The sequence below is a fragment of the Heterodontus francisci genome, chromosome 5 (genome assembly GCF_036365525.1).
Source record: "Heterodontus francisci isolate sHetFra1 chromosome 5, sHetFra1.hap1, whole genome shotgun sequence".
NCBI lineage: Eukaryota > Metazoa > Chordata > Chondrichthyes > Heterodontiformes > Heterodontidae > Heterodontus > Heterodontus francisci.
The window spans coordinates 199,443,005-199,503,952 of NC_090375.1; the positions used below are offsets into that span (position 1 = coordinate 199,443,005).

The 60,948-nt window shown below is 43.5% G+C and overlaps 1 protein-coding gene and 2 gene segments (V, D, J or C); all 3 read left to right on the top strand.

Annotated features, from left to right (window-relative positions):
- Nucleotides 1-13,996: 13,996 nt before the first annotated feature.
- LOC137370328 (immunoglobulin lambda variable 3-21-like) lies at nt 13,997-14,446 on the top strand. The segment is given in 2 exon segments: nt 13,997-14,039; nt 14,130-14,446. Coding segments are annotated over 2 exon segments (360 nt in total).
- A 2,345-nt stretch (nt 14,447-16,791) lies between these two features.
- LOC137370239 (immunoglobulin lambda-1 light chain-like) lies at nt 16,792-59,994 on the top strand. 2 transcript variants are annotated; one of them, XM_068032612.1, is made up of 6 exons: nt 16,792-16,855; nt 17,256-17,544; nt 47,946-47,998; nt 51,044-51,358; nt 52,600-52,665; nt 59,437-59,994. In XM_068032612.1, the coding sequence occupies exons 1-6, from the start codon at nt 16,813-16,815 to the stop codon at nt 59,568-59,570; spliced, it is 900 nt and encodes a 299-aa protein (XP_067888713.1). In that variant the 5' UTR covers nt 16,792-16,812; the 3' UTR covers nt 59,571-59,994. The 2 variants fall into 2 exon arrangements, with proteins under 2 accessions (XP_067888713.1, XP_067888712.1); XM_068032611.1 differs by having other exon boundaries at nt 16,798-16,855; nt 52,573-52,665.
- On the top strand, nt 28,065-28,660 carry LOC137370240 (Ig kappa chain V region 3381-like). The segment is given in 2 exon segments: nt 28,065-28,172; nt 28,259-28,660. Coding segments are annotated over 2 exon segments (429 nt in total).
- Nucleotides 59,995-60,948: the final 954 nt, after the last annotated feature.

Sequence of the window (60,948 nt, forward strand, 5' to 3'; positions counted from 1 at the left end):
GTTTGAGGCAATATCAAGATTATAATTACAGTTCTTTGAGTTCAATGTGGAGTCTTTGGTTGCCGGTAAGACCTGCTGTTCATTGGGGCCCAGTTTAGGCTTCAACTTGTTTCGATGTCAGAGTCTTTTCTCTCTTGAGGTTTACATGTCTTCTGTGGGTCTGGTGATTTGGAAAAAGTAAGACAGAGACAGCCTGGAGAGCAGCTTTCTTGATCCAGTGTAGCCGGATGGCTAACAGCTAAGCATCTGCAAAGCATGAAGGGAAAAATAGCCATCTTTACACAAGGACAAGGACTGTGAAACAGCTGCAGTTGCAGTTTAACGAACCCAGCCTGATGAATAGGCACTGTGTGATAAGATGTGCTCCGAATGAGACTATGAGACTGCTGCGGTTGCAAAGGTTGCTAATCAAGGATAGATAAGAAGAACAAGGCCAATAGATGTATTTTGTCTTGCAACTAGTAGCTAAGCAAATGGATGAATCCAAGACATGGGGGTACGTGACTAAGTACATTTTCGATGCTGGGAGCAACTGGACAAAAAGGGGAGGCTAGGAGCCTCCACAGCGAAGACCTGCAGGAACAAACATCGTGGAAGGGAATCCTGTGTCCGAGACTCAGTGAAGAGAACCCATCGGGGGGGGGAGACTGATCATCTTACCTCGCAACGGGTAGTATTTAAGTCCAAGCCATGAGTCTTGTGATTGTTGTAACAAGTAACAAGTAGTTTAACAAGTGAAATAACGAGTAGCTTAATAAGTGATTTAAGTCTCAATAAAAGTGTTTATATGAAGTATCCCATGTAGGTATCCTTTGTCCACCACATCAGTTGACACCCTAGTTTGAGGGTCAACATTTTGGCATCCCTGGGTGGGCACAGTTAAGTGATCTCCTTAAAGTCACACCGTGTCTGACCCATAGATGTGCAAGACAAACAGTAGAACTGATGGATGCCTGCCCAGATAGCTAGTTGTACGAGGGAATTGTGTGAAAAGGAAATGGAAATTGTTAGGTTAAAAGAGGAACTCGAGTTTGCGCAGAGAGGGGAGGTGAAAGGATTATGTCTCTTCACCTCTTCACACTTCGTCCAAAAACATAGGAAACAAGTTTCTGTGCCTTTTGATTCGGATGTGTGAATGTTGGAAGCTTCCACCAATGAAATGAATGTCCTTGGGATGTGCAGCTTGTGTTCTGTAGAACTGAAAGCCCTTAATTCTTTGTTGTCTGGCTTTAATGTTGAAAGCATGAGTTACTTGTTCTATTTTTACACGTGTATATTTTGTGGGAACCTTGAGTCATGTTTTGGTTGCGAACTAGTTGAACCAGTGTGTGTTCTTTGGCATCGGGACAGGGAATTTGCCTCAGATTTTGGTACATTGAATTCATAACCCATTACAGGAATCAATTTTCTAAGTTGTTTGGAATTGATTGAGTGTGAAAAATGATTGTTGAGTGTGTTCATTTCAATTTAAGATTGTGCAACCAGAAATGGGATATAAAATTGAATTATATTTTAAGTTAAAGTTTTATTGTTATTTTAAAAGTTGGTTTTGCAGCTGTGAAAAGGCAATGAACAATTTTCTAAAAGATAAGCTTCAGCCTTGAAGGTCTGAAGATGTCTGTCAGAAATCCAATTTGAAGTTTAAAACATTGGTTTAATTGGTGTTCCAGTTTAAAATCTGTTCTTTTTTTTGCAGTTTAAATTAAAGACATGTTTTACTGACTGTTTTAAGTAACAAATGTGAGGAATTGGATATTAGTTTAAGGGAGAGAAGGATAAATAAAGGAAATATGGCAAAGATTCTGTCTGTTTAAAGTTTGTTTAAGAAGCTGGTGTCAAATTTTTTGTTATAAGAATGTTAAATAACTGTTTCTTTAATTTTTGGTTTTATTAGTCATTTAAAAAGGCGCCTGAAGAAAGAACAAGAAAAATGATATAATTTACCTATCTTTAAAAAAAGTACATGCTATTCTGTTCTGTGTGTGGTTAGTAAGTATTATAAGTTAATAAGTCTGAGTTAAGTTTATACTATTAAGATTAACTGACCTGCAAAGTTGAGAAAACTGGAAATTTCATTTGTGGCCACAATAAACTTTCAAATTTATTATGTAAATTTTTGGGGGAGTCTTTAATTCCGGACATAAGACCCGCTCGTATAACATCGGCTGTTTTGATTTTTAAATATTTATTGCCGTGAATTGTAATTTGGAATCATCTTGGTTGTATAAACAAAATCCTTGGATTAGAAACCTCTTACAAAAGATGCTAAAAGTTTGGAAGCAATTGGAGTTTAATCTAAAATGCTGTCTTCCTTTGAAGTTGATGCTGTTACTAATGATTTTGTTGCTTTCAAACCCTAAGAATGCCAAAAGAATTGAACAAAAAACAGTTTAAAATGGAGTTTAGTTCTTTTCAATCAAAAAAAAGGTTACTCAAAGTGACCATGTGAGAAGGTTTTGCTCCGCCCTCTTGGAGACAAGCAAAAATAAATTAACCCCGCTGCTGCTATTGTTTTTCCATTTAATTCGCCACACAATTTTTGCATTGCTGAGAGTAAAATTTATATATATTGGACATTATTTAATCTTAAATTTCTAAATTGACAGATATAATTGGACAAATTAACCCATTGTGCGCAGGGGCAGAGCCACAATGGATTCTTTCTGGGGTTTTTTAAAGCAGGTGATGGTAGGTTCCAAGCCCACATGAGAACTGAGGCCACAGCAAGAGATCCAGCAGCTTTGAGAATTTAAGAACTTAATTGCGGACATCAAATATCACAGCATCTTTATCAATGAGACAAAGTACTGGAGAAGGAGAAATAGTTGCAAGCACTTCTGTCTTTAATGAAAAAAATTGCAATATCATCAAGTCTGGGCATAAGAAGTTGGAATCGATAGACACAATTTAACTGATATGAGTGGTTATTTAAAGCACTCAAAGGGAAATTTATCTGACATTTAAGAGGACAATCAAAGTTTTAGAAAAAAAGCCAGTCTAAGTGGTTTACTGTGTTGGACCTTAGCAATAGGAACTGTCTTTTTTATATATATGATCTCCTAAAAAAAAAAAGAACTATTATGTACCTGATGGACAATTTAATCTACCAGGACGAATCCCATGAGTGTCAGGTTTTGACAGCAAAGGCCCTCAAGGGACGTGTTGTGTCAAAATCATTGGGGGGTGTACAAGGGAAGGAGCCAGCAATGTATGGTCGTGTGATGATGAAGAATGTAGAAACCGATCAATATGTGTGAAACCACACAACGATAGGGACTGTTGGCTCTATTGTGTTGGGAAAAATAAAAAAGGACAGTTCCTATTCCAGGTTGTGAGATTAAACGGGCAAGAAGCACCAACTCCCGTGGTTACCCCCACATCCAAATTACCAACGGGTAGGTTTACGACCCAGCAGCCATAAGTGACTGATCTCTCTTGCCCTGCCTTAACTGCAGGACCAGAAAATGGACTTGCAATAATAAAAACTAGTAACATTTTATATGATAATCTACAGCATGAGGTAATATTGAATATCTCAGATATCCAGCTACCTGACTGGTTCCCTGAGAAGCCCCGAGAGTTGAGTTTAGTTTAATTTAGTTTAGAGATACAGCACTGAAATAGGCCCTTCGGCCCACCGAGTCTGTGCCGACCATCAACCACCCATTTATACTAATGCTACACGAATCCCATATTCCTACCACATCCCCACCTGTCCCTATATTTCCCTACCACCTACCTATACTATGGCAATTTATAATGGCCAATTAACCTATCAAGGTTAAACTATTAAAGTTGAACAAGGTATTACTGCAACAATTACTGAGACAAGAGTTCGGTGATGAGGGAATAATGAAGGGAAAAAGACGTAAACGTTGTTTAGTGAATGATGCAGCTACGATCTTTAATACAGGAACTTCAATTGTCAATACTATAGACTTGGAAAATGTGGACCAGAAGTTTAGAACTCTCAGCCAGCTAGTAAAGGATATTTTTAAAAAGGAGCAAAAAGGCCAGAATTGATGTAGTTGGCAGGATCCTGACGAGAAGCTTATTTTGAGCTCGCAGGATCTGAACTAGACACCAAAATACAAAAGGGGAAGTTAACAATTCAGGAAGTCCTCTAGTATAGGTTAGTTAAGGATTCAGGGAATCCTCATGGGCCAGGGGTCCATTTTGGAATTGAGAGGGTACTTAGAGGATAAGTGGCCCTCATGGAGTTTGCAGTTAAGCAGTGCACGGGTCAGGGATCCATAGCAGTGCAGCATGGGGAGACTGCTCGTACTCACCGGGCTAAGAGAGCCCCTAAACTTTTCCTTGTCATATGTTTGTATTCCGGTGCCTGGGAGTTTGACATCATTGGAAAAGGGGTCAATCTTCCCATCCTGAGTTAAATTAGGCACAACAGAATTGACATAGGTGGCAGGATTAATGTCACGGAAGAAATGGATAAAAAGGGGAGTACTGTACTACCACCTCATTAAAGGAATATCAATATGGCATCTGGGCTTATTTGATTACCACCCTTTGCTTTAACCCCCAAATACCAGCCAGAATAGGCCAAGTCGAGCTGGTTGATATACATAAGAGGGAAGAAACTGTGCTTAATGTCACGGAAGAAATTAAACAGAGTTTGGGAAGGTATTTTGAAAAATACGAAACTAACATTAGACTTGTACCGAGGACTTGCAATGGATCAAGAACCAGTTAGCTAAAACCCGCCAGGCATTTGTCAAAGTCATTCAGAAAGCTGAGGGAACCGGGTGAAAGATTGAAATGATTAGAGTAACCAATTGGTGGGATGATATTTTTAATGGGATACCAACATACAGATACATCCCTGGATAAGAATTGTTTCACACATTGTCATTATTGGTATGATTGTGATCTTGATGTATCAAATGTATAATATGATTATGTTTAAATGTTGGAAAGTTGAAATAGAAGGGAATTTGGAAATAGGCTGCTATATGCGAAAACGCAAACAAATGATAGATATAAATAAATGTAACACGGCATGGACTTGAATATCAGCAGTCACGAGGTGGGATATGATCAGGGCTCCTTTATGATCCAATTCACCAATGCTGAACGGATCAAAGGGAGAACTGTAGTCAAGATGGCTAACAGCTAAGCATCTGCAGAGCATGAAGGGAAAAATAGCCATCCTTACACAAGGACATGGACTGTGAAACAGCTGCAGTTGCAGTTTAACGAACCCAGCCTGCTGAATAGGCACTGTGTGATAAGATGTGCTCTGAATGAGACTATGAGACTGCTGCGGTTGCAAAGGTTGCTAAACAAGGATAGATAAGAAGAACAAGGCCAGCAGATGTATTTTGCCTTGCAACTAGTAACGAAGCAAATGGATAACTCCAAGTCATGGGTGTACGTGACTAAGGACATTCTCGATGCTGGGAGCAACTGGATAAAATGGGGAGGCTAGGAGCCTCCATAGCGAAGACCTGCAGGAACAACCAGCGTGGAAGGGAACCCTGAGTCCGAGATTCAGTGAAGAGAACCATCGGGAGGAAGACTGATCACCTCGCCTTGCAACGGGTAGTATTTAAGCCCAAGCCGTGAGTCTTGTGATTTATTGTAACAAGTAACAAGTAGTTTAACAAGTAAAATAACAAGTAGCGTGATAAATGATTTAAGTATCAATAAAAGTTTTTATATGAAGTATCTCTTGTAGGTGTCTTTTGTCCGTCATGTTAGTTGACACCCTAGTTTGAGGGTCAACACCAGCTTCAGTTGCAAAACTCCTGTCTCAATTCAAACTGTCCTGTGTCTCATTCAAAAACCTGGACCAGCCGATTCGTCATGTGACCAGCTGGTTTAACCAGTCCTGTCCTTGTAGATTGCATCATCTTAGCAGTCCCTGGAATGCGCTTCCTTATACCTTCAATGTCTGGTAATCAAAATCCATCTGGGTTAATTGGCCAGGGAGTAGTACTTTGTCTCAAAAAGCACTGTCTCTTAATATGCAAATATCCTCCAGTCAAAGGTCTGGTGACCTCATTAACAAATCCTTTCTTCACTCCAGCAACAGTTTAAAATCAATGTTCATATGACGAAATTAATATGCCTCATTCTTGGCAGGTGGGGCGTCTGCATGACAGTGATGCTGTGAGGCATTTGTTCATATCTCCTTTATTTCTGTCCATAAGTAAAATGTAACCACTTGTGGTTTGGACCCGCGTGTGGAGCTCACCAGGTGGTGAAGACATGGAGGCAAAGAACATCGGGATGAAGAGAGAAGAATTCTGACCGAAGACATCATCATTGAAGTGCATATTCGACTTGTTAAAAATAAAAGACAGCGTAATGGAACTAGGACCCCTACATATACACATGGAGACAGACGAATCAGGACACGTTACTGCTGTGATAGCCTGGGCTGTTAGAACATCAAACAGCCTGTCTACAACCACTCAACACACAGGGACAATGGCCTCTTGAAATATGTGTGAATGGTTTCCTTCTTGCCTTATCAAGATGCAGATATCACATCCATGGGTGGTTTACACTTAAGAACTCCCCCTGCTGAGAGCATGATATGGCCACATGCAGGTGGTCTTGCATAGGCAGGCTAGGATTGATAAGGCACTCAATCCCAATTGGATGACCCAATTCAAAATATTACCTTACATGTCAAGGGACCAGGGTCAGAAAGGGGGAATAAGCCACAGATCACAAGGACATTGTTGCTGCAGCCGGGAAGTATGACTTGGTCAGTCACAGGAATTCATGCAGAAGACATCGTTCAGTGAACCTGACTGCCCAGGAACGAGGTTCTGTATGTGGGTCTGTTAAGCAACTGGTGTTGTAAGTATATACTATTGCTTGGTCAGTTAATAAAGATGTTCCACTTTCGTGTGATTGATACTCAGAATGGGGTCAGGACCTTAGAGGGAAGTGAGACCCCGCTTTTAAGAATCTTACAGCTTCTAAATACTCACCCACCACGAATGTGAAACCAACTAGCCTGAGTGATAGCTAGGTCTGACCTTGCACCCTTTCTTGAATAAAGGTGCCACATTTGCCTCTCTCCATTCCTCTGGTACCTCCACCTTATCTAGGAAAGATAGTAAGATTTTGGCAAGCCCTTTCACTATCTGTACTCCCACTTCCTTGACCAACTTGGGATGCAAGCTATCCGGACCAGGTGATTTATCTACCCTAAGCATAGCCAGCCATTTTAGTACCTCCCCCCTCTCAATTTTTACTCTATACTTTGCCTTTACTCTCTCCGCTTCTATTGATATTTAGTCAGATTCCTCTTCCTTAGTAAACACCAATACAAAGTACTCATTAAGTATTCTAGCCTTGCCCTTTGCCTCCAAGCACTATTACTGATATTAGCTTTTAACTCCAGATATATTGAATTAACTGAATTCAAATTCTCCAGCTTCTGTGGTGGGATTTGAAATCATCTTTCCAGATCATTAGTCCAGAACTCTGCATTGCTATAATCAAAGCAACATACTGTCTATGGTGGAAATATGAAATAAAAATAGAAAGTGCAGGAAACACTCAGCAGGTCTGGCAGCATCTGTAGGGGGAGAAGCAGAGTTAACGTTTCAGGTATGTGACCTTTTGTGAGACTGGAAAAAGTTAGAAATGTGATAAGCTTTGAGCAAGTGAAAGTGGGGAGGGGGAAGAAGATCAAAAGGGAAGGGCAGTGGGCAGGAGAGATTAACAACAGAGATGTCACAGAATAAAAGACAAAGGGACTGCTAATAGTTGTAGTAAAAGACAAAGCATTAGTCCAGAGAGAGTGTTAATGGCTGAATAATGAACAGCTCTGTCCAAAAGCAAAAACATGAAAAACAAGTTTAAGACAGGCACATGGTTAATAAATAAAATAAATAGATAATTAATTTTTAAAGATTAAAATGGCTGTCATGCTCTGAAATTGTTGAATTCAACATTGAGACAATCAGAAGATGAGGAGCTGTTCCTCAAGCTGACGTAGAGATTCATTGGAACACTGCAGCAGGCCAAGGACAGGAATATAGCCATGAGTACAAGGCAGTTAGTTAAAGTTACAAGCAACCAGAAGCTCTGGATCATTCTTGAGGACTGAGTGGAGGTGTTCTGCAAAGCGATCATCCAATCTGGACATTGCCGAAATGATGTAAGACATCAGAAGAGTCTCAGATGTAGGTGGGAAGAGACTGGACAAGGGGCGAAAAGTACTGTTAGCATAGGAAGAAAAAAGATTCATTGGGGCAGGAACAGGTTGAAATGATGTGTCGACTAGGACAGTCCTGTTTGTGGACATTGGGAAGTTGGTAGAAGTGAGCTATTCGAGGTTGCAGGACAATGAGGTGGGTAGATCTCCAGAGGAGATGAGGTCAGTGACAGTCCTGGAGACAGTGGCTTGATGTTTGGTGGTGGGGTCATGGACCAGGGGAGGTAGGAAGAAGTGCCTGAGACTTGGCACTAAGCCTCTGCAAGGTATAAGACGGTACACCAGACAACAACTGCACCACCTTTGTAAGCTGCTTTGATGACAATGTCAGGGTGAGACCCGAGAGAATGGAGTTCAGCAAGTTCAGACGGAGACAGGTTAGAGTGAGTGAGGGGAGCAGAGAAATTAAGACAGCCAATGACACACTAACAGTTCTCAATGAATAGATCAAGAGCAGGTGAGAGGCCAGAGGGAGGGGTCCAAGTAGAGGTAGTGTACAGCAGGTGGGTGAATGGGTCTGCTGGTAGGCAGACGACTCCTGATCAAAGAAGTGAGCCCAGAGGCAAAACCGATGGCAGAAGATCTCAACATTCATGCTGAGCATAAAATTCATTGAGATGAGCATGAGAGGAGGGTGGTGAATTAAAATGACAAGCAACCGGAAGCTCGGGGTTATGCTTGTGGACTGAGTGGAGGTGTTCCACAAAGCAATCACCCAATCTGTGTTTGGTTTCCCCAGTGTAGAGGATACCACATTGAGAGCAGCGAATACAGTATACTAAATTGAAAGAAGCTTGGAGTGGTGCAGTGGTTAGCACCGCAGCCTCACAGCTCCAGGAAACCGGGTTCAGTTCTGGGTGCTGCCTGTGCAGAGTTTGCAAGTTCTCCCTGTGACCACGTGGGTTTCCACCGGGTGCTCCAGTTTCCTCCCACAGCTAAAGACTTGCAGGTTGATCGGTAAATTGGCCATTGTAAATTGCCTCTAGTGTAGGTAGGTGGTAGGAGAATGGTGAGGACATAGTAGGGAATATCGGATTAATGTAGGATTAGTAAAAAATGGTAGTTGTTGGTTGGCACAGACTCGGTGGGCCGAAGGGCCTGTTTCAGTGCTGTGTCTCTAAATGAATAAATAAAAATAAAGTACATGTAAATTGCTGCTTCACCTGAAGGAATGCTTGGGGCCTTGGATGGTCAGGAGAGAGGAGGTGAAAGACAGGTATTACACCACTTGTGATTGCATGAGAAGGTGCCGTGGTAAGGAGATGAGGTATCAGGGTGGTGGAGGAATGGACCAGGGTGTTACGGAGGGAACAGTCCCTTCGTAATGCTAACCGGGGAGTGGAGAGGAAGACGTGTTTGGTGGTGGGAATGACAGAGGATGATCCTCTGGATGTGGAGGCTACTGGGGTGGAAAGTGAGGAAAAGAGGATCCCTGTCGGAGTTCTGGGAGGGAGGTGAAGGGTTAAGGCAAAAATGTGGGAGATGGGGCTGGCACGGTCAAGGGCCCTGTCAACTACAGTTCCTCAGTTGAGGAAAAAGGAAGGCGTATCAAAAGAGCTGTTGTGGAAGCTAAGTTGATAAAGTTTTCCAGTTCAGGGTGAAAAGAGGAAATGACAGCGGCACAGTCATCAATGTACCAGAAATACAGTTGGGAATGGGGCCTGAGTAGGACTGGAGCACGGATTGGTCGACAAACCACACAAAATGACAGCATAACTAGGACCCATGCGGGTAACCACAGCAACACCTTTAATTTGGAGGAAGTGAATGGAGTTGAAGGAGAAGTTGTTCAATGCGAAAACAAGTTCAGTTAGGCTGAGGAGGGTTTGGGGGAATGGGGACTGTTTGGGCCTCTGTTCAAGGAAGAAACTGAGATCTCTTAGAATGTCCTGGTGGAAGATGGAGATGCAGAGTGATTGGACGTCCATAGAGAACAGGAGTCGGTTAGGGCCAGGAAACTGGACATTGTCAAAATGACGAAAGGCGTCAGAAAAGTCATAGATGTAGGTGGGAAGAGACTAGACTAAGGGAGAAAAAATAGAGTCAAGATGTGAAGAAATAAGTTCAGTGGGGTAGGAACAAACTGAAATGATGGGTCTACCAGGACAGTCCTGTTCGTGGATTTTGGGAAGGAGGTAAAAGCGGGCTGTTCAAGTTTCTGGGACTATGAAGTTGGAAGCTGTAGAGGGAAGATCTCCAGAGGAAATGAAGTCAGTGACAGTCCTGGAGGCAATGGCTTAATGTTGGCTGGTGGGGTTGTGGTCCGGCGGAGGTCGGAAGAAGTGTCTGAGAGTTGGTGCTCGGTCTCTGCAAGGTGGAGATCATTATGCCAGACAATAACAGCACTACCCTGTCAACAGGTTTGATCACAATGTCAGGGTGCGATCTGAGAGAAAGGAGTGCAGCAAGTTCAGAGGGAGTCAGGTTAGAGTGAGTGAGGGGAGCAGAGAAATTATGAAGGCCGATGTCACTCCAACAGTTCTCAATGAAAAGTTCAAGAGTGGGGCAAGAAGCTAGAGGAAGGGGTCCAGGTGGAGGTAGAATAGTGGCAGCAGGTTAATAAGTCTGCTGACAGGGGGAGGTCTCCTGGCCAAAAAAGTGTGCCAGAGGCGAAGGTGACAGAAGAAGTGGTCAAGGTCATGCCGAGCACAAAATTCATTGAGGTGGGGGTGTCCTTTGCTCAGTACAGATCATTCAGCAACAGAGAGGGGAAGATCAGAAAGTATTGTGAATAAATAGCAAGGGGTGAGATTAGGAGAATGGATGAGGTCAAAGGGAAGTGAAGGGGAAGAAAGATCTGGAGGGACATTGGTCCCACGAGCTGTTGGTGCTTGCATTCCTTAACACTTGAAAGGAAGAGAAAAAGTTTTTTGTTAATGTGTCGGATACGACGAGCGATGAAATGAAACTGCAGAGGAGGACAGCTTTGAGATGGGGTGAGTCAGTCCTACCTCCCCTGGTGCATGGCACTGAGCGTGGATCTCAGGATGCAGGGAGAACAGGAGTCCGAGGGAGTTTGTATTTCTCGGACGCACCTATAATCCTGGGTAGATTAAAAACATGAAAGTTGGAACTTTAGTTGGAATCCACATGGAATAAGTCAGAACCGGAGACAGTCACTGAGGAATGAGATGTAGCTGTGAAAACAAATTTTGCTACAGAGCTTATCAAACACCAGGAGCGAAATGGAAAGCAATGAAGGTGAATAAGGTAAAAGACAAATTGAAATCCCATCGGAGGTAAGAGCAGAACTTCTTCAAGGTAGGCATTCTTAGAAGAGAAGTGGAAGTGAAATAAACACTAAAATTAAAGCAAAATACTGCGGATGCTGGAAATCTGAAACAAAACCTGAAAGTGCTGGAAATATGCAGCAGGTCTGGCAGCATCTGTGGAGAGAGCAACAGAGTTAAAGTTTCAGGTCTTTTTTCATCATAACTGACTTAGAAATGGCTTTGATCAAGTGAAAGGGGGGAGTGGGAAGAAGAACAAAAGGAGCGGTGTGTGATAGAGGAGAGGACAGGAAAGATTAATGACAGGGATGTCACAGAACAAAAGACAAAGGGAGTGCCAACAGTTGGAGTAAAAGACAAAACATTAGTCGAGAGAGAGTGTTAATGGCAGAATATTGATCAGCCCTGTCCAAAAGGAAAAGTATGAAAAACAAGTTTAAGACTAGCACGTGGACAAAAAAAATAAATTAAATTAAAAGAAAGAAATCTATAAATGATAGGGCTCGTGGTCTGAAAATTACTGAACTCAATATTGAGTCCAGAGGGCTGTAGAGTGCCTAATCAGAAGATGAGGTGATGTTGCTTGAGTTTGCGTTGAGCTTCAGTTGAACACTGCAGCAGGCCCAGGACAGAAATGTGGGCATGACCCGGGTATCCGGAAATCCAGAAATTTCTATCTTGCTGGGGATGTTCACCACAGCTCAGAGTAATCGATCTGCTCGCTTGCTGCAGCGTTTCATGCCCAGAGCAGCAGGATCACAAAATATATTTTAATTCACATAAATGCGGGTTCAGAGTGTCTATGTCTTTGTCGAGTGTAACTATATTCGGAGAGTGAAACGAATTCACTGTTAAGTTTGATCCAGTCCTGGAAAATAGGTTTGCCTCTTCCCCCTGTCTCTGCCCCTCCAATCTGACTGCACACCTCCCAGCCGGTTCAAACAGATGAACTCAGAGCCATTCATTTCCTATTTAAAAGTTAGCAATCCGAAATTGAATTTTCAATTAATAATTTGCGCGAGTGTTAAATCAATAGAAACAAATGAAAAACAACAGAACGAGGTGAGTTATCACACAGAGAGTGACAGGTCTCACATTTTATAATGTAGAGTGACTGTAAACTAGGCGGGTTTTATGTCGAGAGGAAATTCGCGCCGTTGGACTGATTACAGGAGGAGGGGGCGGGGTAGAAGGGACCCCGGTCTTTTACATTTACAACAGTGAGAACAACCGAGTACCAAGCGGATGGGTCACTGCACGATGTTTTGGGTGATAGTGACGCTATTTTTACCCAGTGTGTGCTAATATTTATTTATTTATATGTTATGTTTGTCCAGCATTCTTTATCATCATTTTCAAATCAGATAATTTTGCGCATTTTTTCTAGGTGGGTGTTTTGCCTTGTCTGTAACACAGACTGCAATATCAATAACAAGAAGCCCCAGTAAAAGTGTCAGATTTCAGTGTACGGTAAGCGGAGAGAGCACCGTGATCCATTGGTACCAGCAGAGACCCGGTCAGGCGCTCGCCAGAATCCTCTATTATGACCAAAGCCTAATTCGGGATCCGTCAATTCAGCTCCAGGTTCAAAGCAGACAAGAATAACAATGTGTGCACTTTAATAATCAATAACATCGTGGAGGAAGACTCTGCCACTTATTACTGTGCCTATTGGGACAGCACAGTGCTGAACAGAGACAGAAACCCTTATCAAAATCCCAGGCGTTTCAGCTCGCTCCCCCGTCAGCTACCACACAAACAACAACTTACATTTATATATGTCTTTAACGTAATTTAAAATTTCAAGATGGATGGATTTTTGTTTAGGAGTATGAAAGGATATCGAGCAAAGGCGGGAACATGGAGTTGAGGGACAAACCAGCCATGATCAGACTGAATAGTGAACAGGCTTGATGGGTTGAATGGCCTCCTCCTGTTTCTGTGATTCACAAGAAATGATCTTGGTCAATTTCGTCCCTTCACATTCCCGACTGGAATACAAGCTGGATTTAAAGAAGAAATAAGCCCCTGTGTGTCTGACACAAGCACAGGCCTTTAATCCTCCTGATAAAACGATGCCCAACAGAATATTACAAATGATCGATTTTTCAATTATCTACTTTACAGTTTTTTTTTTACTTTTTTCTTTTCTCATTCCATTACCACCTCCTTTTGCCTCACACCATCATCCCTTTTCTCATTTAATCTCTCCTGCCTCCCACTCTATCACAGACATTCCCTTTTGTTCTTTCACCCATTCACCCCGCCCCTTTCCCAGCGTCTGTTTTTGCCCAAAACATGTCACATTTCTAACTTTTGCCATTTCTGACGAAATGTCATCGACCTGAATCCTTAACTCTGTTTCTCTCTCCACAGATGCTGCCCCACCTGCTGAGTATTTCCAGCATTTTCCGTTTTTATTGCAAATCCGAGCATCTGGAAAGAGGTGAACGAGAAGACGGGGCGGGTTTAACAAAATCTCACTGATTGGGTTGTGGGAAGTGAATCATTTCCTTTTAGTTTGTAACCAGCTGGTTGAGTGAACAGTCCCTGATCCAGCAGAGTGAACATGTCACTGTATTACTGGTTCATTGTGGTGATCGTTTTTCCCTGTATGTGTTTCTGTTGCTATTATTCAAATGCTGTTATTCAGTCTGCTCTGTCACGCTGTTTATTTGTAACCGTGTCTATTCTTTTCTCAGGCGGATGTTTCGCTCAAACCTTGAAACAGATTATCCCATCCGTTAGCAAAGCTGCTGGTAAAACCGCTAGATTCCAATGCGAAATACAAGGTGGCTCGGTCAGCAGCAGTTATCCCCTTCACTGGTACCAACAGAAACCCGGCCAGGCACCCACCAGAATACTCTATTATGGGGGAAGTATATCGCGGGATCCGGGATTTGGTGAATTGTTTAAAGCCGGGAAGAGTAAAGACAACGAATTCTACCTCACAATCGACAAAATAAAGGCTGAGGACGCGGCCACTTATTACTGCGCGTACTGGGTGTACACAGTGTGAAACAGAAAGACAAACTCTGTACAAAAACCCTGAAGCACTCAAGCTTTAACTATCAGAAAAAACCACACACTCCTCGCCTAACCCGTCTAAGCAGCAGCGACACCGCAGTTGGATTTGTCTCTTCGCTTTTTCTGCCCAAACCCAAGAATTGCCAAGTGCTGCGATACCAGCCAAGACTCGGTCATTTTGATCTATTTGCTTCTTCTGAAGTGCCGGACATGGCGTTAAAAACCCAAAGCTGACTTAATAGGGAGCTCGCGGTCCTTGGTAAAGATGGACCTGCTCTGTCGGTGTTGCATTGAGGTTCTCCTGAGGGCGGGTTCGAGTAAAGAGTTGGTCTTTCAGAGACCGATTTCCAGTGTGTGAGATATTCGCTCACCGGCGACCGGATCAGTGTAAACCCGCGGGATGGAACAGGCCTGCGCGGAGAGGAGGGGTTGTTTACACTGGGAGACTCAGCCAGCTCTGGTCCCATTGGAGCAGTAAAGCCAGCATCGCGGACAAACCTCACATGAAGTAGGAGAGGGGATCCTGGGCTTTATAAACAGAGGCATAGAACAAAAAGCAGGGAAGTTGTATGAAACCTTTATAAATCACTGACTATGTCTCTTGCTGGAGTATTGTGTCCAACTCTGGGCACAGCACTTTCGGAAGGATACCAAGGCCTTTGAAAGGATACACTGGAGTAGTACCAAGGATGAGGAACTTCAGTTAGATGGAGAGATTAGAATAGCTGGAGCTGTTTTCTTTAGAGCAGACAAGGTTAAGAGGAGATTTAATAGAGTTGTTCAAAATTATGGAAGGTCTTAATAAAGTAAATGAGAAATTATTTCCACTGCTAGGAGAGTCACTAACCAGAGCACACAGATTGAATTGGATAAGAACCAGAGGGATGATGAGGAGATTTTGTTTTAATTAGAGTGAGATGATGAGATTGGACACATTGCCTTAGTGGTGATGATCCCAAAGTAACTTTCAAAAGGAAATGGGATAAATATTTGAAAAGGAAGCGTTTGCAGGGTTATGTGGAAAGAGTAAGGTCGTGGGATAAATTGGACAGCTTTTTCAAAAGAGCCAGCACAGGCATGATAGGCCGAATGGCCCCTTCAGTGTTGTCAGATTCTGTGATTCTGTCACCTATCCATGGCATCATCAGTCCCTACATTCCAACATGTCATGGTCAGCTCATTTACAGGAATGGATTCACATTAAAAGAAAAAGGCAGCAAACCCCATTAACTTGCTTTCTCACTACACAGATCATGAGGTGAAAGTAGCTGGAGACCCAGGCTAACACCACCTGATCTAGACCTATGGGTCCACATAGGTACGTCTGCGACCGTTCTCAAAGATGACAGCCAGAGACTCCCATTTGTTGTGTGGATTGTGGAGCACAAATGTCAGAGTTTGCATTTCTATAGCAGCTTTTACCGTCTCAGGACGTCCCAAAGTACTTTACAGCTAATGAAGTACTTTTTCAAATTTAGTTGCTGCTGTAATTAAGAAAAGTGGCTGTTAATTTGCTTGCAGCAAACTCCTACAAACATCAATAGATAAATAACCAGCTAATCTATTTTAGTGACGTTGGTTGAGGGATAAATATTGGCCAGGATACCGGAGAGAACTCCCCTGCTCTTCCTCAAATAGTGCCATGGGATCTTTCACATCCACTTGACAGGGCAGATGGGCTCTCAATTTAAGGTCTCATCTGAAAGACGGCACCTCCGACAGTGCAGCACTCCCTCAGTACTGCACAGTGAGCGTCAGCTTGGATTAAATGTTCAAGTCTCTGATGTGCGTCTTGAACCCACGAAATTTCTAAACTGTCAAACTTTTAGAAACTGAAAATAATCGCCGAGCTTCTCTGTAATGTTAGAGAGCGGGGTTGAAGAAAATATGAAGGACGGAAAGTGAGAAAAAAGATAAAAACAGAGAAAATGCGAAAGGGGGGAAAAGACAAATAAATACAGTCAGTAAGACAGGACAATAAGAACTCCAGTCATATGAGAGAGCGAAACGATTAAAAGCGAACTGTTGAAGCCAATAATGATTACAAACCTGCATTAATGGGAGTAAAAAGACAAGAGCGAGGCAGTAATTTAATTACTTCAATTTTGTATAAAAGGTGCACCGTCTGTAGTTTACAATAGGTTTGACCCACTGCGGCTCTCACCTCATGTATATCAATGGATAAACGCTTAACCATTGAGTAAACAGCGGCGAAGCAATGATCCAGATCATGAACAGATCACGGTACCACCAGGAAGTGGAACCGCTTCACTCCGACTGCATCCGAGTTGCGAGTCATTTCCTGTTTAAGAATCTGGTTTAACAGAGCAAGTGCAACCTAATCTTCATTGCTGTACCATGTTGTTCCACTGGTTGGTTATTGTGCTGATACTTTCCTCCAGTAAGTGTGCCAGGAATCATAGAATAGTTGCAGCACAGAAGGAGGCCATTCGGCCTGTCGTGTAGGTGCTGGCTTTCTGCAAAGAGCAATTCAGCTAGTCCTTCTCCCTCACCCTTTCCCCGTCGCCCTGCATTTTTTCCTTTTCAGGTGTTTATCCAATTTCCTTTTGAAAGTCACGATTGAATCTGCCTCCAGCACACTCTCAGGCAGTGCATTCCAGATCCGAACCACACACTGCGTGAATAAGCTGTCCCTCATGTCATGTTCGGTTCTTTTGCCACTCGCCTTAGTGTTCTCCGATTCTCGACCCTTACGCCAATGGGAACAGTTTCGCTCTATCGACTCTGTGATTTCTGCCTATCCTTCAAAACTATATGGCTTTTCTGTGTTTAATTTGCAGATGAATATTTAGCCAAGGCTTTGAAGCAGTTTCCGATATCGATCACCAAGCCTAAGACTACAACGGTCAAAATACAATGTGTGACACAAGCCACGGAAACTATTCACTGGTACCAGCAGCAACCAAACCAGGAGCCTAGAAGAATAATCCGTTACAGCAACAGAGGAGCGGAGTTGGATCCTGGAATCTCAGCCAAATTCTCAGCTGAGAAGAGTGACTCTTCGTTCTTTCTTGTCATTGATAACATTGAACTGTCTGATTCTGCCATGTATTACTGTGCCTACTGGATCTCCACAGTGAGAAACAACAGCAGAAGCCCATTACAAAAACCCCCAGGGCTCCCCGCTGCTCAGCGCAGTCACACAAGTTCCCAGAGCAAAGGAGATTCAAAGTCTGATTGCGTGAAATTCCAAATTGCAAAAGCAATACAGGAAGTATCTTTTATTTCAACAGTTAAAGCACAAACAACTGTAATTGTGTTTTTAAAATCCGGGGATGCGTATGGATAAAGGGAAAGGGGAATATCTTTCAGAAACAGTTTATCAGTCATTTCATTCACTGAAGCGCGACTTTTGTTACACGGTTGGTGAATCTGTGAATCTTTGCGACATATTTTCCATTTAGTTTCGGTTATGGATTTAAATTGGAGACCAAGTTTTTTTTTAAAAAAAAGGTTCCTTCTCACCATGTGACGATGAGGCTGCCAATGCTTTTTGATCTGTTTCTGAGAATTCTTACTTTCAAAAGAAGAAAACATCTTTAATATCAAAGGATACCAAATATAATCGATGCATCACTAATCAATCAACAATCAATCATTAATCAATTAATCACTAATCACAGCTTCCGTGCTCGCTTTAACATTGGTGACAACTGGACTCCAGGCGCGGGACACAACACAACTCCCACACACCAGGACAATGTCCCTCTGCAATTCCTTATTCTCAATTTCCCAATGATCCCTCGCCGTCTCCCTGATAAGCGATGCTCACAATTCACAAACAATCCTTCATTTCTTCTATTTTCGAACAGATATAAAAAAATCACTCGTAGATTTCCGTTCATTTTTCTGATTGTTAATGGCGCATGGGTAAGGCTTCCACTGCTATGTTCAGACTGGCCAAGAGAGTGTGGGAAAATGGCGCACTGACACGGAACACAAAAGTCCGAGTGTATCAGGCCTGTGTCCTCAGCACCTTGCTCTACGGCAGCGAGGCCTGGACAACGTATGCCAGCCAAGAGCGACGTCTCAATTCATTCCATCTTCGCTGCCTTCGGAGAATACTTGGCATCAGGTGGCAGGACTATATCTCCAACACAGAAGTCCTTGAAGCGGCCAACATCCCCAGCTTATACACACTACTGAGTCAGCGGCGCTTGAGATGGCTTGGCCATGTGAGCCGCATGGAAGATGGCAGGATCCCCAAAGACACATTGTCCAGCGAGCTCGCCACTGGTATCAGACCCACCGGCCGTCCATGTCTCCGTTATAAAGACGTCTGCAAACGCGACATGAAATCGTGTGACATTGATCACAAGTCGTGGGAGTCAGTTGCCAGCATTCGCCAGAGCTGGCGGGCAGCCATAAAGACAGGGCTAAATTGTGGCGAGTCGAAGAGACTTAGTAGTTGGCAGGAAAAAAGACAGAGGCGCAAGGGGAGAGCCAACTGTGCAACAGCCCCAACAAACAAATTTCTCTGCAGCACCTGTGGAAGAGCCTGTTACTCCAGAATTGGCCTTTATAGCCACTCCAGGCGCTGCTTCACAAACCACTGACCACCTCCAGGCGCGTATCCATTGTCTCTCGAGATAAGGAGGCCCAAAAGAAGAATGACAGCTAGTTTATTTTCTGCTCCTCTTCAAAAAGTATTTCATTGGCTGTAAAGCGATTCGAATCGTTCGGTGGTCGTGAAAGGCGCTATAAAAATGCAAATCTCTTCCTTTATAATAGTTTACAGTAGAATAAACGGACACAGTGAAAAGAATGATATCATTCCTTATTTTCAACTTTCTTTGGAAAGTCCTGCATTAAAACGAAAACGCGGCCTATAATTGATCAATGGAATCGTTGTATTGAATTCTCACGTGTACATTTCATGAAGCAGCGCATTACACACATTGTAAAAGGTCCAGGTTCATGTTTATATTTCGTAAAAGTTGCAATGGTTAGGCGAATTGTTATAACCAGTTTTGAGCAAGTTCGCCACATACACAGTGAAGAATTCCTTCACAGTTGCAAAGACCATACATGACTTGTATATCGATATCAATGCCGTGTCCATGTGCTCACTTGACATTGTTAGCCTATTCAACAATGTACCACTTAAGCAAGCCGAAGATATTTGCGCTGCAGCACTATATCATGGTGATCTAGCCCCACGGCAATTGCATGAATCAGTATTCATTAAACTTATGAACTCGGCAACTCGCCCAGTCCAGTTCAGTTTTAACGACACCATGTATGCCCAAATAGATGGTGTTGCCATGGGATCCCCTCCAGGCCCAGCTCTTGCTTTTTTGGGTTTCATGAGAAAGGTGTCTTTGAGGGAATGACACTTAACCTCCTACCTCTTACATATTTCTGACATGTACATGATACGTCTGCTGTATTTGAATCCGCAACTGCATGCAATAATTTCGTTTATAGGCTCCATCCGGCGGTCAAATTCACTTTTGAAATGGAGCAGTCAAATGTGCTCCCTTTCCTTGAAGTACTAGTTGAGAAATCTGTTGAGGGGCGCTCTACCACGCAAAATAACGTCTTGGCTTCCATGGTTACGGGAGGTGGTCTCACCCCCAACTTTCAAGCGCGAAATTCCGGTCATTGTGTGGGTTCCTGTGCGGGAGGGGGAAGGCCAAGATTCCCTTCAAGATTGGATCCCAGACTGTCTGACATGTTTCCAGTTCCAGGGGTAGGCTGAGCATCACCCATTTGGATCTACGTTTGTTTTACCCAGGCTGTTCAGGCCTGTGGGTGGGGGTGGGGTGAATGGCTGGTGTGATATTGAGCTTGTTACATCTGTCACTGTACCACCCCTATCTGGGAAATGGAATCAGCCTGCAAGTGGATACAGGTGCGTGGGACAAACCAGCGCACCCACTTGTGAGGGGCATCGGGGCAATTGCGGGATTTGGACCAGGGATGTAAGAGCCCACTAGTTGTTCTGATGGGAACAAAGAGCGAAGCAGCTGTATTACTCTGCCTGCTATCATTTGGAAATTGTACATATAGTCTTTCAAACATGTTCTTTATTGCCTGATTGATAGTGAATCGGAGCGTAGACTAAAATCTGAAGATGAACACAGATGTAGATGAGCACCTGCTGTTTGAAATGGGTGGTTTCCGAGCTGCGAGATTGGCGTCAATGGTTATACTAGGAAAGGCGAGGGCTCATCAGTGAACAATGCAGGATATAAAGCTGGGTAGATCTTCAGAAGTTTTGTTTAATTTAACTTTGGACAGCAGAGTGAAACTTCGCAGAATATTTCCTCAGCAGGTGACAGACTTGATCGAGCAGAGTACAGAGCAGGTTTTATATAGTTTTAGAAGGATTGGGCTTCGTGGGCCAGGCGGCTTTATACTTCTTTTAGCAGATGTGAGGCTGATTCTTTTATGACTTTGAAGCGTTTGAATGATCTGTTCCGCTTTAACTGTGGATCTGGATAGTCTGGCTAGCTAGGGCAGATTAAAGGATAGAAAGAAGAAATAACTTACATTTGTGTAGCATCTTTCAGGAACTCGAGACTTCCCAAAGTTTTCACGGTTATTCAAGTGTTGCAATCCTTGGATATGCAGCAGCCAATTTACACACAGCAATATCCCTTATACAGCAATAAGCTAAGTACCAAAAATGATCTTTTTTAGTGCCGTTGGCTGGGGCTAAATATTGGTCCGGACTCCGGGAAAACTTCGTTGCTTTCCTTGTACAGGGCCGTGTATTGATTTACATTCACCTCAGATGGTAGATAGGGTCCCAGGTTAAAATAAAGAGATGAAGAGAGGAAAGGAAAGAAGTAGCGAGATATAGAGAGTGAAAGACAGAAAGTGAGAGAGAAATCGAGTGAAAGAGAGAAATATAAAAACAGAAAAAGAGAGAATGAAAGAGAGAAATAGAGAGGAGAGAGAGCAAAACAGAGAGAGAATGAGAGGCAAAGAGAAATAGAGAGAGTAAGAAAGAAAGCGGGATAGAAAAGAGAGATAGAGGTTAAGAGAGAGGAAGAGGGAGAAAGAGGGCAGGATAGAGAAGGAGAGAAAGGGTGAAGTGAGAGAAAATGAGAGGGTGAGAGAGAAAGAGTGGGAGAGGGCAGGAGGGAAAGAAAGAGGATAGAGGAAAGAGAAAGAAAGATAAAGGGTAGAATGAGAGAAGGGGAGACAGAAAGTAAGAATGGAAGGAAGAAACAGAGATAGAAAGAGACAAAGAAAGATAAATAAAGAACTACACATTTGGTAGGAACAATGGGTCATGTGTTTATTGCATGAATGGTTTTGAAAAGCCAAGGATGACGTTGAAGGAGACCAAGGAGTCTCAGGAAACTCGATGTTCAACAGGTCCAAACAACACAGAGCAGCAATCAACAAAGACAATAGAAAGTTCATCTCCAATATTCAAATCAGTGACTGCAAGTTAGAGGAGGTAATGGGTAAACTATAAAGGGCTTTGGGCAGACCACATTGATGAAATTTCCCACCTCTGTCTCCCAGACACACAGGAGACAATGTGCTGGAGACAGTGCAGAAAGGTGTCAAAAGGTTGGTCCTATTGTCAGGGGTTTGAGTTATGGACAAAGATTGAAGAGATTTGGACTCTTGGTTCTGGTGAGAAAGTGTCTGAGAGATTTTCTTAAAGGTGTGTAAGATTGTTACCGGAATGGAAGAGGGAGATCTGTAATGTTACTTTCATTTAAACTGTAGGAATAGGACAAGGAAACACAGGGCAACCCAGTAGAAGGAAACTCTAGGGCGAGATCAGAAAGCTGGTCACCCAGCGAGTGATCAACGCTTGGAATGGACTCCAGGGCAGCGTGGTTGAGATGAAAGCCTGTTTTAATGAAACAGTGAATAACAAGATGAAACGTCACAGCCACCAAATGGAAACGCCACACTTGAGGCCACATGGAAATTCAGCAATGGGTGAAACTGATTGACAATTTCCGGTATCTCAGCGTCCCATTAACAGGTATTTGTAAACCTGGATCAGTTCTGTGTTGGGTACACAAACATGAAGGGTCAAGTCATTGTGATTTTACTCATCACCTTCCTCGGTCAGTATTTTAGGTTCTAACTGATTATTTTTATTAATCTCTCGCCTCCGCTTTGTGAAATATTCTAATTGATTTCTATTCTTCTCTCTTGCAGGGAAATCTGTTGCACAAACCTTGACACAGTCCCCATTTTCGATGACCAGAGCTCCGACGAAAACTGTACGGTTTTACTGTAAGGTTGAAGGGACAGATTTCGAAAATGCCGTTATCCACTGGTACCGGCAGATCCCGGGTCAGGGGCTGCAACGCATGTTATATTTTAAGAATCCATCCGACACTATGCAGGATATGACCGACAAAGAAATTTTTGCTGAAAAAGAATCCAAAACTAAATCCTGCACCCTGCTCATGAGGAATATCCAGGAGGATGACGCTGGGACCTATTACTGTGCCTGCTGGCACCACAGTGACTAAAATCGAAGGGAAATTCATACAAAAACCGAACCTGCACGAACACCATCATGCTCAGTCTGTGCAAGCTGTTCACATACAAACCACAGGTGTAGCGTTTGGAGATTTCCACGAGCTTTTAATTCATAGTGTGCTGGGTAAATAGCTCGGTATTTTCACAATGTTATTTGCATAATATTTTTGAACTGGGATGAATAAAATTGATTTGCTAACTCAATGAGACAGTATGACAGATCTGTCTTTATTCTATAAATGGATATAACAATTCACTTACTGTTTAAACTAACAGTCCCTTTATCACATTCTAGAAAGCCGCTGTAAGTTTCAAAGCGGGTTTGGCAGCATCTGTGTCGAGAGAAACCGAGTTAACGTTTCCGGTCTGTGATCTTTCATAAAAACATTGTTCTGATGAAACGTCACAGAGATGAAACGTTAACTCTGTTTCTCTCTACACAGATGCTGTCAGACCTGCTGAGTATTTCGGGCACTTTCTGTTCGCATTTCCGGGTTCCAGCATCCGCAGTATTTTGCTCTTATCTAAGTTTCAACGTCTCCAGTGGCCGCACGGTCCTTTAAGAAAAAATTACCTCAACCATCAAACCAACGCTAATGATATTTTCAATCACGGTCCTGTCATTAGAAATTAGGAATTGGAGTAGGTCAGTCAGCTCTTCGAGCCTGTTCCACTGTTCAATGAAATCTTGACTGATCTGTGATCTAACTCCATGTACCCAACTCGGCCCCATATCCTGTAACCAGGAAGGTTAGCATGATGTTACTGGACTCGTAATCCAGAGGCCTGGCCATTAAGGCAGCTGAGGGAATTTAAAGTCATTTACATGAAATATAGAATCAACAGCTAGTCTCAGTAATGGCGACCATGAAAGTACTGGTTTGTCTTAAAACACCATCTGGTTCACTAATGTCTTTAGGGAAGGAAATCTGCTGTTCTTACCCTGCTCTGGCTTATATGTGACTCCAGACTCACAACAATGTGGTTGTCTGTTAACAGCCCTCTGAAATGGCTGAGCAGTTGTATCAAACCACTATGAAAAATCAAATAAAAATAAAACAGGACGAACCACCTGCCATCGACCTGGGCATCATATATGACAAAGGCGAAACCTGTAAAGTCTTATTCACTAAGATCTAGGGACTTTTGCCAAAATTGGGAGAGCTGTACTACAGCCCAACAGACTGACATAGTCATACTCACAGAATCATACCTTTCAGCCAATGTCCCAGACTCCACCATCACTATCCCTGGGTATGCCCTGACCCATCAGCAGGACAGACTCATCAGAGGTAATGGCATAGTGGTATGTAGTCCAGAGGGGGCGGCCCTCGGAGTCCTCAACATTTGACTCTGCACCTTGTGAATCTGCTCAATCACCGGTAAGGAAACCTCCTGCTCATTACCACCTACAGCCCTGCCTCAGCTGATGAATCAGTGTTCCTCCATGTTGAACGCCACTTGGAAAATACACTGAAGGTAGCAAGGGCACAAAATGTACTCTGGGTGGGCGACGTCAATGTCCATCACTGGGTAGCACCACTACTGACCTAGGTGGCTGAGTCCTGAAGGGCATATATGCCAGACAGGGCCTGCGGCAGGAGTGTACCAATATGAGGAAAAATCTTATTGACCAGGTACTCACCAATCTAACTGTCGCTGATGTATCTGTCCATGACAGTATTGATAGGAGTGACAATTGCACAGTCCGGTGGAGGCAAATTTCTGTCTTCACACAGAGGACATCTCCGTTATGTTGTGGAGTACTACTACCACGCTGAATTGGATAGATTCAGATCGGATGTAGCAGCTCAAACATTGATTATGGCCCAGAATATTCCTCACATTATCACTACATTCAAGTCAAGGGGCCAGCCTTGGTTCAATGAGGAGTGTAGGAGAGCATGCCAGGAACAACACCAAGTATATCTAAAATGATGTACCATGCTGGTGAAACTTCAAAACAGGACTACAAACATGCTGAATAGTGGAAGAAGATGCTATAATTAGAGTTAAGTGACCCCACAACCAAAATATTAGAGCAATGCTCTGCAGTCCTGCCATATCCAATGGTGAACAGTGATGGACGGTTTAAGAACTAGCGAGAGATCCACATAGCAACCCCACGAAATTCCCAGAATGAATTGTGGCAGAGGGCGGCCAGCACATCAGCACAAAAGACAATACTGAAGCATTTGTTTCCCTCTTCAGCCAGAAGTGCCCAGTGGATAATCCATCTCAGCCTTCTCCTGCAGTCTCCAGCATCACAGATGCCAATCTTCAGCCAAATCAATTCATTGGATGCGATATCAAGAAATTGCTGAGTACACGGGACACAGCATAGACCACGGTTCTGGCATCATCTTGGCTGCAGTTGTGAAGACTTGTGCTCCAGAACTAGCCACACTCCTAGCCAAGCTGCTCCAGTGCAGCTACAGCACTCTAATCAACCCAACAATGTGGAAAATTGCCTAGGTAAGTCCAGTGCACAAAAAACAGGACAAATACAATGCAGCCAATTACTGCTCCATCAGTCTACTCCGATCATCAGCAAAGGGATGGAAGGTGTTGTCAACAGTGCTATTATGCAGCACTTACTCAGCAATAACCTGCTTGGAACTGTTGAATGGCCTTGACCCAAAACGTTATCTCTGTTTCTATCTCCACAGATGTTGTCTGAGCTGCTGTGTATTTCGAGCATTTTCTGTTTTAGTTGCATTGTAATAGCTCCCCTGCTCTTCTTCAAAATAGTGCCATGGGATGTTTTATGTACACCTGAGAGGGTACACGGGCCTTGGTACTGCAGTACTGCACTATAGTGTCAGTCTGGATTTTTGTGCTTAAGTCCTGGATTGAGACTTAAAACCACAACCTTCTGATTCAGAGGCAAAAGTGCTTCCAGCTGAGCCACAGCTGACACAGTCCCTATGACTCCAGGGGCTTAAGGGCATGGCACAGACTCCAGGAGCATGAGGGATGGCACTGCAGGATCCCCAATGTCTTCTGACTCCCTACACTTTAACCGACAACCTTCAATCCCCAGTTTGACCAACATTTAATCCTCTCTGCTGCAATAAAATATCTGCGCAGTTTTTTCTGTAATATCCTGCTGATTCCTCATCCATCACCTCTGTAATCTTCTCCAACCCTACAATCCTCCCCATCTCAGTAACCTCTTCCACTCCCTATACCCCTCCCTATCACTGTAATCTCCTCCAGCCCCTGCAACCCTGCCTATCTCTGCAGCTTCCTCCAGGTTCAGCCATGTAGGCCTAAGCTCAGTAATTCCCTCCATAAACCTCTCCACTTCTCTACCTCTCTCTCCTCCTTTAAAACTCTCCTTCGAACCTGTCACATTGACCAAGCTTTGGGCCATCTGTCCTAATATCTGATATTCTGTCAAATTTAGTCTGTTAATGTTCCTATGAAGTGTCTTGGGATGTTTTCCTACATTAAATGTGCTACTTCATTGCAATTTATTGAAGTTGTTGTTCAATTTATATCGTTTGGACCCGATCTGAGCTCCCAATTTAAGTAAATAGCTACAAGCAGCAGCTTCCAAGATAAAACTCCCTGGGATGTCGTTTTCTCCCTGAAAAGCGCTCCTGGGTATCAATCCAAGAAGAACACACATCGGTCAACCCTGGTTTCCGTGGTTATTTGATGAGCTGCGTCTGTTTTGAGCCTGTAAGCTGCTGTCCAACGTAATTCTGATGAAAGGCCATCCACCCGAAATGTTAACTCTGTTTCTTTCTCCACAGATACTGCCTGACCTGCTGTTTGTATTTCAGATTTCACTAAATATGGTGCGGGGTCTTCTCAGCAGCTGGGACTATTTCCCAAATAGAGTGTGCATTAGGAAAGTGCTGTTAATTGAGGTAAATCAATAATAAAAACAATGCATTTAAACAGCGCCTTTAATGCCTCCAATAGGAAAATGCCTCCAAGCTCATCGTCGGAGCATATTCTGACAAAAATGGACTAAAGACTCAATAAAGTGACCAAACATTTGACTGAAGAGGTGGGGTTTCTTAAGGGAGAAGAATGGTGGAGAGGTGGAGGGTTCTGGGCGGTAATTTTAGTTTAGTTTAGTGATACAGCACTGAAACAGGCCCTTCGGCCCACCGAGTCTGTGCCGAGCATCAACCACCCATTTATACTAATCCTACACTAATTCCATATTCCTACCACATCCCCACCTGTTCCTATATTTCCCTACCACCTACCTATACTAGGGACAATTTATAATGGCCAATTAACCTATCAACCAGCAAGTCTTTGGCATGTGGGAAGAAACCGGAGCACCCGGACGAAACCCACGCAGCCCCACGCCGGGTCGCTGCAGCTGTGAGGTTGCGGTGCTAACCACTGCACCACTGTGCCGCATTGGACCCAGATGGTGGGTCCTCAATGGTGAGGCAAACGTAGAACGATCTGGAATATTCAGCCGTAGCTACAATTACTGCTTTTGTGTACCGCGTGGTTTGAAATCGCGCTTTCAGAATTGGTGGTGGTTTCTAACAGCGACAATATCAGTCAGTTTTGGTAAACACTTTACAGCTAGGAAATTCCTTCAAGCGCTTTTGTGTCCACAATGTAATGGTGATCAGGAGAACAAAGGGAATGTCAGATTGCATTGGGATGGAGCTCCTGACCCATCAATATTTCAACCACAGGCCCAATCTCAGCTACCTGGGAATCTGGATGACACGATCACAGTGATCATTAGCTTTCTTGAATCGCTGCAGTGTGTGTGCTGAAGGTACCCCCACAGTGCTGTCACGCAGGGAGTTCTAGGATTTTGAAACAGTGTAGGAATGTCCAAGTCAACCGGTGTGTGGCTGAGAGGTGAAGTGCGTTTGCTGCCCCTGTCTTTCAGGGTGAAAGTCGCTGGTTTGATCACCTTGTATCGCAATGTTCAATATACGAGGGCAATATCGAACGAAATTTTGCTTTTCTAATTCCTCTGAAAACGTTTTTGTCTATTTCATTCGAGCTTTCATATCACATAATGCATGTAACATTAGAAGTCTGACTGAAAGGCGTGACTTGTGTCAGATGCTACATATCTACCAGTAGAGAGCAGTATGAACAGGAAGTCGAGTCACACGTGGAATGTTGTGTTAGAGTCATTGCCCTATATATTTTATCCAGATGTTAATACAAGTGTCTCACACCTCAGACAGACAACATGTTGCTGTGTTGGGTTGTTTTCGTGACATTTTTTCCACGTAAATAGATTTATTCTTTAAGTACGTTTTATTTGTTTTCTTCAGACTGTAAAACTATTTGTAATTTGGTATTTCTTTCCCCACAGATGGATGTTTTGCTCAGGATTTGAAACAGAAACAACTGTCAGTCACCGTGGGAACGGGCAGAAGTCGTGCAATTACGTGTGAGCTGGGTGAATCAGTCAGTGCTTCCGTTATCCATTGGTACAAACAGGCAGCCGGACAGCAGCCCGTTCGGATTCTCTACTACGATGGGAGCGTTCGTCGGGATAACGGATTCGATAAAAGGTTTTCAGCAGTGAAGGGTGGAGACAAACAATACGCTCTACGTATTAGCGATCTAAAGGCAGAAGATGCCGCCACTTATTACTGTGCCTATTGGAAACACACAGAGCTAAACAGCAATTCAATCCGCTTACAAAAACCTTCAGCACTGCAATTCAAACATCACCAAAACCACATCCGATTCAACTGAAAACTGCCGAAATCTTCCTCCTTCAGTTAAAGGTTTACTCTCTCGCATATCGTAAAAATTACACTAAGTAAACAGCTACCCTCACCGAGTTGTCCATTCCTTTACCTTTAGATCCGACATGGAACATCACAGGAGAAGAGGACACAGACAGTGAAATCGGGTGAAATATCCTGTTGATTCTCTCCCCAGACGGTAGCCAGGCAGTGCCCAGCACGGCACTGACACTGTCTGAGTCTTGCTCACCCATCACCCCATTGTTTTCCAGCCGCAATTGGTTCTCTGGCCCCAAACAATCCAACTGGAAATCTTGATCCTCATTTCCGAATCCTCCTCGACCCTACCTCTGCAACCTTCCCCACTTTATAACAGCAGTTCTGACGAAGTGTCACTGACCTGAAACGTTAACTCTGCTTCTTTCTGCACAGATGCTGCCAAACCAGCTGAGTATTTCCATCATCTATTGTTTTTATTTCAGATTTCCAACATCTGCAGCCTTTGCTTTTATTCCCCACTTTATATCCCGTGCCGTGTCATTTGATCCTCCCATTCTGGCCTCTTTTACTTCTCTGCTCCATTATCGTTCAGCCTCGAACGTCTACACGTTGGGATTCATTTGCTAAACTCCCCCCTTCCTACTTTTCTTTCCCCCTTCAGAGCTCTCCCCAGAAACTATCTTTTTGACTCTTTACAAATGAAGCATAACTTCCTAACTTTTCAGCAATCTCTGTTCACTCTTCCACTCATGTTTAACCATCATATCTCCTTTATTCGCACCTTGATTTTTAAGTTAAAGGTAAATGAATAGAAACATAGGAACATGAGGGGATCATTCAGCCCCATGAGTTTACTCCACCATTCAATTAGATCATGGCTGATCTATATTTCAGCTCCATTTACCTGGCCTTGCTCCATATGCCTTGATATGCTTACCCAACAAAAATCTATCAACCGTCACCTTAAACATTTCAATTGACCTCCAGCATTCACAGCCTATTGGGGGAGTGAGTTGCAGATTTCCACAACCCTTTGTATGAAGAAGTGCATCCTGACATCAACACTGAACAGCCTAGCTCTAATTTTACATTACACCCTTGTTCAGGGCTCCCCCACCAACGGAAATAGTTTCTCTGTATCTACTCGATTGAATCATTTCATTATTTAAAAATCTCGATTAGAACACTCCTCAATCATCTTCACTTAAGAAAATACATGCCAAATTTATACAATCTGCCCTCATAATTTAACCCATCATTCTGGTAAATGTGCACTGCAACCCTCCCAATTCTAGGTATTCATCCTGAGGTACAGTGTACAGAACTGAATGCAATACTCCAGGTGGGGTCTGATCAAGGTTGTGTACAACTGAAGCATAACTTCCTCAATTTTGTATTCTACTTCTTTTACAGCTGTGGCTCAATGGCAACACTATCACCTCTGAGTTAGAAAGTTGTGAGTTCAAGTCGCACTCTAGACACTTGAGCATATAATGTCGACTGACTTTCTGGTGTAGTACTGAGGGAGTGCTGTAGTATTGAGGTAGCATCTTCCAAATAAGACATGAAACTAAGGCCCTATCTGCCCTATCAAAGAACATGAAGACTCCATGACACTATTTTGAAGATGAGCAGGGGAGGGGAGCTCCCTCTGGTGTCCTGGACAATATTTTTCCCTGAACCAAAATCGTTATCTGGATTACCCAATTGCTGTTTGTGGGGCCATGTTGTGCACAAATTGGCTGCCGTGTTTTTCTTTATATTACCACAGTAGCTACACTTCAAAAGTCTTTCTTTCTGCACTACAAAGGCCAATATTTGAGTATCCTTCTTGATTACACTTTGTTCCTGTTCCCTAGCTTTTACTCACAGGAACACCAAGGTTTCATTAGGCTTCCACAGTTCCTATATTCTCACCATTAAGAAAATATTCCAGTTTCTTTTCAGATCCCTGGTTAATGACCTGACACTTCGCCATATTGAACTCCATTTGACACAGTTTTGCCCACTCACTTTATCTATCTATGTTCATTCATAATTTACTACTCACATCTGCACAACTTATTGTGCCATCCACAATCTTGGATATACAGCTCCATATTCCTTTATCCACTAATATAGATGGTTAAAAAAATATGAGGCCCCAGTGCAGATCCCTAGATAAACAACTGCTGTCAATTCCCGTCAATTAGAGTACAATCACGTGGCAAACCTGTCCTATCTCCCAACATATTACTAACCCACTAACTAATAATCTCGTGCAAAACCTTTCCAAATACCTTCTGGAAGTCCATATAGACAGCATACATAGGCACTTCCCTGTCCACCATGTTCGTGATCTCCTCAAAAAGTCAACTAGAACAGGCAGATGTGACCTACCCCTGACAAATCCATGCTGACTCTCTGAGCAGCTCAGTCACTCTGTCCCTGAAGACAGACTCCAGTAATCCTCCCACAATCCCTGTCTCTAGAGAGCTTTGTGAAGTTATGACCAACACTCTTGTAATTTCCTCACCCAATTTCTGGTAACGCCCTGGGAGGAAACCACTAGGTCCTGGAGATTTTTAAATTTAAGTTCCATTATTTCCATGATTACAATTTTTTGCCCAGCTCCTCTTCTCGCCTCATTTTTGGGTTATCTGGTACCCGTTGATTCATTTGTCTATTTTCTGCTCTTCCACTGTGAAAACGGATACAAACAAGTCTGTCTGTTCGTTATTATCCGTTATAGTCTCAGTTGCATCTGCTTTTAAATGGGTCCACAATTCCGAGCTGGTTGCTCGCCATCTTCCTATTGCCCCCACTAGGGGGAATGAAAAGAGGTAGATTAAAAATGTCTGATAAAATCTTACATTACTCCTCCTTCTGGTGCCGGATATGTATAGACGGCCACCCCCAGTGGTTCGAGCAAGAGGCAGAGCGCCCAGTTCATATTGGGCGAAAGTAGTCGGGGTCACTTCCTCCGAGTCTGTTGGTGCCGTTTAGTGGGGCCGGGCACAGGCGTTTCTACAGGGAACAGCCCCGGAGAAAGACAGCATGTCGCCTTACTTAGCCCTGGTGCTCACTCTGTTGTCTTGTAAGTTTATCCCGAAGCAATTAAATAGTTTTTTAAAATCACTATGATATGCCATCGTAGGATCATATTGCACAGAAGGAGGCTATTCGGCTCATCGTGCCTATGTGGCTCGCTGAAAGAGATTCAATATCTGCAGCATCGTGTGTTGTACAGACTCTAATACCCGCATGGTTATAATGTGTCTCTGTCTCTCTTCAGCCGCGTCGGTCGCTCTGGTGACCTTGAAACAGGAGGTTTTATCCATGACCAGGAGCGCTGGGAAGACAGCACGCTTCGTGTGCCAGATTGAAGGCTTGGACAATATAGCGACACATCCCATTTACTGGTACCAACAGAGAGGGACAGTCATCCGCGGGATCGTCCATCACCAGAGCCAGGAAACCACCTGGCTACACCCAGACTTCACCTCCCGATTCAATTTCGAAATCATGGAAGATTCTGCCATCTGCTTTCTAATAATCAATAACATTGTGCTGAGCGACACATCCACCTATTACTGCGCCGCCAAGTCACACGCTGGTGTTGTTTTATTGAACCTTCATACAAAAACCTCCTGCTTTGTAAAGCTGTAGAAAGAAGTTTCTGGAGTCTATCGATCCACCAGCTCCAAAACAGCAGCAGCGAGAGAGTGGCAGCTCTGGAAACTGCACGTAGAGTTTTAACCCTCTCAACTTCCAGATCATGGGGCCACTCCCTCCTTCCAGGTATCGGGCTCGTCATTCACGGCAGAGCTATGGCCCGTGGGAACCTCACAGTACCCGCTAGTGTCTCAATCTGGCGCTTGCTACAGCAAACAGGCCCCTTGTGCTTTGAGACAGGTCATTCATCCCCGAGGAAAGCGGTTACGCCAGGTGTAAGTTGGTATTCACAGCTCCAGGTGAAGCTCGTTGTAGCTGGGGGCAGGCGCTTGTTCCAACCTCGAGGTTGGGGCGGGTAGGTGGTAGAACTGCTCAAACTTCCATCCGGTTAAAGCCATTTAACACGATTGAACCTGACACCTTTCTAGTCTGCTGAGCTCAGCAGCTTTCCCGGTTTCCTAATCACTCACTGTACCGCCAGGGCCAGATTTCAATAAGTTTAAAAACTAACTGGGGATAAAGGGATTGTTGATGTAGAAATCGATTGGACCAAGGAGAAGAGAGAGAGTCAGGGGTTGAGTTGGAAGAGTGATGGATTTCATGAAGGAACTGAGTTTGATGTGGGTTGTTCAGAAAGGTTGTGGGGGGTGGGGGGTGGGCGGTGGTATGAGGGAACGGCAAAGCATAGAGGGTAGGGTTTGGAATTATAGAGTGGGGAATTGTTGGGAGAGGCAGCATGCTGGCCTCAATTTTGAAAAAAAATGCATGGACTCATCATGCTTGATAGCAGAAGTTCGGGCGGGTGGAGGAAAGTTGAAGGAAATGTTTCGTCATAGAGTCATAGAATCATAGTCATAGTCTTAGAGTCATTCTGGTGCAGAAGGAGGCCATTTGGCTCATAGGTTCTCTGCTGGCTGTCTGTAGAGCAATCCAATCAGTCCGATTCCTCTGCTCTATCACGGTAGCCCTGCAGTTTTTCTCCCCTTAAATGCCCATTCAAATTCCTTTTGAAATCATTCATCATCTTCGCTTCCACAACCCTTGAAGCAGTGAGTTCCAGGTCATTACCATTTCCTCACACCCCCTGCATCTCTTATTCAAAAACTTAACTGTGTCCCCTAGTCCTTGTCCCATCAACTAATAGGAACAGCTTTTCTTGGTCTACCTTATCTAAACCTGTCATAATCTTGTACATCTCGATCAAATCTCTCCTCAATCTCCTTTGCTCCAAGGAGAACACTCCCAGCTTCTCCACCCTAACATGGTAGCTAAAATCCTTCATTCCTGAAACCATTCTGGTAAACCTTCGCTGCACCCACTCAAGAACCCTCACACCTTTCCTTGAGTGTGGTGACCAGAACGGGATGAAATACTCTAGAAGTGGCTGCACCAGAGCTTTATAAAAGTTCTGCATAATTTGGCTGCTTTTGGACTCAACGCCTCTATTTATGAAGCCCAAGATCCCATATGCTTTGCTAATTATGTCCTGCCACCTTCAAAGACCAATGCACATGAACCCTCCCCAGGTCCCTCTATCCCTGCCCACTCATTGGAACTGTGCCATTAAGTCTATATTGCTTCTCCCTATTCCTTCTGCCAAAATGTACCTCCTGACACTTTTATGAATTAAATTCCGTCTGCAACTTGTCTACCCATTCTGCTAGCCTATCTACATCCTGTTGCAGGCAATTTGTATCATCCTCACTGTTTGCCATGCCTCCAGGTTTGGTATCATCAATAAATTTTGAAATTTTGCTCTGTGTTCCACTATCCAAGATATTTATATATATATCAAGCAACACAGTGGTCCTAGCACTGAACCTTGGGGAACACCTCTATCTACCATTCTCCATTTACCATGACCCACTGTTTTCTGTCCTTGAGACCAATTTTTATCCAAGTTGACACTGACCCTTCTATTCCATGGACCTCAATTTTGTTGACCAGCCTCTTATGTGATACTTCATCAAACGCTTTCTTAAAATTCATATGGACAACATTCATTGCCTTCCCTTCAGCAACCTTCTCTGTCACTTCATCAAAATATTCAATTAGATTAATCAGGCATGTTCTGCTTTTTGCATATCTTTGCTGGTTTGCTTTAATTAACTCAAACCTCTCGAAGTGTCTGTTAATAATTTCCCTGATTATTGTTTCTAAAGCCTTACCTGCGCTGATGTTAAACTGACTGGCCTGTAGTTACTAGGAATGTCCTTACACCCTATCTTGAAGAAGGATGTCACATTTGCCACTCTCCAATCCTCTGGTACCTTTCCCATATCTCGGGAAGATTGGAAGATTATGGAAAGACCTCCACCCCCAATCCCTCAGCAACCTGGGATGCTGACTTATTCACTCTAAGGATAGCCAGTCTGTCCAGTACGTCCTGCCTATCAATATGCACCTCATCCATTACCTACATCATCTCCGCTTCTACTGATTCTCTTCCTTTATAAACACCAGTACTAAGAACTCATTAAGTATTCTAGCCTTGCCCTGAGCCTCTAAGCATATTTTGTCCCTTTTTGTCCCTAATAGGACCCACTCTGCCTCTTACTATATGCTTACTCTTTACATGGTGGTAGAAGATGTTGGCTTCCCTTTTATATTAATTGCCATTCTATTTTCATATTCTCTCTTTGCCAGTCTTATTTTCTTCTTCACTTCTCCTTTGAATTTATTGAATTTGGCCTGGTTCTGGCTTGAAGAATTCACCTGACGTGCATCTTACATCCTCTTTTTTCATCATATTCATAATCTCCCTTGCCATTCAAGGTGCCCTGACTTTGGCCCCCTTACCTTTTGCCCTTGTTGGAATGTATATGAAACATCTCCTCCTTAAACATCACCCATTGTTCCATGACAAATTTTCCCATGTGTCTTTGGTTCCATTTTACCCTGGCAAGATCCTATTATCCCATTGAAATTAGCCCTCTTCCAATCCAGATTTTCTAGTTTAGATTGTTCCTTGCTCTTCTCCATTACTAATCTAAATCTTATGATGTGATCACTCTTAGCCAAGTGTTCCCCACAGACTGTTGGTTTAATTGGCCTAACTCATTCCCCAGCACCAGATCCAACAGTGCTTCCTTCCTAGTGGAATGAGAACATACTGGTCAAGGAAGTTCTCCAGAACACATTTCAGAAATTCCTTCCCCTCCTTTCCATTTACTTTAACATTATCCCAATTGATATTTGGTTAATTAAAGTCTCACAATACCACCACTCTATAGTTCTTGCACATTGCTGAGATTACCCTGAAGATTTGTTCCTCTACCTCTCTCTCACTATTTGGAGGCCTATAGCATACCTCCAGTAGCCTGATCATATCTTTCTTGCTTCTCAACTCTAATCAAATGGATTCTGTCTTTGCCTCCTCAAGGACATCCGCTCTTTCCAACACTGCAATGCTTCCCTAGTCAGCATTGCCAACCCACATCCCATTTTTCCTTCCCTATCTTTTCTGAGCATTTTGTATCATTGAATATTAAGTGCCAAGTCCTCATCATTTTTAAACCATGTTTCCGTTATTGCTACCACATCATATTCCCACATGGCTATTTGTGCCTATAGTTCACCAACCTTATTCACCACACTTTATGCATTTACATACATGCATTGTAAACCTGCCTTTGTGTTCCTCGTAGCCCTTAGTCTGCTCCTATCTAATATAGTACTACTTCCTTCTCTAGTACTATCTAACACACTTACTTTATGCACCTTATTCCTCTTTTCTTCTTCTATATGCTGGTGCCCATCCCCCTGTCATGTTGAGATGCAACCTATTCCTTTTGAATAGGTGTTGCTTGCCCCAGAATTGGTCCTAATGACTCAAGAATCTGAAGCCCTCCCTCCTACGCCGTGCCTGAAGCCATGCATTGACCCCCCCCCCCCCCCCCCCTACCTCCCTATTTCTACTCTCACGAGCGCATGGCACTGGGAATAATCCAGAGATTATTACCTTTGAGGTCCTACTTTTTAACTTCCTCCCTAGTTCCTGAAAATCTGACTATAGGATCTCAATACCTGCCCTTTCTATGTCGTTGGTACAGACGTGTATCAAAACTTCTGGCTCAATCCCTTTCCCTTGCAGAATATTCTGTGCCCTCTCTGTGATGTCCTTTACCCTGACACCTGCTGTCAACAGACCATGTGGGACTCACAATGAGTTGCAAAAATGCTTTTCTGTCCCCCTAACTATGGAATCTCCAATAATAACTGCATTTTCTGTACTTTGCTATTCCCTCCTGTGCATTCCTTTGCCCATTGGTGGCAAGGTGTGGACTGCACTCCTTCAGGGTGTCATCGCTCCCAGCAGTCTCCAATGTTGAGTACCTGTTTGAGAGTGGCACACACCTTGAAGAGTCCTGCAGTTCTTACCTCTTCCTACTCTTCCAGGTGGCCACTCATCTACCATACTGAACTCTTATAGCCTGTGGGATGACCACCTCCTGTAACCTCTGATCCCGGAAACTCTGCTCCTCCTTGATGCTGCACAATGACTCCAGCTGTCCCTCTATTTCAGAAATCCTGTGCTTGAGCTCAAGCAGCTGGAGACACTTCATACACAGGTGGTCCCAAGGCGCATGAAGTGTCCTGAAGTTTTCAGGTGGTGCAGGATTTGCAAGCGACAGGTCTCAGCTGCTTATCCATGTTCTAAAAAATCTCCATTCCCTCTTTTAGAATCTAGTTAGTGCCTTGTTCATACTATTAATTTTAATTAATGCCTCTAGACCCGCTCTGTGCTGATACTTTTATTATTGATTCACTTGCTGTTATACTCATCCTGCTCTTGCTGACAATACATTTAGTTTTTTTTACCTTGCTCCCTGACACGCCCGCTCACTCTGCTCTGCTGCTCTGTCTCAGAATTCTTCAGCTACTCGTTCCTTACCTTGGTGGTCTCCGAACAACCAATCACCTATCTGTTGTCCTGTGCCAACACACCTTGATTTTTCTTTCCTTGATTTCTTCTCACAGTGCTTTCTGTCTGTCTCCCACTGACTCCCTCAGGCACTCTCTCTCTCTTTGTCTCCCACTGATTCCCCAAGGCTCACTCTCTCTCTCTCTGTCTCTGGCACATTTTCCCTTAGGCTCACTCTCTCTGTGATGGGAAAGAAGAGTTTTGAGTTGTTCTTACTTTTCAGAATGAGTTTGGATTAATTGGAGAATTTGTTGCAGAGAGGGTGGATGTACTGTTGAGGTGGTCAGCCAGACTAGTTGAACACCATTTGCCCTTTATTCTACAGCCTTTGAACCTGAGTCCATACAAAGGTAACTGTTGTACAGGTGAGGTGGAAGGTCAACTGGAATCTGGTGGAGATATGGGTGTCAAAAGGGACAGGCAATTATAGGTCAAGTCAACAGAAACATGGACATTTTGCAGGTGATCAGGCAGAGAAGAGGGGTTTAGGTGTTTGAGAGGATACCTGTGTCAGAGTTAGGCAGTCATTTTTCAGGGTTGACGAAGGTGGCTGATATCAGAGACAATGTGAGGAACGGTATTGAAGCTAATAAACAAATCCACGTTCTTACTCGGGAGCTACTTGATGCTAAACAATTTAAATGGTGCATTTGAGGAGTTTTACAAGTGTGCCCGTTATTCCTCCTCCTCTTGTATTTCTAAATATAGCATTGACCTATCACAGACACCAGCTTTTCTCTCCGTTTTAAAATTAGTGATTGGTTATTAATCATAATTAACCAACATATAGCTGTCATAACAACTGTTAATGCAGAGATTCGTCACTCTAAGCACTGCTCTGAATTTTCTGTTGTTGCAACCAGGTGAGAAAGGGGTCTAGGGGTTCCCTCTCAGCCTTTGCCTGGTTTGACCGCAACAGGGTTTAAATTTTAAAACACTGCGTGTTTTAACTCCCCCTCAGTGAATCCTTGTTCACTGTTCTCTAATTGTAATGCAAAGAATGCAACCAGACAGGTTTTCTTAGATTTAAACAAGAAAGATGCAAGCTTATTAAATTTAAAGCTCTAATTCAGTTAAAATGACTATGAATACGTGACGTGACCACACTGGCATGCATACGCGATAAAACACACACGCGGATAGAGGCTGAAAAGGAGCAAGAATAAAGGGGAAAAGTTTGAAGCAATAGCTGGATGTCAGTTGCTGTCCTTTGAGTTCAATGTAGAGTCTTTGGTTGTAGTTAAATCTTGTTGTTTTGTTGGGGCCCAGTGCATGCTTTCAAACTTGTTTCGATGTAGGAATCTTCTCTCTTGAGGTTTAAGTGACTTCATTGGATCTGGAAATTCATGAGAGAGAGAGGACGAGGGAGAGAGACTTTCCTTCTCTGTTGTCTTCAAAGCCTGTCCTGTGAGCACAATTCAAACTTCCAAGTTGGCCAGCAGGTTAGTCATGTGACTAAATTTTTTCAACAAACTCACCTGCGTTTTTGTGGATTCCTTTCATCTTAGCAGATACCCACAATTTTGGTGTGGGGCAGGCGGGAAACGGAATGCTGGCTTGTTTCATCTTCAATGCCTAGTGATCAAAATCCATTTGGGTTAATTGGATCATGGAGCAGTTCCATTGTCTTTTCCTAGCCAACTGTCTCTGAGAATGCAAATGTTTCCAGCCACTGCTGATCTCTTTAAACAGTTCATCTGTTCAGTCCAGCAACAGTTTAAAATTAATGTTTCATATGACAAAATTAATATGCCTCATTCGTGGCAGGTGGGGTATTCATGACAATGTACTTATTTTGCATTTTGAACATATCCTGATACATTTTAAAATCTTGTTAAGGGCCTATTGATGTCGCAGGTACATGCCTTTGCATTTAAAAGCAGAGCAGCATGAGTCATGAGCTCCAATAATAATATGTCAGCTTGACTTGTTACTGTCACGGCAATGGGGTATCAAAAGGTAACCTGGAGAGCGATTGCTAAATCCCCAGCATAGACTAGTGGTTATAGGTGATCATTGATAGTTTCAGCAGCAAGAAGTGGTGGATAATGAGAGTGTGGGTTAGGAGCACAGAGGTGTGGAATGTACAACAATGACGTGAGGCACATTCTCAGCAGTGTAGGCTATGTGCAGGTGACAGAAGGGCAGGATATTGATAGGATGAGACTCACTAAGAAGGGATGTTACTGAGATCTGCAATTTGTTCATAAAATTGGGATCAAACTCTTCTTTATCCATCCATATCCTATCACTTTCACCCCTGTTTGTTCGGGTAATGACTGATCTTTGTAACACTGTCTGCACTCACTGACAAAACATGATGCCAACTGCTAAAGGGCAAACAGTGAGTATTACAAACTCTTCTTTGCTTTTTCATTGCACAGTGCAGACCATGTGCTACTTGCTTCTTACTTTCACATGCTCGTTACTCTTGTGTTTTCCTTCGATGAATGATGTAATATTTTTATACAGCTGAATCAATTATGGAATAATTATAGAAATAAATCAATAAAGAACTTGTATTTCTATAGTGCTTTTCATAACCTCAAGATGTCCCAAAGTGCTTTATAGTCAATGAAGTACTTTTGAAGCACTGTTGTAACATGAGTAAATATGTGTTCATGTAATGGTAACTCCATGCTCCCCTTTGTGCACATCTCCCTTGTTAATTCTGTGACTCTGTGCACAAGCACAACGAATGTGCTTTGTTCTGGGAACCAGTGGACTACAAGAGTTTGTATGAGTGGAACATGGCAGCAGCATTTTGAATGAATTGTAATTTGTGAAGAGTTTGAGACAGGGATGTTGGCTAGGAGAGTATTAGAGATGTCAAGACTTGAGGTGATGAAGCCATGAACTAGGGTTTTGGTCACAATAGAGAGGGCTATGAACAGAGGCAGGCAATCCTGCAGATGTAAAAAGAAAAGTGGTCTTGCTAAATGGAATGGATGTGGGGAGGAAGCCAAACCCATGTTTTACCCTTTCTGATGGTCTGCAACAGTGTCACAGACTGGGTCTGTTTTCCCTGGAGCAAAGGAGGCTGAGAGGGGACATGATAGAGGTATATAAAATTATGAGAGGCATAGATAGGGTAGATAGCCAGAGTCTGTTTCCCATGGTAGGGGTGACTAAAACTAGAGGGCATACATTTAAGGTGAGAGGGTGGAGATTTAAAGGGGATCAAAGGGGTAAGTTTTTCACACGAAGAATAGTGGGTATCTGGAATGAGCTGCCTGAGGAGATGGTGAAGGCAGGAACACTAGTGACATTTAAGAGGCATCTGGACAGGTACTTGAATGAGCAAGGCATAGAGGGATATGGAATCAATGCAGGCAGGTGGGATTAGTATAGATAGGCATTATGGTTGGCATGGACGCGGTGGGCCGAAGGGCCTGTTTCTATGCTGTATGACTCTATGACTCTATGAGAAGTCACATAGGGTATGTTAAATAACCTTATCTCAGTGTCCACACTTTCACCTGAGAATTTTGAGTTCAGGTCACATTTCAAAGACTTGAGCCCATAATCTAGGCTGACACTTCAGTACACTACTGAGTTAGTGCTAAACAGTCATAGATGCTGTCTTTTGAATGATCTCGCAGGTGGATGTAAAAGATGCTATGGCACTATTTCAAAGAAGAGTAAGGGGAGTTCTCCCAAGTGTCCCGGCCAATATGTATCCCTTAACCAACACAACTAAAAGTTCGATTACCTGGTCATTATCACATTGCTGCCTGTGGGATCTTGCTGTGTGAATATTGACTCCTGCATTTCCTAGTTTACGAAAGTAACTACACTTCAAAAAATACTTCATTCACTGTAAAGCATTTTGGAACCTCCTGAAGTCATGAAAGTTTCTCTATATGATGGAAGTTTGTTCTTTATTATGACTGGCTGGATTCCAATCTTACACCTAAACAATAAAATAAAAGCAAAGTTCTGCAGATGCTGGAAATCTGAAATAAAAGCAAGAAATGCTGGAAATACTCAGCAGGTCTGGCAGTATCTGTGGAAAGAGAAGCAGAGTTAATGTTCCAGTTCTTCAGAACTGGTGAAGGGTCACTGACCTGAAACGCTAACTCTGCTTCTCTCTCCACAGATGCTGCCAGACCTGCTGAGTATTTCCAGCATTTCTTGTTTTTATTACTCCTAAATAAGTCCAATACAGGCTGATGCTGCAATCAGGAATATTTGGTGTGGAGCGCTGCTCGAAGTGAGCACAGATCAGCAAGTTACAGACCCACAGTCTGTAAGTTCTGAACCTTAATCTTAATGGGACCACAACTTCCCAATCCAAGCTCCTTGACAGCACAAACACCAAGTCTCACCATCGTGACATTAAGTTGCTATTTCCGCAGAAATTTCAGGTGCTAACAGGAAATTTATCCCTGGGCTGTTTAGTATTAGCAATGCCATCATACAAAAGACTCAATGGGGACCAAATTCCACATATCTTCGAACAGGCATATGCCAAAGGGCCTGAAATGGGACACCAGGTTCTGGGGACCCAGTCTGAGACAGCTAACACCTGTCCTGAACACGGACTTCTGTGTAACAGTGGGGACCATGAGCAGGAACAGGAACTCCTTCGCCATCAGCAGATCAGAGCCCCCTGTGAAAATCTGACAACTGGTATTTGTGGAATCGACCTGGGACTGGAATTGGCTCTAGGCCTGGTCCTGGTCATGGGCCTGGGCCTGCGACTGTGTCCTTGAAGGTTTTTTAAAGGTTTAACTGTTTTAGTCCCTTTATAAAGGGGTCCAATGGTGGCAATTCTAAGAAGTTTTTGGAGGTGGGGGGAGGGGACATTAACTCCAGAACCCATGAAGTCTCATAACATCAGGTCAAACATGGGCAAGGAAACTTCCTGCTGATTACCGCCTGCCACCCTCCCTCAACTGGTGAATCAGTGTTCCTCCATGTTGAACACCACGTGGAATAAGCACTGAGAATGGTAAGGACACAGAATGTATTCTGAGTATCTCACCTCCTGACTCCCCAAAGCCCGTCCACCATCTACAAGGCGCAAATCAGGAGTGTGATGGAATACTTTCCACTGGCCTGGATGGGTGCAGCTCCAACAACACTCAAGAAGCTCGTTACCATCCAGGACAAAGCAGCCAGCTTGATTGCCACGCCATTCACAACCTTAAATATTCACTTCAATGTTCATCACCAAGACTGGCTTGGTAGTACCACTACTGACCGAGCTGGCAGAGTGGGCCTGCGGAAGGGGGTGAAAGAACAAACACAAGGAAAAAAACTACTTGACCTCATCCTCAACAATTACCTGTCACAGATGTATCTATCTACGACATCATGAGTATGAGTGACCACTGCACTGACCTTGTGGATACAGGATCCAGTCTTCACACTGAGGATACCATCCATCATGTTGTGTGCCACAACTGTACTAAATGAGATAGATTCAGAACAGATCTAGCACTCAAAAATTGGGCATCCATGAAGCACTTTGGGCCTTCGGTGCCAAGTTGATGATCCATCTGATCCTCCTTCTGAGCTCCCCAGCATCAAAGGTAACAGTGTTCAGCCAATTCGATTCACTCCAGGCGATATCAAGACATGGATGAACACATTGGATGCATCAAAATCTATGAACCCTGAGAACATCTCAGCTGTAGTACTGAGGACTTGTGCTCCAGAATTAGCTGTGCCCCTAGCCAAGCTTTAGCAGTGGAGTTATAACACTGGCATCTACTCGACAATATGAAAAATTACCCATTTTGTCGTGTGCACAAAATACACAACAAATCCAACCAGCAATTGCCACCCCATCAGTTAATCATCAGCAAAGTGATGAAAGGTGTCATTGGCAGTGCTATCAAGCAGCACATACTCATCAATAACCTGCTCACTGATGCTTAGTTTGAGTTCCACCATGACCACGCAGCTCCAGACCTCATTATAGCCTTAGTCCAAACATGGACAAAACAGCTGAATTCCAGAGGTGAGGTGAGAGTGACTGCCCTTGACATCAAGGCAGCATTTGACCAAGTGTGGCCACAGCAGAAGCAGCAGCCCTAAGGTCAATGGGAATCGGAGGAAACTGTCTACTGGCTGGCATCACACCTAGCAAAAAGGAAGATGGTTGTGGTTGGATTTCCTCAGGGTAGTATCCTAGGTCCAACCATTTAGATTTTTTTAGATTTAGAGATACAGCACTGAAACAGGCCCTTCGGCCCACCGAGTCTGTGCTGAACATCAACCACCCATTTATACTAATCCTACACTAATCCCATATTCCTACCACATCCTCACCTGTCCCTATATTCCCCTACCACCTACCTATACTAGGGGCAATTTATAATGGCCAATTTACCTATCAACCTGCAAGTCTTTTGGCTTGTGGGAGGAAACCGGAGCACCCGGAGGAAACCCAGGCAAACACAGGGAGAACTTGCAAACTCCACACAGGCAGTACCCAGAATTGAACCCGGGTCACTGGAGCTGTGAGGCTGCGGTGCTAACCACTGCGCCACTGTGCCGCCCTTCAACTGCTTCATCAATGACCTTCCCTCCATCATAAAGTCAGAAATAAGGATGTTCACTGATGATTGCACAGTGTTCAGTACCATTTGCAACTCTACAGTTAATGAAGCAGTCTGTGCCCACGTGCAGCAAGACCTGGACAGTATTCGGGCTTGGACTGTTAAGTGATATTCACATCACACAGTCCCAGGCAATGACCATCACCAACAAAAGAAAGTCTAACCATCTCCCCTTGATATTCAATGGCATTATCATCGCTGAATCCCCCACCATCACCATCCGGGAGGTCACCATTAAACAAAAACTTTACTGGACTGGAGTAGCCATATAAATACCGTGGCTGCAAGAGCAGGTCAGAGGTTGGGAAATCTGAGGTAAGTAACGCACCTCCTGACTCCCCAAAGCCTGTCCACTATCTACAAGTGTTATGATCCTGCAGTTTTTCTTTCGGGAAGATTATGGTGTGCCTTTCAGGCTGGAAAAAGAGCACTACTGATTTAAGGCAACTAGCTCCAGAGACTGAGTCAAAGAATACATTCTCATTGCTGGGATAGAGCCATTTGAGAACAAGCTCCAGAAATTGAGTCTAAGCATGCATTCTCTTTGCTAGGATACAGCTACTCAGGACCAAAGACACGAGATACATTGTTGCCAATTGACGTTTGAAACTAGTTAAAACTGGCTTTGGAGAGACAGTTAACAGAAACAGACAGATAGCTGGACCAGCATGTATTGAAGGAAATGAGAGCTCTCTCTCTGTTTATTTAAATCCTATTATAATACTCCCAGAATTCTGATATCAAGTCAGATTAATTTCTTAAAAAGAAAATAACCAATTCCTTTAACTACTGAACTGTAATTGTTGAAATTCATTGCTGGGGAAGGAAAGCATCACTTCAGCGGTTGAATTGGACTATGGACTGTTCTACTGTTGAAGAACCTTTTTTCCCCCCAGCGGATGGTTGTAAGGACTTCAAGCAACCTTGGCCTATTCCGGATTGGAAGATTTGACTTCAGCAGGAGTGTAAATATGCAAGGACACTAATGTTTCTATTTTAAATGTTGTTTATATCTTAGTAGTGTCTAAGAATTTCGTTTTTCTATTTAAACAGTTAATTTATTGATCTAAAGACACCTGGTTTGGTCAGCCTCATTCGGGGGTTAATAGATGATCAACTTGTCTGTGGTTTTCTTTAATTTGGAAAGTTTAAAGTGATATATTAGGCGATCTGTGGAGGGACGGGATTGAATCAACAGTGTGCTTCTCCCACCACAATCAGAATCGTATATTTTGATTGGGGGCTTTGACTTGAACAGTCGGTCCTAGCACAAGGCACAAGTCAGGAGTGTGATGGAATACTCCCCATTGGTGTGGATGGGTGCAGCACCAACAACACTCAGGAAGCTCATCACTATCCAAGACAAAGCAGGCTGCTTAATTGGCACCCCATCCACCACCTTTAGCATTCACTCCCTTCACCACCGACACACTATGGCAGCAGTGTGTGCCATCTACAAGATGCTCTGCAGCGACTCACCAAGGCTGCTTTGACAGTACTTTCCAAACCCGCAACCTCTTCCATCTAGAAGGGCAAGGGCAGCAGGCACTTGAAAACACCATCACCTGCAAATTCCCCTCCAAACCACACACCATCCTGACTTGGAACTATATTGCCATTCCTTCACTGTTGCTGGGTCAAAATCCTGGAACCCACCCTACACGGCCTGCAACAATTCAAGAAGGCAGCTCACTATCAACTTCTCAACTGCAATTAGGGATGAGCAATAAATACTGGCCTTGCAAGCGACATCCACATCCCCCGAGCAAGCAAAAATAAAAAACTTGTACTGATCAGTCCCAACATTTCCTTACTGGAGTGTCTGGCATGTTATTGTTTGGCTTTGTAACGATTGAGTAATTTTAACCTAACTCATTGCCAGGAAATCCACTGAATCAGACAGAACACCCGGTTTTCAACCCACCCAATATTGTTCTCCATTGACTTCAATGGAAACTAAAATCAGGGAGGGTATAAATCCAATGTTGTTCCATCCATGAGTTTCCCAATGGGCAGGTTAATTTAAAATTAATCCTGTGTTCAGCACCTCAATCTGTTGCAGTCCAGGTTTTCACAACTTTCTGTGTGTACGGTGTAAACTTGGAGCTACTGAACCTCTCTGACCTTTTAATGGAAATTAAATGGGCATCAGATAGATGGCAGCAATTCATCATGCATTGCACTCCAAGGGCTAAATTGGGCAGCTCTTTCAAAGAGCTGCCAAAAGCATAATGGGCTAACTGACCTTTTTTGCTGTGAGATTGTACGATTATATAATTGGAATCAAAGTGCATGCTCGAATGAATCACAGATAGTATCAGCTCTAGGAACCCAGATAACCTCCACACATCTGACACCATTGCAAGAATTTCCATCTGTCTTCTAGGGACACTGCAGAGACGTGAATCTGTGAGGTTAAACATATGAATGATAAAAGGTTGAAATAAACATTCTAGTTATCGTGAACGGGTTTAATGCTGTGGTCTGTGTGCATTGGGGAACAGCATGTTTTCGGCATTGGAACAAAACTGGTTGTGACAGGTAAATTTACCTAAACTAACCCTAAGACTAAACCCACCCCTCAGCATAACCCTAAACCTAAGCATAACCATAACTTAATATGAATCCTCTCAGCCTAACCCTACCCCTCAGCCTAACCTTAACCCTATCCCTCAGCCTAACCCTAACCCTACCCCTCAGCCTAACCTTAACCCTAACCCTAACTCTGAACCTACTCCTCAGGCTAACTTTAAATGCAACGCTAACTCTAGCCCGAACCCTAACCCTAGCCCTCAACACCTCACTCTCAGCCTAACCCTAACTCTCAGCTTCGCTCTAACCCTACACCTCAGCCTAACCTTAACCCTAACCCTAACTCTAACTCTAACCCTCAGCCTAACTCTAAACCTGACCTTCAGCCTAACCCTAACGCTAACTCTCAGCCTGACCCTAACCCTAAACCTCAGCCTAACTCTAAATCTAACCCTCAGCCCAACCGTAACCCTCAGCCTAACTCTAACCCTACCCCTCAGTTTAACCCCAAACTCTCAGTCTAACCCTAACTCTAAATCTAACCCTCAGCCTAACCGTAACCCTCAGCCTATCTCTAACCCTACCCCTCAGCTTAACCCTAACTCTCAGTCTAACCCTACTTCTCAGCCTTAGCCTAACCCGACTTCTCAGCCTAGCCCTAACCCTCAGCCTAACCCTAACCCTATCCCTCAGCCGAACTCTAACTTTACCTCTCAGCCTAACCCTATCCCTCACACTCACCTTAACCCTAAGTGTACCAGGTGGTGGGAAGAGTGCAGCACAAGTCAGTCAGTCGGTGCAATATTGGAGTTGGTGCAACATTGAGAGTGGGAAAACACAAGTCCTCAGCAATTTGATCGGTAAAGTGTGAAACGGGTAACTTTGCACGGAGATCGCCGGGATGAAATCATGAGGTGTTTTATGTTAATAGATTGCTGTGAAATTCTTATGCTGGTTACTTTAATTGATATTTGAGTGAGGCCGGGTCAGACGCAGCTTGATGGCCGGCACAGACACGATGGGCCGAAGGGCCTGTTATAGAGTCATAGAAACAGTTTATGTGCTGTATAACTCTATGACTCTCTATGACAGTGAGTTCAAGGAGACCCGGCTCTGGGTGAGTCCGGACTGACTGTAGCACTAAAGCCAGATCCGGTGAAATGGAGAAAATGTTTGTCAGTAACTGACCTGTGGTTTCAGCTGAACCGTGTAATGAGCTAACACCTGGAAACTGATCTGGCGATTCAGCAGAGTGGGTGGTGGGTTATTGTTAGGCAGTGTAACACGGTGCTACAACAGGTGCTGCAGCGAAGATCTTCGGCACTGGAACTAAACTCTTTGTCACAGGTAAGGATTTGGTTTGAGGAGCGATGTGAATTACAGTAACTAAACTCGGTGTGCTGTGTAACCGGGTTACTAGTGATGGTAGGTAGTGCAAGGGCTAGAACAGCGTGCGGATCTCTGGAGAATTCGGCACTGTGACTAACCTGGTTGTCAGAGGAGCGGGCGATAGTTTTTGGTCACTGCAGTTTGAATGAAGCAGAGCCTCTGGGGACAGCGGGGAGAAGCCATGGCTTCGGGCCGTGCCTGGCCCGGTTATTGTATAGTGATATAGCACAGTGCCACCACTGGTGCTTGGATAAAGATATTCGGCTCTGGGACTCGGCTCATTGTTTCGGGTAAGCTTTGTGTGAGTGAGGCGACGTGTTTAAGTAGAAGGCTCAGAGAAATGTATTTAAATAAATATCACCTGGTGTTTGGGGCAGTCTGTCCAATATTCCCTGTAACTTCGGGTGGCCACTGTAGCAGTCTATCGTGCCAGCTGCCCAGACAGAAATAGTCCACGGTACTGGCACCAAAACCCCTTGTTCCACTCAGTGTTTTAAGACTCAGGACACGGAGGGCTGCGGGGTTTTCGTACAGTGTTATGTCACTGTGGGAGGGGAAAAGATTTTCGGGACTGGGACTAAACTGATAGTTACAGGTAAGTTAATATTCCACTTAATGCAACGCTCCAGTAACAGCTAGGGAGAGATACGGTAATATATTATAGGACAGCGAGACCGGTATAGAGTTCAGGACATGGAGGTCTTCGGGGCTTGGTAGCGTTACTGACTACAGCATTCTAACAGAGTGAGAAGTGTTGACTGGATGATCCCGAGCACCTCAAGCTGCCAGTATTGAAACAGGTCACCCTGTAACACCTAGAGATGTATAATGGGGCATTGTGACCATAATTTATTGCCCCTGGTTATTGACACCAAGGTCTATGTGTTAGAGACATGCCGCGGGTCAGGGTTTGAAACCGTATGTTTGAAATGTACCGCGCTAATCTGGTTCTGGGACTCAAGTCGTGTTTACAAGACTTTCCGATTATTACAGTAAGTCTGAGAAATCTGTAATGCTTATTGAGGGAAAACATCCGAAAGTCAGTTATACAATGCAATAATAGTTTATAGAAGCAGTGGTAGGTCGCAGGGGCAGTAATAGTTAACAGAGGCAGTATCACCGCTGTTTCCAACTGAGATATTGAACAGAACTGTGTCGCTGTGGTTAATGCACGTATGCAGTTCGGCGATGGGACCAAACTCATTGTAACATGTAAGTCTGATATCTTTGTCCATACCAGTCCGTGTTCAGGTGTCTCCCAGCGGCCATGTGCCCGGCGGCTATTGCAAAGCGAAGTACAGATTCTGTTTTTGGCATTGGGGCTAGGCTGGTGGGAGCCGCTGAGTCTTCAGATCCGCCACTTAACAACACATAGGGAGAGGAGTACACATTCTGCCTCTGTGTAGCATGAAAGGCAGCATTTAGCATAGTCCTGGTGGCGATTAGTTGCTTTAATTCGTTGGGAATGGCAAGTGGCGAAACCGGGAACTCTTACCGTAACACTAAGGAAACCAGTTAGAGTTCAGATTTAGCTCTGTGCTTTCCCACATTGAGAATCGCGGCTCCGGGCGAGGTGGTAGTGAATTAGTGATGTTACATTCCTTACAAATCCTGGACATCCCTAGTGGAAATATCGAGAGCCTCAGATATCCTGGAAGAGCATTACAAACAAGAACTGAGGTCCCAAGCGGTTTAGAATTTGTCTAAATCTGCAGTTGAGGGAGTAGTCACTGACTACTGATGTTGTGTAAATAGACTGTAAGAGTAACTGGTAGCCCGGGTTGCGGGAAGCCCGCGGGGAGAGAGGCGGCCTGCCCGGCCGGCCGCGCCCGGGTGGCCCCGGAGAGGCGAGACCAGCAGCGGGATCCGAGCGCCCCCGCCGGCGGGGACTGCGGGATGTTCATTGCAGAGCAATCTAACTAAAGAAATCCCGAGATCTACTTCGTGGTCGGTTTCAATATTAGAGCAGGTAGATTATTTTTTTGTAGTTACTGATTATTTATCGACCATTTACTGTTTGAATTAAACTACTGCTGGTTTCAGTAAAGCTACCCCGATCCCTAACAGAAAAGAAACTGGTGACATTGTATTTCTCACACACTTTAGAAAGAATATCCCAGGGAATTAGAGAGGCACGTGTAGAATCTTAGAATGATAAACACACATGGCGGCCATTCGACCTGTCCTACCTGTGCCAGCTCTTTGGTAGAGCTATCCAATTAGTCCCGCTCTTTCTGCTCTTTTCCTAAAGCCCTGTCCATTTCTCCTTTTCAAATATACATTCAATCCCCTTTTGAATCTTCTTCCACCACTCCCACCTCCCCTCCCGCTTTTCCAGCAGTGCATTCCAGATCACAACAACTGGGTAATATTTTTTTTACACGTGTGACCTCTAGTTCTTTTGCCAATCACCTTAGATCCGTGTCTGGGAACTGTTTCCCTTCATTTACTCTATCAAAAACATTCATAATTTAAAATTGTGACATTTAGCTTATTTTACCTCTCCTCGTTCTTCCTCAAGAAAAAAGAATCACTTCACACTTCACTCTGTTAAATTTCACCTGCCATGTGTGTGTCCATTTTCCCAGTCTGTCTATGGCTCCCTGAAGTCTGTTACTATTCTCCTCACTATTTACTGTAGACGATTTCTCCTTATTTACTGGAAAAAAAAACCCTTCTGATTTTGGAACGCCTCTATTAAATCTCCCCTTAAACTTCTCTGCTGAAATGAAAACAATCCCAGCTTCTCCAGTCTCTCCACATGCCTGAAGTCCCTCAGAAATTGGTAATTTGTAATCGGATGGACCTGCAGTTTGACCTCAGCTCAATTTAACCTACTCACATTAAGGGCGAAACTCTTCATATTCCCGGTCAGAGCGCCTTCTCCCCTCCTCTCCTCTCCATTTCCTCCTCTTGCCTCTTATTCTTCCATCTCCCCTCTCCTGTTCTCTCCCCTCCCCTCTCCTCTCTCCTGTTCCCCTGTCCTCCCCACTCCCATCCTCGCCTCCCGTCCCATTCCTCTTCTATCCCCATCCCCGCCTTTCGTCTCCCTCTCTCCTTCCCTCTCCTCTTCCTTGTCCCATCCCCTCTCCCCACCACCCCTCACCACCCCCCCCCCCCCCCCACCCCCCGACCTCACCCACCTCTCCTCGCTCACTTTTGCTTTGAAGTTTGCCAAGGAACTCATCAGGGATTTGAACAAAACGCCAAATATATGTCTAATCTGCAAGTAAGCACACAGATTGAGGAACCATTTCTCTTTCAGTAAATCTACAGATTTATATGTGTCATTAGCGGATATGTTTACAAAAAGATCTTGTTTTTTTTACAACCAGACAAACCACCCAAAAAACCATCAATTCGCCTGTTCCCTCCGAATGCCCAGGAACTGGAAGACAAGAGCAAAGCCCAAGTAGTCTGTCTACTGACTGGATTCTTCCCCGAAGTTATCAAGGTTAACTGGGAAATCGCGGGAAAGAAGCCACCTGATGAGAAAGTGTTCACAGACTCGGTGGTGAAAGCGGAGGACGGGAGTTACTCGGTGATCAGCCGCCTGGAAATCTCCAAGTTAGAGTGGGGGGATGACGACATCTACTGCGCACCGGAGCACGAATCAAACCCAAGCAAACAACTGATTAACTCCAAACTGGGTACTGTCCTCACTGACTCTCATTGTCGAATCTTAGTCTAAAATATATTTCGATCAAAAAACCAAAAACTATTATACGAGGATTCAGGAATAACTAATTTCGTATAAATCCCATCTTATTAATCAGCTCTCCCACAAACTTCTGAATTTAGACTTGGAGCCTTTCAAAACTTTTACATGGCCTTCTTAAAAAATAGTTTTATTTTAAAACTGGCACGCAGTCTATACCCCTGTTGCAGAAAGGGATTGTAGAATTATATCGTTTTATTTATTACAGAACAGGTTCTATCCGATTAAAGTCCGCTCCACCCGTCTTCCCGCTCCTATCCATCAGATCCGCTCGCTCGGTCCGTCACCTAACTCGGTGTCCCCTAAACAAATCAATTGTTGCTATTGCGAACGGAATCTAGCAATTCTTTATTCAGATTCTGTTACAGAACTAAGAACACGCTCTCTATCTGAAGCCGCTTAATATAAATGTTGTTGTAACAACGGCGTACTTTGGGCAATTTGTGACATCGAATGTACAAACATGTTGTAAATGTGACTTTTGTTCAAATACTGCAACCCGACCCGTGTCCAATAGTATAAATGACTGTTTCACCTGAGAAATCTCACACTTGAGATTAATAACTATCGGTTTTTACCAGAGCAGAAAATCGTAAACTCTTGAATTCCCGCAAGGTTCTCCCGATCGTCCGCGTAACTTCCGCGGAAGATCCGCTGCAACTCCGGGGAAAACGGTGTAAAACCGGAACCGGTTCCATTCAACACCAAAGGAGAAAACGGGTTCCTGAATTTCTCTCGGTGAATGTGGTTTATGCACCAAACGTATAAAAATGCGAAGGGTAAACGGGGACAACATTATCACAGTTGAGTTCAAAGTACCCGATATAGAAGGGCTGAACCGTGTGTAGGTTCAGGGACTGACAACTGAAGTATTTATTCAGGGAAGAGGGAATGGGTTACAGCCAAGGGCCTAACAGCAGAAAATTATTATCTTAACACGCTTTAAGCTCCTTACCGAACAGAACTTCCCTGTCTATGAGATTCCGAGCTCCACCACACATCCTTCATTTACTGAAATTCATTGAAGGCATACTCCAAATGCACAGACTGTAAAATTCTGTTTTACTCGCCCCCACAAGCTTCTACAATGCTGAATTTTCGGATTGTTTCTAAATTATGTTTCTATCTTTCTTTCCTCGACTGTAGCTACTGTCAAAATCGATACTACCGCAGCTCCCACGTGCCCGCCCGACGATACAGAGAGCACAGATGGAAGTGATTCCCCAATAAGTGCAACAGGTAAACAATCCGCGCTGCCAGCCTAAGGCACGGGCACACGGGCACTGCTTTTGCAGCAACTAATCCATGGCGCAAACCGTGAAACTGGACTCCGTAAATCTGACAATCTGTGGTCGGCACCTGAAAAATGTCCAGGAAAACTGCCACATTGTTAGAAAACCTCACCTGGTCCAGTAACGCCCTTCAGGGAAGGGAACCTGCTGTCCTTACCCGGTCTTGCCTATACGAACACCAGGCCACTCTAACGGGTTAAATGCCCATGGAAGTGGTCCAGTGAGAGATTCACAAGTGACAAAAATAATAAGTTGGAAAAGCCGATTTTAAGGCGATGAGAATAGAACTAAAGAAAAGAAACTGGAAATTTTTATTGGCAAAAGAAGAATTGGAAAAGCGGTGAGAAACATTTAAAATAGTGAACCACAGAGTCCAGGAGAAATATATCCCACCAAAAAGCAAAAACAAACCAGACAGTAAGCTTTCTCAGATAGTGCTGGAAACACTCAGCGGGTCAGGCAGCATCTGTGGAGAGAGAAAGAGTTAACGGTTCGGGTCAGTGACCCTTTCATCAGAACTCCACAGATTCTGCCCGACTTGCTGAATATTTCCAGCACTTTCTATTTTTATTTTAGAGTTCCAGCATCTGCAATATTTTGCTTTTATTATAGTGAGCTTTATGGGTATAGAGGACAAAAGCAAGGGGTTATATTAAACTTGTATAGAGTCCAGCCTCAACTAGAGTATTGTGTCCAGTTTTGGGCACAGCACCTTAGGAAAGATGTGACGGTATTGAAGAGAGTACAGAAAAGGTCACAAAAATGGTTCCAGGGATGAGGAACTTCAGTTACGTGGATAGATTTGAGAAGTTGGGACTGTTTTCCTTGGAGAAGAGAAGGTTGAAAGGAGATTTGATAGAGGTATTCAAAATCATGAGGGGACTGGGCAGAGTAGATAGGGAGAAACTGTGTCCATTGGCGGAGGGATCAAAAACCAGAGAGCACAACTTTAAGGTACACACACAAACAAACGTACATAGAACATACAACTACGATCAGGAGTAGGCCATTCAGCCCCTCGATCCTTCTCCATCATTCCATAAGATCACAGCTGATCAGTTTGTGGAGTCAACTCCACTTTCCTGCTTACCCCAATAACCTTTGACTCCCTTGTTTGTCAAAATCTGTCTACCTCTGCCTTAAAAACATTCAATGACTCTGCTTCCACCGCTCTCCAAGCAAGAGAGTTCCACAGACTCACGACCCTCTGAAAGAGAAACATTTCTCCTCATCTCTGTCCTACATGGGAGACCCCTTATTTTTAAACTGTGCCCCCGAGTTTTAGTCTCTCCCACAAGGGGAAACATCCTTTCCACATCCACCCTGTTACGTCCCCTCAGGATCTTATATCTTTCAATAAGATCACCTCTCATCCTTCTAACCCCCAATGAATGCAGGCCCAACCTGTCCAACCTGTCCTAAGACAACCCTCGCATCCCAGGAATCAGTTGAGTGAATTTTCTCTGAACTGCTTCCAATGCAATTATATTCTTTCCTAAATAAGGGGAGTAGAACTGTATACAATACTCTAGATGTGGTCTCACCTATGCCCTGTACAATTGTAGCAAAACATCTCTACATTTATATTCCATTCCCCTTGCAATAAACGAAGCATTGCATTTTCCTTCTTAATCACTTGCTGAACCTGTATACTAACTTTTGTGGTTCGTGTACTAGGACACCCAGATCTCCCTGCATCGCAGAGTTCTGCAATCTCTCTCCATTTAACTAAGATGTTGTTTTTCTATTCTTCTGGGCAAAGTGGGCAAGTTCACACTTTCCCACATGATACTCCATCTACCAAATCTTTGCCCACTCACTTAACTTATCAATATCCTTTTGCAGACTCCTTATGTCCTCTTCACAACTTACTCTCCTACCTATCTTTGTGTCATCAGCAAATGTAGCAACCTTACATTCTGTCCCTTCATCTAATTCATTGATCTAGTTTGTAAATAGTTGAGACCCCAGCACTGATCCCTGTGGCACTCCACTAGTTACAGCCTGCCAACTCTAAAATGACCCATTTATGCCTACTCTCTGTTTCCTGTTAGCTAACCAATCCTCTATCCATGCTAATATGTTACCCCCTACACCATGGGCTCTTATTTTGTTTTGCAACCTTTGATGCGGCACCTGTCAAATGCCTTCTGGAAATGCAAGTACACCGCATCCACAGGGTCTCCTTTATCAATGTTGCTTGTTACTTCTTCAAAGAGCTCTAATAAATTAGTCAAACATGATTTCCCTTTCACAAAACCATGTTGACTCTGCCTGATTGCATTGAGATTTTCTAATTGCCCTGCTATAACCACCTTAATAATAGATTCCAGCATTTTCCCTGTGACAGATGATTTGCTAACTTGCCTGTAGTTTCCTGTTCTCTGTCTTCCTCCTTTCATGAATAACGGAGTGACATTCACTATTTTCCAAGCAGATGGGGCCTTTCCAGAATCTGAGGAATTTTGGAAAATTTAAAAAAAAATGTATTCACTAGCTCAGCAGCTACTTCTTTTAAGACCCGAGGATGAAGTCTATCAGGACCTGGGACTTGTCAGCTTTAATTCTAATAATTTTTCTCCATACCCTTTCCCTGGTGATATCATTGTTTTAAGTTCCTCCCTCTCTTTCAACTCTTGAATCGCAATTATTTCTGATGGGATGTTATTTGTGTCCTCTACAGTGAAGACAGATACAAAAAATCTGTTCAGTTCCTCTGCCATTTCCTTATTTTCCATTATTAATTCCCCAGACTCACTTTCTAGAGGACCAACACTTATTTTACCTACTCTTTTCCTTTTTAAATACCTGTAGAAACTCTTACTATCAATTTTTATATTTCTAGCTAGCTTTCTCTCATACTCTAATTTCTCTCATTATTATTTTAGTCATTCTTTGCCTTTTTTAATATTCTATCCAGTCTTCCTACCTGCCACTACTCTTCACTGAATTGTATGCTTTTTCTTTCAATTTGATCCTATCTTTAAATTTCTTAGTTAGCCATGGATGGTGCATCCTTCCCCTAGAGTCCTTTTTCTCACTGCAATGTATCTTTGCTGAGTGTTATGACAAATCTCCTTAAATGCCTTCCACTGCATCTCTACTGACCTATCCTTTAATCTACTTTACCAATTTAGCTAGCTCTGTCTTCAAGCCCTCATAATTACCCTTATTTAAGTTTAAAATGCTAGTCTTAGAACCACTCTTCTCACTCACAAACTGAACACGAAATTCACTCATGCTGTGATCACTGCTACCTAATGGCATCTTTACTATGAGGTTATTAATTCACCCTGTCTCATCACACATTACCAGATCTAGAATAGCCTGCTCTCTGGTTGGTCTAGAATGTGCTGCTGTAAGGAACTGTCCCAAAAACACTCCATGAACTCATCTTCCAGGCTACCTTTGCCAATCTGATTCATCCAATCTATCTGTAAATTAAATTCACCCATGATTATTGCCGTACCTTTCTCACAAGCCCCCCATTATTTTCTTTCTTTATACCCCATCCTACAATGTGGTTACAATTAGGGAACCTATAAACTATTCCCACAAGTGACTTCCTATTTTTACTATTTTTTATCTTTACTGAAATTGATTTTACATCTTGATTTTTAGAACGAAGGTAAGTTCTTTCTATTGTAATAATGCCATCCTTAATTAACAGAGTTACCCCCTCCACATTTTCCTAGTTTCCTGTCCTTTCAAAATGTCATGTACTCTTGAATATTCAGGTCCCAGCCTTTGTCATCTTGCAGCCATATCTCTGTAATGGCTATCAGATCATACATATTTATTTCTATTTAAGCTTATCAATTCATTTGTCATGTTGTGAATGCTATGTGCATTCAAATACAGAGCCTTTCGTTCTGTCTTTTTATTATTTATGCAACCTCTAGCCTTAGCTACTTTCGCACTCTTAATATTGTGCATTCTGTCCCTTCCTGCCACGCTCTGATTATTATTTTCCTTATTGCTACCCTGCTCTCTGGCCTTGCCCTCTCTCTTTAATTTAACATATTTTCTCTCACTGTATCCCTCGCCCTCCCAATATTTAGTTTAAATCCCTCTCTACCACTCTAGTTATATGATTCACCAGAACCCTGGTCCCAGCATGGTTCAGGTGAAGACCATCCCAAAGTCCCACTTTCCCTAATACTGGAGCCAGTGCCCAATGAATCGAAACCCATTTCTCCAACACCAATCTTTGAGCCACACATTTAACTCTCTAATCTTTTTTACTGGACACAAATTCGCTAGTGGCTCAGGTAATAATCCAGAGATTATTACCTTTGAGTTTCTTCTTTTTATTTAGCTCCTAGCTGCTCATACTCCCTATGCAGAACCTCTGTTCTAGTCCTATCTACGTCGTTGGTATCCACGTGGTCCACAACAACTGGATCCTCCCCCTCCCACTGCAAGTTCCTCTCCAGCCCAGAACAGATGTCCCAAACCCTGGCATCAGGCAGGCAACATAGCCTTCTGGACTCTCGCTCTTGGCCGCAGAGAACTGTGTTTATCCCTCTGACTATATTATCTCCTACTACCACTACATTTCTGTTTACTCTCTGTGCTTGAATGGCTTCCTGTACCACAGTGCCATGGTCAGTTTGCTCATCCGCCCTGCAGCCCCTGCTCTCAAGCTGAAAGAACCTCAAATCTGTTGGACAATTGCAAGGGCTGAGACTCCTCCACTTCTGCCTTCCCGATCCCATTCCTGCCTCACTCACAGTCACACCCTCCTGTCCCTGACCACTGACCAAATCAGACGACCCTATACTAAGGGCTGTGATTGCCTTCTGGAACAAAGTGTCAAGGTAACTTACCCCAACCCTGATGCATGGCAGTGTCTGTAGTTCGGCCTCCAGCTCACTGGCGCTGGAGCCATTGTTGTTCAGTATTTACATAAATAATTTGGACTGTGGAATTGGAAGAACAATTTCAAAATTTGCATACACCAAATTAGTGAGAATATAGTTAGTACAGAAGAGGACTGTAAATTACAGGAAGACATTAATAAACTTGCAGAACGAGCATGTATTTGGCAAATAAACTTCCATATAGATAATTGTGAGGTGTTACATTTTGGTAGGAAGAATAAGGCGACTACATAATCCTTGGAAGTAGGTGTCTAAATGGGGTAAAGGAACATAATGGTCTGGGGGTACAGATACAAAACCACTAAAAGCATGGACACAGGTTAATTAGGCCATAAAAAGCAAAGCACCGGGTTTCTTTTCTGGAGGGCTATAAGTGAATAGGAAAGAAGTTATGGTAAACTTGTATAGAAACTTGATTAGACCACACTTGGAGTACTGTGCATATTTCTGGTCTCCAAATTATAAAAAGAGAAGCAAAAATGATCTACTAGGATGATACCAGAACTGAGAGGTTATACCTATCAGAGAAGATTGAACAGACTAGAGAACTTTGCTCTAGAAAAGAGAAGGCTGAGGAATGACGTGATACAGGTCTTTAAGATTATGAAGGGAATTGATCGGTAGACGCAGAGAAGATGTTTCCACTTGCAGGGAATGAGGGGTAGGCTATTTAAGACTGAGATGAGGAGGAATTTCTTCACTCAGAGGGTGATGAATCTTTGAAATTCTGTACTCCAGAGGGCTGTGGAAGATCAATCATTGAGCATATTCAAGCCAGACATCGATAGATTTCTGGATACTAATGACATCAAGGGATATGGAGCTAACGCGGGAAAGTGGTGTTGAGGTAGATGTTCAGCCATGATCTAATTGAATGGCAGAGCAGGCTCGATGGGCAGAATGGTCTAGTCCTGCTTCTGTGTTCCTGTTGGAAGAGCAAAATTAAAGATCATAAATTTAAGATAGTCACTAATAAATCCTATAGGGAATTCAAGAGAAAATTCTTTACCCAGACAGTGGTTAGAATGTAAAATTCATTTCCACAAGGAGTAGTTGAGGCGACTAGCATAGATACAGCTCAAGGGAATCTAGATACACACATGAGGAATAAATGAATAAAAGGACATGTTGATGGGATGAGATGAAGAGGAGTGGGAGGAGGCTCATGTCGAGCACAAATACCGACATGGATCTCTTGGACTGAATAGTCTGTTTCTGTGATGTAAGTAATATGTAAGTACTTAGAAACCTCAGCACCATCTTGGGGAGCTCGGAATGGGCAATAACCCAACAATGCTTCTACTCATTGCATCTGTGACGAGAAAAGGCAGGTTAATGTTTGAGATCAAACTGGGCTGCCTCCCAACATAAATCGATTTTCCTCTTTACAGGTGAGAATCACCTGCTGTGCAATTCCATATTTTATGTTTTATTCCTTTTTATGCGAGTTTGTTCCCTCCCTTGAAGTAAACTAGAAAAGCTGGACAGGATCATTAGTTCAGGAATTCTAAAGTAGTTTGTCCCCAGGATTTCAAAATTGAAATGCTAAGAAGGCCACTTATGAACTAATAGTCCGTCTTAAATATAGGGTTACTGACAAACCGGTGTTAATTACAATTACAGACAGTGGAGTGTTAACATGATTACTATCGGAACTTTGTGAAATCTTTCCGATTCATGTTTTGCACCAGGGTTGTTTTACAAGCGGTGTTTGTTTGCACCATTGCTTTCTCGAATGACCCTTTTTCCCACTCAGCATATCCCCAATATTTACAAGCCGCAATGCGCGTTAATGACGAGAAGCTGATGTCTTTGTGTTTCTTCCTTTTTCCCAGTGCCGTCTTTGAGTTCGCTCCATGTGACTACCTTTACATACACACTGCTGTTGCTGAAGAGTGTGCTCTACTGCGGGATTATCTCATTCATCGTTTACAAAGTGGAGTACCGTGACGTGAAGAAGCCAACTTAACGGGTATCAATAAACCCATGTTTAATATTTTTTGTAACGGATCTCTATTTGGCGTAAACCTTTTGGTCCGTTTTGCTGTTTATATTGAGAGATTATATTTTGTGTTGTCCGTTTGCCGAGAACTGACAACTGCTGTGTAAACATGTCCGGGGAGGATTTTATTTCCAGGCTTGTGTTTGTGGAGAATGATCAGAGCTGAAGTGTACCTTCAGATGATTAACTCTCGTATTCATCAAATATATGTGATATTTTTGTAGAGGGCTCTGTTGATTTTTAAGCGGGTTTGTTACTATCCATTCCAATGGTGTGCTTTGTGAAACATTTTCTACAGTTAAATTGCTGTCTTTGTTATATTTCTTTTGTTATTTCTTTTACATTTATCGTTCTGCAAATCTGACAATAATAAAAATATCTTTCAATCTCATTTGATATAGTTTTGTGCTTTTCTGTCTGCGGGGCAATGAGTGCCCATTTGTTTATGGATCTCTGAAAGACCGCGGTTTAAAAAGTGAAACAAAACCAACAGGCTCACAATGTTCTACCCAGTCTCAGCTCACTCAACCTAAACCATTAAAATCTAATGTTAAGAAAATCATATCTGAGATTTTATCCGATGTGGTTACTGAAGTGTAGTGGCCAAGCTACTCGCCTAGTAATCCAGAGACCTAGACTAAGAATCGAGGAATACAAAAAAAGGCAATAAAATCAATAAAAAGTGAGCGTGAAGCTGTGAGATTGTTGTAAAAACGCAACCGTTTCATTAATGTCTCTTCAGGGAAGTAAACCTGCTGTGCTTACCCGTTCTGGGCCTACATGTGAGTCTAGTCCCACACCAACCTGGCTGACTCTTAACTGCCTCCTGGAAGTGGGTCCAGGAATTCTATCAAAACACTTCTCGCGGTTCAAGAAGGTCCACCACCGTCTCCTCGGTGCAACTAGGGACGGGCAATAAATGCCGGCTTTGCCAGCGATGCCCATTTGAAATGAATCATATTGTATCTGTAGACCCAATTTACACACAATAAGCCCCAGGTGAGGAGCCAGATAATCGGCTTCTGGTGTTTCAGGAAGCAGTGTCGGCCAGGATACCTGAAGAACTGCCTGCTCTTCAAATAGTGTTCTGGGATTTTTAAACCCAGCTGAGAGGACAACTGGGGCCTCGGCTGAAAATCTCATCCTAAAAAAGGATCTCCAACAGTGCAGCACTCCTTCAGTACTGACCCTCCGACAGTGCAGCGCCTCCTCAGTACTGACCCTCCAACAGTGCAGCACTCCCTCATATACTGCCCCTCAGACAGTGCAGCATTCCCTTATGTACTGTCCCTCAGCGTGGCACTCCCTCAGTATTGACCCTCCGACAGTGCAGCACTCCCTCATG

Coding starts and splice junctions, on each gene's coding strand:
- LOC137370239 (XM_068032611.1), top strand. CDS start 16,813: ATGTTGTTCCACTGGTTGGTTATTGTGCTGATACTTTCCTCCA. Junction 17,545..47,945: donor TATTACTGTGCCTACTGGAT/CTCCACAGTGAG, acceptor GCACAGTGCCAC/CACTGGTGCTTGGATAAAGA. Junction 51,359..52,572: donor ACTGATTAACTCCAAACTGG/GTACTGTCCTCA, acceptor CCTCGACTGTAG/CTACTGTCAAAATCGATACT.